Source organism: Carassius gibelio, chromosome A14 (assembly GCF_023724105.1).
Source record: "Carassius gibelio isolate Cgi1373 ecotype wild population from Czech Republic chromosome A14, carGib1.2-hapl.c, whole genome shotgun sequence".
Taxonomy (NCBI): Eukaryota; Metazoa; Chordata; class Actinopteri; order Cypriniformes; family Cyprinidae; genus Carassius; species Carassius gibelio.
The window spans coordinates 22,368,127-22,440,215 of NC_068384.1; the positions used below are offsets into that span (position 1 = coordinate 22,368,127).

The 72,089-nt window shown below is 40.4% G+C and overlaps 4 protein-coding genes across 4 annotated transcripts; 3 read left to right on the plus strand and 1 right to left on the minus strand.

Moving 5' to 3' along the window:
* Positions 1-421: 421 nt before the first annotated feature.
* Positions 422-18,448, minus strand: LOC128026874 (moesin-like). Its single transcript, XM_052614128.1, has 12 exons — positions 18,353-18,448; positions 18,160-18,255; positions 17,493-17,767; positions 17,315-17,398; positions 17,096-17,242; positions 15,958-16,054; positions 15,705-15,868; positions 9,670-9,800; positions 9,385-9,545; positions 8,842-8,934; positions 8,500-8,730; positions 422-802 (listed from the first exon to the last, which is right to left on the minus strand). The coding sequence occupies exons 1-12, from the start codon at positions 18,446-18,448 to the stop codon at positions 638-640; spliced, it is 1,740 nt and encodes a 579-aa protein (XP_052470088.1). The 3' UTR covers positions 422-637.
* A 2,165-nt stretch (positions 18,449-20,613) lies between these two features.
* LOC128027098 (ankyrin repeat and SOCS box protein 12-like) lies at positions 20,614-21,307 on the plus strand. The gene has a single exon (XM_052614407.1). It carries the CDS (start codon positions 20,614-20,616, stop codon positions 20,968-20,970), a length of 357 nt encoding a protein of 118 aa, XP_052470367.1. The 3' UTR covers positions 20,971-21,307.
* Positions 21,308-24,621: 3,314 nt separating this feature from the next.
* LOC128026860 (spermatogenesis-associated protein 13-like) lies at positions 24,622-50,950 on the plus strand. Its single transcript, XM_052614103.1, is given in 15 exon segments — positions 24,622-25,039; positions 26,001-27,554; positions 29,164-29,302; positions 29,498-29,592; positions 35,996-36,175; positions 36,442-36,531; positions 37,814-38,008; positions 40,267-40,446; positions 40,687-40,919; positions 41,665-41,794; positions 42,036-42,167; positions 45,967-46,210; positions 46,333-46,401; positions 48,651-48,802; positions 48,805-50,950. Coding segments are annotated over 14 exon segments (3,375 nt in total). The 5' UTR covers positions 24,622-25,039; positions 26,001-26,072; the 3' UTR covers positions 48,859-50,950.
* Positions 50,951-63,834: 12,884 nt separating this feature from the next.
* LOC128026900 (SH2 domain-containing protein 1A-like) lies at positions 63,835-65,571 on the plus strand. The gene is made up of 3 exons (XM_052614172.1): positions 63,835-64,001; positions 64,258-64,321; positions 64,939-65,571. Exons 1-3 carry the CDS (start codon positions 63,865-63,867, stop codon positions 65,062-65,064), a joined length of 327 nt encoding a protein of 108 aa, XP_052470132.1. The 5' UTR covers positions 63,835-63,864; the 3' UTR covers positions 65,065-65,571.
* The last annotated feature ends 6,518 nt before the right edge of the window (positions 65,572-72,089 follow it).

Here is a 72,089-nt window from a genome sequence, read left to right on the forward strand (position 1 = left end):
ACATTATAACTATGAGAAATATAATACATTTGTAAAAGTTGATGCAACATGTTCATCGTGTTATAAAGTATCATATTCTTAAAAGCTATAACCAAAAATAAGTAAATATTATAATATATTAAAACTGTTTTTATGAATATTCATGAGATGATACAACATATTATAAGTTGTTTTTTTTTATGCATTCATTATAATGCCTTAAGAATACCCTTATAATGTATTATAAATACAAGCTTCATAGAAAGTGTTACCTTCTAATTTATTGAGAAGCACCTGTATGTTTGTATAGTTGTACTTTATATTTTATCTGTATTTAATGTTCTACTGTTAATGTTATCTGTATGCACCGGGAGTCTAAGAGTAACACAATTTCAGTTCTCTGTATGTATGTACTGTACATGTGGAAGAATTGACAATAAAACAGACTAGACTTATTTAATTATTTTGTGAATTCAATACAGTCTAGTTTATTTCATTCAAACAATCAAGAGGTTCACAACATTTATCATTGCTTTAACTTCATGTTGTGCTTTTTAATTCACCTCAAAAGACTAAGATCACTTGACTCTGCAGTTCAAAATTCTCTGTGATGGATTAATAATAATGCTAACTGACAGAAATCTGTCCAACTGGTAAATCACATGGACTCAAATTCATCAATGCGCTGTTTGGTGTTTCCTTGTCGAATTTGCCGTAAGGTCTTGTATTTGTCCCTCCCTAACCTCACGTTCTCAGCATGGATCAGATCATTTGCAGTCTTCTTACTTTCATCACGAGCATCTGCCAGCTCAGAGCTCAGAACCTGCAAAGACATATAGAAACAAATTGTATGTATTATTTCATTGGGACTGATATGGTCATTTGGGTAACACTTATACAGCATCCACCTAGATAAACCTCTCTCTCTCTCTCTTTCTCTCTCTCTCTCTCTCTCTCTCTCTCTCTCTCTCTCTCTCTCTCTCTCTCTCTATATATATATATATATATATATATATATATTTATTTTATTTATAATTTAGTTCCTTTATGGGCATTAGACATTTAGCTGCTGTTACAACATTTGTTTAAAGTCATGTTCTAAAGACATCACACAGTCTGTAATTTGGGTGCAATTAATTTTTTTTTCAACACATATTAGTATACTATTGTACAGTATATCATAAATCAGAACATTACTTGAATCATACATCAGCAGGAGAAAACAAATACATTTTTCAAGAAATATTTGTTAATTTATCATAACATCGTATTAAAAATAGATTGAACTGTGCTTCCTTTACTGTAATCAAATTGACCCCTGCACACTCATGACACTTTAACCAACTCTTAAACCTACCCATACCACCAATCCTGAGCCTAACCTACAAAAGCTTTTAATCATTGTATAATATCTGTCAAAATCATTTGTACATTTTGAAGAAATCCATGTAATAATCACATGAATTGAAAGTTTAAAGACATTTGTAAGAATTTAATTTACATTAAATAGGTATAATGTATAATAGGGTTATAAGTAACCATAACAAGCACATTATCTATAATATACTATATATTAACTAATGATCTGTTAAATATTATATAATATAAATTTATGAATGAAAGTTATTTTAAAGGGGTCATGGGATGTCCATTTTCCAAAAGCTGGTATGATTCTTTAGGGTCTTAATGAAAAGTCTATAACATAGCTTGGTTAAAATCTCTCAATGGTAGTGTAAAAAACAGTTGTTTTTTTTTAACTCTGTCAAAAACAGCTCTTTTCAGAGCATGCATTTTTGTAGTATTTTCATTTAAATATTAATGAGCTCTGCTGACCCCGCCCCTCTCTTCCGAGCCTCTCTCTGAGGGACTGTATACTTTAGTTGCATTCATCGTGAAACTTGCTAATTAGCACATTAGGGAAGGTGATTTGCAAAGCGGCTTAGATGTTGGGAGTAAATGATGCTATGTTCAGTCTGTGCTGAAACACCACTGTCAGTCAAACTATTGTGGGAGGGGCCTGTTTTTGTGATGTCTCACAGACAGGCATTTGAGATAAGCTCAATTTGAGAAAGTGGTAAAGATTTAAGCAGATAAAAAAAAAAACACACTGGGTGCATTTTTACCATTTTAGGATTGTTGTGTACATATATCGCAAACACACATTTCAGTTCAAGCAACTTGTAAAAATGCATAGCATCATATGACTCTAAAACTGACTTTAAAATGTTACCATTATTTGTTCCTCAGAATTTATATGTGATCTTCTAAAGGAAAAACAAAATGTTCCACAAGAAATGAACATAACATAATGTGAACACAGTTCATGCATAGAGCTCACTTCTTAAGAGCTGATTATCTGAATCAGGTGTGTTAACAAAGAGGGATGTGTTAAATATGCAGAGCTGGGGGGCTCGAGGACTGGAAATGAAAACTATTAAGCAATTATCTTGTGCCGTCAGCCATATCACCCTGGAGCCCAAGACCGGTTGCCCACTGACGCTAAGCAGGGCTGAGCCTGGTCAGTACCTGGATGGGAGACCTCTGAGAAAACTAGGTTGCTGCTGGACTAGGTGCTAGTGAGGCCAGCAGGGGGTGCTCACCCTGTGGTCTGTGTGGGTCCTAGCGCCCCAGTGTAGTGATAGGGACACTATACTATCAACGAGCACCGTCCTTCGGATGAGACGTTAAACCGAGGTCCTGACTCTCTGTGGTCATTAAAAATCCCAGGATGTCTTTCGAAAAGAGTAGAGGTGTGACCTCGGCATCCTGGCTAAATTCGCCCATTAGCCTCTGACCATCATGGCCTCCTAACAATCCCCATATCTGCTGATTGGCTTCATCACTCTGTCTCCTCTCCACCAGTAAGCTGGTGTGTGGTGTGTGGTGGGCGTTCTGGCGCAATATGGCTGCCGTTGCATCATCCAGGTGGATGCTGCACACTGGTGGTGGATGATGTAAAGTCTATGTAAAGCGCTTTGAGTGCCTAGAAAAGTGCTATATAAATGTAAGGAATTATTGTATTATTATTATCATTTTGACGTATATCTTTATTTAAAGGCTGAAATGTGAGGGTTACCTTTTTATTAAAGTTTTTCAAAGCTTTATTTGAACATTTACATTAGATATCTCAATCTTGAATGCTATAAAACTGTTATCAGTCAAGTTGCCATTTGTCATTGGTAATGTTATTGTTTTAGTGATTATGCAAACAGAAAGTCATTTTATTTGTTGTTTGTTGATTTTTAAATATAACACTTGGTTAAGTGATATATGTGTATGCACTTTTTTATCATCTGCAGCAAATTATTACAATACCATGATAATACTGATAACCGTGATAATTCTGGTCACTATAATCGTGATAAGACACTTTGAAACCATTACATCCCTAGTTATGTGTATGACAGTCCCAGTCATAGTATGTAATATTCTGCATTGTTGTTTGTACTGCTCACACTGCGTGCTGAAGAGATAATCACCATTGTACAGTGAAGCGTTTTACTGCAGTGCAACTCAACCAAATGCATCTTAAACAAGATATATAATATACACTACATATATAAACTGGCTGAAATGTTTTGAAATCAATTCTACCCTACCTGATCGAAATAATCCAGTCTTTCACTCTGCCTGTGTCAGTTTGAGCCTGGTTAAAGTTTTTAATCTTTGCCACCACGGCTTATGGAAAGTGAAATTTCTTTATAGGGGTGTGTGGTGAGCCAATTAGGACAGAATCAGCGTCGCCAAGGATACACCGCTCCCAGAACCCTCAACGAGGAACACCTGCTGATCGTGTACACCTGCACGGCATCAGCAGGAGGCAATATAAACTGAGAAAGAGAAGGGAAGGGTGAGCTAGGTCTCCAGAATTTATGTTGTGTTCTCTGTGTGCTTACAGCCTCCAGCGACTGAGGATCAACGCTTCACTTCCCACGAACACAGACTACCCTGCACGAAGCCTGATTTCTGAGCACGACCACTCCAGAGCACCGATTACAGTATTCTCTCACTTTGTTCAATAAATCGCCCTCCGGGGAATTTGTCTGGCAATTCAATAACCTCGTCTGTGTCCGTGACTCTCACTCATCCTGCTACAGGGTGGTTGGATTTATTCACGCACGTTAATATATTTATTTGAAGCTTCTTTCTTTTTAGATTTTTATTTACAGCAATTATCATAATAGGCTGTATATTAACTTATTGTTATGATCGTAACCCAGAGAAATGCCGGAGACAAGAGATCCAAAATGCAGTGTGGTATATAATGGGTAATCCAAATCAGAATCCAACAAGCAGGGGTCAAAACCATAAATCCATCCAACAATAAACAAACAGGGAAGGAACAGGAAACTCGGAAGGGCGAGGAAACGGAAACAGCGATGGGTGACGGAATGAAAGGACTCCATGAAGAAAAACAGAAAAAGACCGGTTAATATAGGGAGGGTAATGACTATCAAGTGAAGACACCTGAGTGCAATTAACAGCAGTGCAATTACTGTGATGAAGGGACAAGGCTATGTGGGAATTGTAGTGCATATGGTGAGGTGCCTATTGGGAAGTGAGACCACTAGTGGTGACTCAGTGAAACAGAGACCAGACAAGCGTGACATTACCCCCTCCTCCACTGAACACAAGAAGAGACCAAGGAACACAGAGACCAGGAGGGAGGTGGAGCGGCAGAGAACCAGGGGGAGGGACGGAGGACCAGGTAAAATGGGGAAACAGAGACAAGAAGTGCAAAAAAAAAAACAAGGAGCCCAGGAGGGAGGTGGACCGGCGGAGGATCAGGGGGAGGGACGGATATATCCGTGCGGTCGAGACAGAAGCCCACCAGGCGGCGCAGAAGACCACCACATCCGTGCGGTCGAGACAGAAGCCCACCAGGGTGTGCAAAAGACCACCATGTCCATGCAGTCGAGACAGAAGCCCACCTGGGCGGCGCAGAATACCACCACATTCGTGCGGTCGAGACAGAAGCCCACCAGGGCGGCGCAGAAGACCACCACATCCATGCGGTCGAGAAAGAAGCCCACCCGGGCGGCGCAGAAGACCATCACAGTGGGATCGATGACACAGGAGAGCAATTCTGGTTAGGCAAGTCTGAAAACAGAGAAAATGAACAAGTTAAAGGTGGCCTCCGTGGCCACGACAGGATTAGTCGAGCGCTCAGAGAGTTCAGCTGAGATGTGACGAGGCTCTGGAAGTTCCGCAGAAACGAGGAGAGGCTCTGGTAGTTCAGCCGAGGCGAGGAAAGGCTCTAGTAGTTCAGCAGAAACCTGGAGAGGCTCTAGTAGTTCAGCAGAGATGTGGACAGGCTCTGGTAGTTCCGCAGAGGTGTGGAGAAACTCTGGTAATTCCGTGGTGTTTAGACTGGATTCAGGAAGATCAATGATGACTTGACTCTGCTCATGAAGATCATTGGTGACTTGACTCTGCTCATGAAGATCATTGGTGACTTGACTCTGCTCATGAAGATCATTGGTGACCTGACTCTGCTCATGAAGATCAATGGTGACTTGCATTTGTTCATGAAGATCAATGGTGACTTGCCTTGGCCCATGAAGATAGTCGGTGACTTGACCTTGCTCGTGAAGAACCCTGGTGACTGGACTTTGCCCATGGAGATCATTGGTGACTTGCCCTTGCCCATGAAGATCAATGGTAACTTGCCTTTGTCCATGAATATCAATGGTAACTTGCCTTTGTCCATGGATATCAATGGTGACTTGCCTTGGCCCATGAAGATCACCGGTGACTTGACTTGACTCCAGAGTGTCAATGGTGACTTGCCCTGACTCTGGAGGTTCAACGGGAACCTGACTCGACTCTGGAGTGTCAACGGTGACTTGCCCTGACTCTGGAGTGTCAACGGTGATTTGACCTGACTCTGGAGGTTTAACGAGAACCTGACATGAGTCTGGAGGGTCAACGGGAACCTGACTCGAGTCTGGAGGGTCAACGGGAACCTGACTCGACTCTGGAGGGTAAACGGGAACCTGACTTGACTCTGGAGGGTCAACGGGAACCTGACTCGACTCCGGAGGGTCAACGGTGGCTGTCATCTTGTGCCATGATACAGGGCCAGTGGCCATCTTGGGCAGTGGCCCTGGGCTTGTGGCCACCTTGTGCTGTGGCGTTGGGCTGGCGGCCATCTTGCGATGTGAAATTGGACTGGCGACCACTTTGTGCTGTGGCACTGGGCTGGCGGCCATCTTGCACCGTGGTGCTGGGATGGCGACCACCTTGTGCTGTGGCACTGGGCTGGCGGCCATTTAGCACAGTGGCGTTGGGCTGGCGACCACCTTGTGCTGTGGCGCTGGGCTGGTGGCCATCTTGTGCAGTGGCGCTGGGCCGGCGGCCAACTTGTGGCCAACACTGTCCAATAATTTCTCTTTTTCCCATTCCCTCATCTGACTGGAAGAGGTGGAGGTACTGATCTGCTTATCTGCTTATCTGCAGGGAAGTCGTGGCCTAATGATTAGAGGGTTGGACTCCCAATCTAAGGGTTGTGGGTTCTAGTCTCGGGCTGGATGGAATTGTGGGTGGGGGAAGTGCATGTACAGTCCTCTCTCCACCTTCAATACCACGACTTAGGTGCCCTTGAGCAAGGCATCGAACCCCCAACTGCTCCCCGGGCGCCGCATCATAAATTGCTGCCCACTGCTCCGGGTGTGTGCTCACAGTGTGTGTGTGTTCACTGCTCTGTGTGTGTGCATTTCGGATGGGTTAAATGCAGAGCACAAATTCTGAGTATGGGTCACCATACTTGGCTGAATGTCACTTCACTTTTTCTTCTTCTTCTTATCTCTAATGGTTGGAAATGTAATACTTTACCATCTCTGAGTATCAACAGCTGTTTTGAATCACATTCAGCCACTATCACCCACTCTCTTAAAAGCCATTTTATAGTTGTTTATCGTCCCCCAGGACCACTAAGTAATTTCGTGGAAGAATTAGATGAGCTGTTCTCAACCTTTCCTGAGGATGGTACTCAACTAGTTCTGCTGAAGACTTCAGCATCCACCTAGATAAACCCCTGTATGCTGATTTCCACACGTTGCTTCTTTTGATCTCAAGAGAGTGTTAACTACAGCTACACACAAATCAGGCGACCAGCTCAATCTTATTTACACATGACACTGCTCTACTGATCATGTACTGGTTACTACACTGCACACCTTTGATCACTTCCTTCTCACTCTTAACTTCAACATGGTTCCTGACAAAACGCATATCCATCCACATGTCACTTTTCGCCATACTCTCACCCTCCCGGCTCTCTGCTATGGTTTCATCTTTGCTTCCGTCACCCGAACAGTTATCATCTCTTGATATTAACAGTGCTACTGATTCTTTCTGATCCACTCTGACATCTTGTTTATACACTGTTTGCCCCTAGTCTTCCAGGCCAGCTCATACCACCTCTTCTGCCCCTTGGCTATCTGATGCTCTCCGTGAGCATCGTTCTAAGCTCAGAGCTGCAGAAAGTGTGTGGTCCAAATCACAAAATCCTACTGACCTTAATGTATATCGATCACTCCTCTCTTCATTCTCTGCTAATGTCTCCACTGCTAAAAGGACATACTATCACAACAAAATTAACAATTCATCTAACTCATCTAACTTTTCCTCCCTCCTTTGTCCTCCTCCTCCCCCTTCTTCATCAACTCTAACAGCTGATAACTTTGCTACATTCCTCATTATTAAAATTAAAAACTTCTGTGCACATTTGCGACACCACAAACTGTCGAACACATCTTACCAGCAAACATACACTGGTTGTCATCCTGCAGTCCCCTCTATAAGGGAGAAGTCTCTCAACTCATCCTTTCCCATCATCCTACTACCTGCATGCTTGATCCTGTTCCCTCTCATCTCTTTCAAGCCATTTCTCCTACCTGCACTCACTCACTTTGTTAACAAATCGTTTATCCTTCAAACTTGTGCTTTTTCCTCAACATTTAAACAGGCTCGTATAACTTCACTACTTAAGGAACCAACCAACTCTTTTAGAGAACTAAAGACCAGTTTCCCTTCTACCTTTCATTGCAAACACTTGAATGAGTTTAAAACAAGTTTTTTCTAACACAGAACAACCTCCTGGACAGCAACCAATCTGGCTTCAGAAGTGGACATTCGACCAAAGCTGTCTTGTTCTCAGTTGTTGAAGCCCTAAGACTGGCAAGAGCGGCTTCCAAATGTTCAATATTGATCTTGAGGGATTTGTCTGCTGCTTATGATACGGTGAACCACCAGCTGGATCACATGCTCTAGCCATTAGGACAGTGGTTCTCAACACTGTTCCTAGAGCACCCCGATATTGCAGATTTTGAATGTCTCCTTGGTCTAACACATCATTTTTAGATCTTAAAAATAAAACTTATGAACTGAATCAGCAGCATTTAATTAGGAAGACATACAAAATGTGCAGTGTTAAGAAGTTCTTAAAAACGGCTTTAGAAATGGCCATGGCAATGACAGCTCTTTTTTATAAACATGATGACTGCCTCTTTTACTCACCTGTAAGAGCTTCTGCAGACGTTCATTCTTCTCCGTTTCTGTTATACGCTGTTCTTCACTGCGGTCTTGACATGTTCCAGTGGATGTGAGCTCAGCACTGGCCTCAGCACTGCTCTCATCATTTTCATCATGGTCATTCTCCGTCTGGGACATTGTCTGAATTTGGACCCCAATTAGCTTACTCTTCAACTCCTCTTTTGTCTTCTCCAGGTCTACCTCAACCATAATCGCCTGTCAAGATATTCATACAGAAAAAGCTCAGTGAACTATTGTAAGAGTACCAATGTGTTTGCTTGATGCTAACCATATAAAACAGATGCAACAATAGGTTTACACTCTCACCCTTCTCTGCCATTTCCTGGCTTCATCCTCTTTCTTCTTTTTGGCATCTTCCAAAAGAGTGATCTTGGATGTAAGGTCAGCCAACTCTGTTGCCTTTAAATATACAAATTAGAATTCCATGTAACTAAAACAAGAGTGTTTCAGGAAAAGGGTGAAAAGACGTACTACAGCAATGCACAATATAAGAAAAATAAGGTATTTTTAGAACTTTAAATAATTAAAATTTATTCTAGGTGTCTCCTTAATAAAATAATTAACTTGTGAATGGCCACAATATGGGAACTTTGAGACTGAAAGTTCGAGTTGATATCATCCATCCCCACTGTATGTAAAAGAGCATGGTGTACATACTTCATAGTTTCTGCTTTAGAGAGAAGAAAGATAGTGTTTGGAACGTCATGACTGACACAATTCTGTCTTTCCAAATGATATTTCCCCAAATTAAAAAAAAAGAAATGCATACATGTATTTGACGGTAAATTAACTAACCATCTAAGATCATAATGTATTTCTAAAAGGTTTTGAGTACATGATCCCTAATACCAAATTCTCCTGGTTCTTCATCTGGTTCTCAGATTGCATCAGTAATGCTGACTTCACTTCTTCTGCAATCCTGCGGTCTTTCTCCAGACGCTCAGCTTCATCCTGAGCAAATTTCCTTTCCCGCTCCAGCTCCAATGCTCGCTTGGTCTGCTCTTCCAGTTCTGGATGACACAAACTATAATGTTACACATATAAACTAATCTGAAAAGTGGTGATGCTTATTAGGGGGAAATTACACACTTTACCAAACCCATTAACTATTAATGTGACATTTGTAGTTCTAACCTTCTTGAGCTTTTTTGGTTTGCTGCTCAATTTGTCGAAGTCTTTCCATGAGCTCCATCGTCTCTCTTGCAATCTTCTCAGTTTCTTTCTCTGCATTTTCTCTTCTTTTTTTCTCATTTTCCAGAAGTGCTCTAAAATTAACATGCATTTAAAACATTGTCACATCTAGAATAACATTATGCTCTGTTCCAAAATCTAGTGAGCTGTTTTTTTTTTTCTTAAAGTCCTTTTATGTCCTGATTCATTTGACTAGTGTGACTAGTTTGACTATACAGTAGTGTGATTTCTCCAGTTCATTTAGCCATCACTGGCTGGCTTGGAAGAGATAGGCCAGAGCACGGTTCAGTTGGGTTTGGGCATGGTACGCATGTAGAGTGATCGCTTACTGCACCAGAGCATGGAACAGCTAGTATTTTTTGTGCTCTACTGTCATCATTACAACCGCAAACATCTTCTATTTCTACTACTACAGTACACTTTTCAATTAATTTTATTAGATCAAGTATATTTAGGTTTATAATGGGTCTGGTTCTCACTGATGAACAGGAATTGTAGTTTGTGAATAAACCTGTATATTAATGATTAATGTCAGCTATCTCCATAATAATCCTCTGACACAAGCAAGTGAATTATATATACTGTATAAATTATAAATTATAAATGTATTATTATTTTAGTTCCTCTTCAGGAACTCGAGCTGCATTGGAGGATTGGAGGTTGGAGGTTAGAGGGTTTTTATTTTGTGTTGGTTTTGTTTGTGAGCGGCAGTTGTCTGCGAGGGGCTGTCACACTGTTTTGTGTTTATTTTGGCGTAGCATTCTGGCGCTGGGGACGCTTGAGGCAGTGGGCTGGAGTGAGTTGCTGGGGACAGACGAACTCGCTGCAGGCTGCCCGCGATGTGGAGGGGCGTCTGCCGTCCGTGAGGGAGTGGAGGAGTCAGCGCCGTTCGTCAGTGGGCTGGAGCCTGCTGCCGTCCACCAAGAATGGGGAGGAGCCGGGAACAGGGAATCGGAGAAGCCGTTGCCATCTACCGTCCACCGAGGGCCATCCAGTGCCACCGCCAGGCACCGCGGAAGAATTCAAACAGCTGGTAGAGGGCCGAGCGGTAGTGTGTCTGGGAACCGGAACTATTTTTTTATTTTTTTTGTCATCTCTCCCCTCTCATCTCTGTTGCTCCTCATCCTTCCATCTCCTTTTCTCTCACCTTGTCTGTCTTTCCTACACCCAGGTTCCCGCAGCCACTGTGAGCTGTCCCCCCGGGGGTGGGTAGAGCGCAGTCTCGTGAATACCAATAGCCATGGGAACAGAGCGAGGCTGTCTCGAGTCCCAGGATACAAAAGAGGAGGGACGACAGTGAAGGACGAAGTGCCTCCTTCTTCCTGCGATTGTGAAGTTTGTATACCGTTACAGCTGCACAGTGACAGGTAGCTGCTATTGCTTCTTCTATGGTTCAAAAAGAAACATTTGGCAGAAAATCCCATGCCGTCAAATAAACAGAGAGAGAGAGAGAGAGGGGGTTTAGGTTAACCAAGCTACCATTTAGACCCATATGAATAGATGTAATCACCTGACCGCATATTACATCATTTTTTTATCTCCCTGCACTGTCTACTGGTTGTGGCTCACATCAAGTTCAAGACATTGATGCTTGCACACGGAACAACCACAGGTTCTGCACCCTTCTACTTCCACCCACTCTTTGGGGTCTACACCCTTTCCAGAATCCTGAGGTTGGTAATTGTGTGATGCCTCATGGTACCATCACAGAGAGGCACAAAATCACTTTCCCTGAATGTTTTCCTTCACTGTTCCTTGCTGATGGGATGATCTTTCCACCCACTTAACCTGTTGTAGCTTGAACTATTCTTGATGTCTGAACATGGATGATGAACAGGCCACCATATAGGACAGCCTCGCTATAGGGCTAGCTGTCAGGAAATGGCATATAAAATTGTTCCACCTGTATCCAATCATCCTCTATAAATACAGGTGCAGTACCATGAGCACATTATCTTATTTTGCCAACTGGAAGCACCTAGTCCCTGAATGATCATGTTGGGTGGCATCTTGACCTTATTCATAGAACCAAGTGATTTAAAGACTCAAATCTACCCCTATTTGTAGGACAGAGTTAGCCACAGAGTAAGCCACATTCAGGTGAAAAACTCCCTAAATGTAAGTGAGGAAGTCCAGCCTGCTGCACAGACTTCCTCTAGGGACACATCTTTGTATAATGCACAGGAGGCAGCCATCCCTCTGGTGGAATGTGCTACCCCTTTAATGGGAGGGGTATCACAGATTGCTATATGGTATCTCACTCTGCCTGACCACCCAGTGGGCCAGCCTGTTTTTATATCACCTAGCCCAGTGCTGACTCTTTATGGCAGACTATTAGCTGATCTGGGGTGGATTTCCCAAAAGCAACTATGAAAGTATGTGCTGGTCCTAATATGGTCATGAGCAGGTTTAGGCTGGTCATTTGCTGGGTTAAGCTGGTCATGTGCTGGTCCTAAGACCTTATGTCACAGTCCTTGGTTAAGGTTTTATTAAACTAGAGCAACACCTCTTTGACAGCAGCCAATTGGAAATTTTGATATGATGGAAAGAAAAGGCACAAACATTAAGAAGAGTTGCTGCAGATGACATGACCATGAAAATTGTGAAATATGGATTCACTGTGCGGACTGACATCTGGAACAACATCTATGAGAAGACCTGTTTTCTATTAGCCACAATACATTATATAGAAACAAACTATGACTTCAGGCCCATTCAACCCAATGAAAATAACAATAACATTAACAATAAAGTCCTTAAAATAATTTAAGACAATAGTGAGAGTCCACACCACAACTATAATGATAATAATAAAAAGAAACAATATTCAGATTTTTTTTTTTCAGCTGACGAACAATAAAACACTGACTGCCAATCAACCTATTTGGGCTCATGCATGGCTGACAACAGAGAGCTCATCATGGAGATTGGATGGACTTGAAACATAGTATGATGAGGACATCTGCTGGTTAAAGCCACATAAATTCATGAAGAACAGCAAAAAAAACTGAAAATGACTCATACGGAAGAAACTCTCTAAGCAGAGTAACAGATTCCCCCTACTCCTCTCATCTTCGGAAGGATCTCATGTATGCCAAAAAGTGCCTGTTTTCCTTTGGTGTCTTTGCAAAATGTAAAGCAGCTGCAGGTCATATGTTACGTTCTTCATTCTTGTTCGCTGTGATGGACAAAAAATAAAAAACCAAGATGGCAGCTTTTGAAAGATGTGAAAAACCTAGTCACCTACTTCAACCATTCTGGCCTGCATGTAAAGCTGAGTACGTCTCTAAAGTAGAAAGTGGAAACAAGATGGAATTTTAATTTTGAAAATATAGATTCTATGTCTCAACAGTATGATGACATTGCAACAATCCTGTTAAATATTAAACAGTATGACATAGAAGGGTGCATCAACAAGAATACTCTTTAAACTGTGGTGACTTTTCTGAAACCATTTATAGATGCAACCAGTAGCCTGGAGACAGATAATAAAACACGTAAGTGCATCTCCAGTTCTGCCATGGTCTGGTAAACTAAGAAACCACTGCGAAGCAACCAGGGCTGAAATTGCATTCTGACTTGTGTGCAAAGTCTGGACAAACTACTGTTCCTGAACATTTTTGCAGCAAGTGGAATATACATGCTCTACAAAATAGTGACATTCCTTGATCCAAAATTATGTTCGATAAAGATGACTGATGACAATAAAATCTGTGATTCATGCTGTCAAAGTGCTAGCTGATGAACTGGGGTTTGATGAGAAAAACCACAGACTGCCACCAGCAACAAAGGCTGCTCTTTAAGAATTAGCCATGTACTTTGCATCCCAGCAGAAGAGAGCTTTCAGTATTTACGGTCGCGTACTGGAGCAGAGACGCATTAATCTGAATCCCTCACTGGTGTATGACATCAGTAAATGACATGGACACATTAAGTAGGCCTACATATTTATTTATTTAGTTATTGTTAATTCCAATAATTTATTAATACATTTATTTATTTGTTTTATATTGAAGATAGTCCTGTTTTGTTATTAGGGGATATAAATAGTTATTGTTTTATGTTTGGATAAGCATTGCTAAAGGCAAAACGCCTCTATGTATATTCTTAAACAGTGTATAGCTAAATGCTTTTCTGTTTGGCTTTAAAGGTGTATGTGAAGATTCTTTTTTTTAAATATTTATTATCTTCCATTGCAGAACTAACCAGTATGTTTACCTGTGGGCTTTTGTGGGTGGAAGTGGGGCAAAATGTGAATGTCAAGGGTGGAAGAAGGAGAAAATAACATCACTTTGCAGGAGGGGGACTGAAATATCTTACTGTGCTCACTTGCCATCTCAGTTTTTCTCTAAGACTGATGTTTTTGTATATCTGGATGGGCTTGAAGCTCGTCAGTGGAGCAGTTGTTTGAGCTGTCCTGGCAAGAACTACTTCTTGCCTGGACCCCTTCATCAGAGACAATCACTTCTAAGTACTTGCCCATTGACTCTAAAATCTATAATACCATTGATGTTATTGACTATCACTTTGTTCACTGCACAATTTTATAGGCTCAGGTGATTTTTTCATCATGTTACTGATGACAATCAATGCCTGTGAGACCTTGAAAAACACAGTGCCCATTGCCCACAAGTTGGAGGTGTTCCAACAGTGCTGACTCCGATGCATTCTCTGAGCCTTGTACCGTTAAACAAAGAGATCCTGCAAAGATAAAGACTTTCTGCCATTGTGTCTAAGTGTCACATCAAACTGGCAGGTCACATTCTGTGGCAATCGGATCGATGCCTAGCAAAGACCACAGAATGGCATCTACACTAATATAAGTCTCTTTCATTCTCATTCCGAGGTCACTGTAGCCACCAGATCCAGTCTGTATCCAGATCAGATGGTGGCCACTACAGCCCTGAATGTCAGCGGAATGTCTGGTAAGTCGTGGTCTAGTGGTTAGACAGTTTGACTCCTAACCCTAAGGTTGTGGGTTCGAGTCTCGGGTTGGCCATACCACGATTTAGGTGCTCAAGCAAGTTACTGCTCCCTGGGCGCTGCAGCATGATGCCCACTGCTCCAGGTGTGTGTTCACTGTGTGTGTGCACTTTGGATGGGATGAATGCAGAGCACAAATTCTGAGTATGGGTCACCATACTTGGCTGTATGTCATATCACTTTCAACTAGACGAACCATTGAGACAGATCCCCTGTGAAGACCTCATCTCCTTGATTACTATTGGCACAAGACCAAGATGAGTAACCAGATGATTCCTCTGCACACTCTGACCTGTGTTTCAGCCTGGGATTAAACCACACATGTTGGTTTCGTCTGATCAGAGGAGAACTGGCCCCCGACTGAGATTGGTTTCTCCCAAATTTTTTCTCTATTTCTGCCACCCATGGAGTTTTGGCTTGCTTATTTGGGGACACTTATTTTCTGAAACTGAAAAATGTACTGTTTCCTACTGTCCTCTTGCATTATCAGAACATTATTTTCTTCCTTTGACACAATCTGTATTGTATAAAGTGCTATATAAATAAAGGTGAACTGACTTGACCACAATGACACCACCCAATGGATGCCGAGGGAGAGGAAGGCCAAATAGGGCCTGGCAAGCACATTCAAAGAGAACTTAGAGCAAGCTGGGTTTAATAAGGAAGTAAGCCGTTTTCTGTGAATGTGCGAGACCGGAAGCCAGACACATCAAATTTACAAATGACCACGGCAGGAACACTAAGGTGGATGATGCAACAAAATGCTACTGCCTACCTTATGGAACAGCCTTGACATTAGAAGACTTTAAAAAGCTGTTTAGCTAGGCAGCTCACTAAGTTTTAGAACAGAGCTATTGTGTTAACAGTTTACTTTCATAAAATATACACAATTATTGAGTCTGCTTAAAAGACTAGATAAAGTGATTTTACCTTTGGCGTCACAAAAACAGTGTTAGAGATGCTATGTGTGATATATCTGTTATTAATGTTTTCACCTCTCTTGTTGTCTCTTGTTCTTCTCCTCTCTGGCCTGTGCTTTCATCTGCTGCACCTCAATGGTGTCTGGCTTGCGGCGACGCATGTAAAGATCATGGTTTCCCATGCACAGAGCCAGGATACGCTTATTGATACGCAGACGAGGTGCATAGAACACAAAGTCCTGTGTTTGAGCAAAGGAAATGTAATACAGCAGATGAAAGGCTATGAATGAATTAATTAAGGGTTAAACTTATCATTATACTTAATTACCGGTGATTTTTTGTCTATGGGTTTAATGACAAATTTCTTGTCATTGAAAGAAATATTCCGTATCTCACTCCAAGGGAATCCAATCTTAGGTGTCAGCCTGTTGAAAAACAGGAATACTAACATGGCATGGTCATAGACTAATAAAACATGGACACGCCTCCACTTCCTTTCACTATAGAAAAGTGAAGTCAAAACAGCCCAGTATGGCCGCTGTCATCTTGCACCAGTGACAGAATTTGGAGCCTGTGTCTGCACAGTAGTGATCGTGAGGTGGAGCCTTTTTTCATTTATTTCAGTAATTCAACTCAAATTGTGAAACTTGTGTATTAAATACATTCAATGCACACAGACTGAAGTAGTTTAAGTCATTGGTTCTTTAAATTGTGATGATTTTGGCTCACATTTAACAAAAACCCACCAATTCACTATCTCAACAAATTAGTTAATCAACTCAAAACACCTGCTAAGGTTTCCTGAGCCTTCAAAACAGTCTCTCAGTTTGGTTCACTAGGCTACACAATCATTGAGGCAGTAATTAAACCAAAAGGAGCCCCTAACAAGTATTGAGTATACGTACAGTAAATGAACATACTTTCCAGAAGGCCAACAGTTCACTAAAATGGTCTTTTTTTTCTATTGGTCTTATGAAGTATTCTAATTTGTTGAGATTGTGAATTTGTGAGTTTTTGTTAAATGTGAGCCAAAACCATGACAATTAAAAGAACCAAAGACTTAAACTACTTCAGTCTGTGTGCACTTAATTTTTTTGTTTCACAATTTGAGTTGAATTACTGAAATAATTGAATTTTTCCATGACATTCTAATTTATTGAGATGCACCTGTATTAGAAAAAACAACAGCATTTGAACATACATGAGCATGATAATTACCTAAAATGATGGGAACAATCTTTGGTAAAAATGTATTTGATCTGTAAATTGATTTTTTTTTTCTTTCTTAGTTTGGCTTATTTCCCATTCGTTTATACAGAGAGGGCGGGGATTTTGACCTACACTGCTACCAGACACCAGATGATGAGCGAAATGCTTTGGCTCCACTTTTCAGGACATTTGTGGCACACTTGAGCAAGGTTCATTGCAAAGAATTAATAACAAATAAAATATAGATAAAGGTGTACTTGTCTGAACGTTCATATATGTTGAGTCCCAAAGCATCAACACCCAACCACAGCTCAGATCCTTTTTTGTTTTTGATGCTGAAATAGTTCACTCCATACATCTCCAGATCCTGGGAAATCTTCAAGTATTCTATCATTGCGTCCTCTCTGTGGAGATAAATCTTAACTGACCATGTGCTCAAACAACTAGTTTTAGGTTCAGAGATGAGAAGTTTCTACCTGATCATGCTTTTGTGTTGCTTATGCCACACCTGGATTCGTTCTTCCCACTGCTCTTTAGTCAGTTTGTGTTGTTCTAGAACTCTAGAAGAAGGTATTTGTGTGTTAAACAGCAGCTTTCAAAATCTTAGTTGATTGAATAGGGTTGGTGTTAAGCTCTTAAAAAATAGAGAAGCACCTTTGTGGCAGGAGTTTGTCTTTGCACAAATATCCAGGCACATGATATTCTTTGTTGTATTCACCGTATTTCATCTGCACAGCGTATGAGGCCAGGAGAACGGCCGTCTCAGGTGGACAGTAGATATCATCGTTCAAGATCCCCTCTTTCACCTGGAGGAAGAAGAGACGCTGCGTAGCTTCCTGAATCAGCTCTTCAGCCACGTCCTCAGGGTAGAACTTTGCTCGGAATTTAATCAGCAGTGGGTTATCCCTTCTGACATCTTGAGCAGTCACCTAACATATGAACACCAATGCATTTGTAAGATGTAGCCCATAAAATGTGTACTATCAGGAGACCTTATTGGGAAGTGTTTATTACTTTTAGCGTTGGCTATTAAAGAGGCAGGGGCTTGATTACTGCCTGCAGCTTTTTACGCAGTGATAAAAGAAGCATGTATGTAGGGTTGAAAGGTTGCACACTTAAACTGAGAGCAATAGTATAATCCTGCAATACCAGCAGAAAAATGTGCCTTCTTATGAGAAGGGGGAGAAGGGGATTAACATTTTTGACATCTGGCAACCACGAGCATGAAAGCTTGTGAAGGTCTATATTTATTGTACTCATTGATGACTAATTATTTGTAAAAATAAATAAATAAACAAAACAAAAAATGGATGAGATTAACCCGTTTATTGAGTTTGAGCCATGTAGAGAAGCCCTTGCTGTCCTGATACTGCAGTCCAAAGTACCAGATCTCTCGGAGTCCGATCGTTTTCACAACCTTCAGGAGAAATGCAGAGATGTCACTGATTGTTCACTCTTCAGGGTCGATTGTTCCATTTAATGACTTTTGTCTAAATTCCATGTAAAATACATACTTGGTCAAAAAGTTGTTTACCAGTTGTACTGGGCTGAATGGCAAACTCCAGCTCAGCATCCATTGTAGTGACCCGTACATTTATCTGAAAATACATGATGTGCAATAACACATGACATTGTAAGAACTAGATTGTAAAAACACCTGTCGATTTTGGACAACTGAATATGTGTTACTTTTAATTTCTTGAAAAGTAACACCCAAATCAAAGATAACTTCAGCAGAAATGGAAGCCTTGAGATGAAAGATGGTCATTAAACTCACATAAAGCTAAACAAAACACTAGTATTCAGAACTAGAGACCCAGGTCACGTCTCAAACCCGGGGTTAAAAGAAGGTTTTAGAACAAAGTTATCCCAGGGTTAAGCATACTGTAAAAAGCCCCAAAATTGATTGAGTGTATTAGGATTATGACTATAGCTTTATTTGGTTTAAAATAAATTAAGTATTTCATAATAACATCCAAATTATCATAAATGTTTGAACTAGGCTCTAGTCCTCAGCTGTGGACCAACTAATCCATTCAACTCAACTCAAATAACACAAAGCTTCAATGGTTATATTTTAAACAAGAGTATTTGAAAGAGATAATATTTTTATTAGACGGAGAGAGAGAGAGAGAGAGAGAGTACAAAACATATTTTGTCACATTTTTTAACACATACCCTATCGTATGTATATCCATATTCTTATAAGTTTTTGAAAAGCAAAAAAAAGCTCCATATTAATAAACGTGCAAATATGAACGAATGAATCTGCAATAATAAATATATAAAGTATACTCACAGACATTTGACTTTATTGTGTAGTTCTTGACTGTTGTCTTCTCGTAATGGTCTGCTCTCGTCAGAGTCATATGAAAGGACTTGTGATATTCTCCAGGATTACTCAGTTAATGTGCTCCATTGTGCCTCTAATCCAATGGCAGCCCAGGAATCTCTCCTCAGATTAAAGCCTTGTGTGGGAATTCATCCACAGAAAGAAAGCAATAGAAATACCATTTACAGTGTGCAGTTGTTTTCGCTGAGGTTCAACACAAGAACACACTGACAGTCAGTGAAGTGTAGTCAGCTGTTTGAAGCAGTTTGTGTGCAAGCATGTGTAATAAATATAGTAGGACAATATATAGGGATTATAACACAGCCTCTATTGCTTCAGCACAACACTGTTGTTCTGCAAATGATGTGTGTGGATATAACACAAGTATAGATGGCATGGCAGTGAGGCTGTGATCTGACACTAACAGCTCGTGGTGTGTGTGCCTGTCACAGGTCTATCTGTGTTCCTCTAAGAATGGACGTTTGGGCCGGTCCATCTGTGTGTGTCCCACTGACCCTCAGTGCTGCAGAGCCTTCATGTGTTTCTCTGTGTTCACACCCCACAGGTAAGATACAAATTAATTACACAATAACCTGCGAAACTTATCATTTAAACTTCTCTCGGTGGACTGATACTAGAAAATTGATTGTACGTTCTGAAATACAAACTGTTGATGGTGAAAATCAGAGATTAACTTTACTTAAAATATAACATGGGTATTTATGTTTATATTTTATATTAATATTTTTTGTATTCACAGAGAATTACTTTGTATTTTATGAATTGACTGTTTTTCCTCATAATGAACTGTGTCTATACTGTAAATGTTGATACATCTCTGCCAAATTATTATTATTACTTTCATGCTGTCATTGTCAAAATTGACAGCACTGATGATGGGATGCTGTACAGTATATCTGCCACCAGTCAAAATGAAAAATAAATCAAATAAAGAAGGAAAGCTCATATCAATATCCAAGCATGCATTGATATTTTTACAATAATAAATTAATTAATCATTTAAATCAATAAATAAATGGAATGTGTTGGTGTATTTCATTTAAATGTTTAAACAATATCTTATTTAGCACATAACAAGTGTTCCTCGTCTACATCCATTAATTTTTTAAAACAACAATTATATATGTAGATATTTTTGTACCTTTTTGAATGGTTTTACTCAAAAACACTGATTCGCTGAAACACAGAGACTTCATCCTGTTACATTTGGAAATAAAGTAAAAATAGACAAAGTAACTGGCAATATCGTTTCTAAAAACTAAGCTCTTCAAATATTTACTCTTTATTAAAGCAATATCACACTCATAATCGTACTATTACCTGGGGGCTGACACACTGGAAACTGAAATCATTGGAAATTATTTAAATGCAAAAAGAATTTTGCTCCTTTTCTATGATGTAGAGCTTGATATAAATAAATAAATGACTTCTTTCTTTGCTGTCCGATGGAATGGAGACTTGAGCAGTTTGGAGAAGCCCACCAGTTTGATGGACATATCTAAGATCTTTTCTCCTCTTCAGCCCAGAGAGGATGAGGAGGAGGACACAGGCTGCAGTCAGGCCGTGTTCAGAGACGATGAGGGACTGCTGACTGATCTGCTGTCTCAGGACAGGTACAGGAGGTGTGTTAACCTGCGCAGCGGCTGGGCTTCTCAGGGTCACCTGCGCTTTCTGGAGCTGCTCCTGGCTCACGGGGCCGAGGTCGACAGCCTGGACGCCAAAGCCCAGACGCCGCTGTTCACAGCCGTCACTGGCAGACACCTGGACTGTCTTTATTAAGAGCTGGTTCAGCCCGTATAACAACTGCTCCAACTGTTACTGCAGCATGGAGCGAACCCAGACTACAACTGCACTGACGAAAAGATGCTGAGATGTGTCTCAGATACGGCTGTGGGCCTGAATACATTCAGCTGCTCGTAGACTTCGGAGCAAGCGTCTATCTGCCAGCGGTCACTGTAGATAAAAGCTCCAGACAGAAACAAGCAGTGCTGCTTCTGCTCACAGAGAGAGCTGAGTCTCTAACACATCTGTGATGTTGGCCAGAGAGTCTTTCTTACACTCCATCTGCACTTAAATCTACTGACGTCAATGTGTCTGTAAGCCCAGGTTTAGGTTTAGTGCATGGGAGAGGCAACGAAAAAAGAAAAAAATTATATCCAAAATAAATAATCGAAATAATTTAATAGACTTTAAATGATTAATATCTATTATTTTAACATCTACCACCATGTGATGCTCCTGGACAAATCATCGGCGATGTGAAAAATACATCTAAAATAATACTTTTCCTCAGACTCGTCTGTGTAGCTGAATCTGCTGTGGTATAACGATGCAGTGTCAGGAAATAATATACCAGACAACTGTTCAGCAGCAAACACAGGATTGACACTACGCTGAACATTACATCTCCGTGTGTTTTGTGTGGCACTGGTGATTCCCAGTAAACAGCTACGCTCATGGACCTGGGTCAAACAGTTGTGTAGCGTTTAGGATGTAGGTGCTTGGTATGGAAACCACTCAGTGTGTGAGAGGTTCTCACAGGAGTGTGTGTGTGTGTCTGATTTACTTTCATGCTGTCATTCATTCCTGTGTGACTTTAACATCAAATCCTCTCTGTACACAGTTTGTCCAAAAATACTGATGTCTCAGGCGTGATTTTCTTTATGGAAGCTCCTTCCCATGGAAAACAAAATGTGCTGCACAGATTGTCTGGATATTCCCAAAATACTGAAGGACTATTTGAACCATGTCTCTGATTTCCCTACCTTTCATAAACAGTGGAGTAGGTTGTGTTCTTCTGCTACTGATGTAGAGTAAATGAATGTGAATCTGAAATGATTAGAGAAGGTTTGCATCTCAACCGCCTTCTTGTGGAACTTCGACAAGATCTTTATGTGAGTAATATAATACTTCAAGATGTGAAGGGGAATTCAAGACACTCGAGTGTCTTCCAGTGATGGCTGTAAATAATGTTCTGCTTAAACATCACTTCAGATTCTTTGTTCATTCGTTTTGTCGGATAACAATTATTCACTACATGATTTGCATCTGGATATAAATAAACTAGTCCTCTTAATCATATTTTCCACAATTCACATTGTTTCAGCTCAGCACTTCCAGCAGAGGACGCTGTCACCGCGGGGCTCATCGTTCATCTACTCCACTCTGGTGTAATCAGTGGCTTGTTAAATACCCTGCTGTTCCTCTCAAATGTGTTACTGAAGCCTGCTATCACTTCACTTTGTTTTCTGTTTCTGTCACATCTCTACACACTGTATTCTAATGTATCATGTGTTTTATTATCTTATCTCACTGAAAAAATGCATCCACGTATCCCTTGTTTTTTTTTTGATAGAGAGATTTTTGCAAATAAACATTTTGGATTGATGTAATTTTGTAGTGTACAATAAAAAATGCTGTCTTATAAGAGCAGTCACGTGCAATTTTGTGTCATGTATGTGATGCAAAATAATTTCAGCACTTAATTAATATTTCATGTTCTCAAACACTGATTGAATTGCTATCAGACTTTTATGACAGCCACTGAGTTCAAGGGCCATGATGTAATTTAATGTGTTGGCTAGGCACATGTGAATGTGAGGCATGCAGGTCCCATCTCTGGGAATAGTTTGGTGTCAAAGAAATCCAGCGGCCTTCGCCAGTGTTTTAAACTGATCGCCTATTACTAATGCATTCCCTTTCTGGATCCTTGGACTTCCCAGAAGTTTACCAGTGTCGAATGACGTCCTGGCAGTGTGTTTTATAGTGTGCCGGCCCCCTTCAAGCGCTGGGTTTAACCTCATACTACATACCAAACGCTTCAGTACAGGGACCGGTTCTCACTATTAACTAGTTGCTTATCAGCATTCATATTATTAACATATTGGCTGTTTATTAGTACGTATAAAGCATTTATTTTGCATGACCATATTCTACATCCCTAATACCCAAACTTAAAAATTACCTTACTAATTATTGATAAGCAGCAAATTAGGAGTATCGAGGCAAAGGTCATAGTTAATGGTTTGTTGATAGTGTGAATTAGAGCTTAAAATAAAGTGTGACCAAAAACTATTTCAAACTTCATTAAAATAAAATAAAAAAAAGTTTCACTTGGTCTTAATTGCACTTTGAAACTGAAATTAGTGGTTGAGAAAAGAGCGAGAGAGCAGGAAATGGACTGACAGCACAGAACAACACAACCTCCCACTGCAACAATAAACAACACAAATGATATCCTGCTGTAGAAAACTATTAATAGCCTTTGGCTTAACTTCATATGTGTCACATAGTGCAACATAGACTGATTAGAGCAATGGCATTCAGCTGAAGTTTACAGAGTCCCATCTATGTTCAAACAAGCACTGTATGTCCTTATGAAAATAAGTGATGTGCATGTCAGGAAAACTCCAACTGTGTCAAGCTGAAAGCCATAATAACTGTCAGCTAGCTATAGAGCGAGAATGAATAAATACCTTTACAAAGAAGCAAGATTAAGATATATCACCTTACAACATTTCTACTGTGTATAGCACGTAAAGGGTCTTTTAACTCTGTCATGGGATAATTAGTGGTGAAACAGTTCGAGGTCCAGGCTCTATCACACTGTGGATCTGCAGCTGTGTCACAGGAAACTGAGGAAGAGGGCAATTGTTCTTCAAGATAAAAAGTGATGACATCACACGAGGTGCCTTCTGAATAACCGCTAGAAATGCAGATTATACTGAACAAACATCAGCGCGTTAGTCGAGTAAATGTCCTTTCATTTTGAGTTAAACACTGATAAATCTCCTTCTGTCTCACCCTCTTCCCCTTATCAGTGTTTTCTTTCTTTCTTTCTTTCTTTCTTTCTTTCTTTCTTTCTTTATTTATTTTTGCTCATAAGAGTTTAGTCTTGCCCTTGGTTTTAAAACCCAAACGTAAAGGAGGGTTTTCTTATCCAGGATGTGCATTGTGACTGAAACGGACAGCAGGAAAGCCTCCTGCTCGTGCACAGGAAGTGCGCTGAATGTGAGGCACTTGGAAAATGTTTTCTGGTCTTTTATAATCTTTAAGAAGAAAGGCTGATATTAATAACAGGCCTTTGAATGTATGGTATGTATGTTGGATGCGTATACGGAGCGCCAGTGACATGTTTTAGTGGATGTTATGGCCGTATCATGTTGACAAACTGGAGTGTACTGACTCACAAGGGGAAAGAAAACCCAATTGTCTTTCCCTCACAATGGCTCAGCACAGACAGAAGGGAAAGAGTGTACGGCGCAGATATTTACACGCTGTCAGCCAGGCTTCCTGGCTTTGTCAAGCTTAAAGCACTTGTGTAAGATCCTCTCTTTCCTGTGTAGAGCAGGAAAATGCCATGTGATTACAGTAGTACCAAAACAGGACAAAAAGGAAGCGTTTAAAATAGGCCCTCAAACTTTGACCCTAGGTTTTGTGTATTGTGTCCATTTACTGTGTAGATCACGACACTCACCACTGCACTGGCTAACATGATTGAACTGGGTTTAAAGTCATTTCCAGTTATCATCGGATTGTAAATGTAAAACGGACTGAGCCAGCTAAATATCATGCTCCATTCGGAGCTTCAGTCTCTGTAGTTTCAGTGAAAGAGTGGCAGAAATAGCTGGATCGTGACTTCAAACTTAATGAGAGGAACTGGGCGTGTGTGTCTGTGGCGTCTGCTCGGTCTCTGTGGGGCATCAGGCTGAGAAAAACCCTGACCGCTTCAGAAGAACGCTGTGGATTAACAACCGGACAAATCATTATATCGGAAAAACCAATGCTGATGTTAAAGGATTCGCACAGAATGTGTTCTCTTCTTTTATGAGACCAATACACTACTTCGGTAAGTTTTTTTGCTTCTCCTTAATACATTTTCTTTTCAAGGATAAGAATTTCCAGATGTGTGGGTTCATATTTCAGTGTCTTCTTATTATTATTAATATTTTTTTTTAATAAGTGTATCCAGGATTAGAGTTTGGAATCACACTTCATGTTGGTTCAAGTTCATATACAGTTCAAAAGTTAGGAGTCAGTAATATGTTTTAAGTTTATATTTGTATTCATAAGCTGTATTTATTTGATCAAAAGTACAGTCAAAAACTTTTTTTATTTTTTTATTAGTGTTGGAATTTAAAGTAAATGTAAATTTGCTGTTAAATGGAGTGTGGAAACTGCAATACAGTGTGTTATTTTTTTCAGATTCTTGTAAGTTTGAAGAACAGCATTTATTTTAAATAGAAATGTAATAATGTAAAAGTCATTTAAATGTGTCTTTGCTGATTAAAAGTATCAATTTCTTTCTAAAAAAATATCTAACCACAAACATCTGATTGGCCTACAAAGGTGTGTGTGTGTGCGTGTGTGTTTAAGCTACACATAGTTGTCTATGATGATCAGTCTATGGTTAGAGAACCAGACTTGTAACCCAAAGGTCACGGGTTCGAGTCTCAGGCCGGTGGGGGAGTGAATGACCAGCGCTCTCTTTCACCCTCAAGAATCAAAGTGTGTGTGTGTGTGTGTGTGTGTGTGTGTTCACTAGCCACTGCTGTGTTTATGCACTTGAATGGGTTAAATTGAGAGCATCAATTCTGAGTATGAGGTGCCACACGTCACTTTCACATTTATTAAATAATAATTAAATGTGAAAGTGAAAAAGTATTTTTGTTTGTCTTTAATGGGACTTTATTAGACATCCGAGTCTACCAAACAAATATGATTGAATATCTTCTGAATGTAAAATGCTAAGAATATTTTTAAATTAGACACATTAATCTCCCATAGTGCATGGTTTTGTTTTGTGGCAGATTTTCTCAGTGAGGATAAACATGATGCTTCCTGAGCTGGACACCTGACATCTTATCTTAAAATGTGAGAGGATGGATCGCACAACCAGTCCCGCGTCAGAGTCTGGTCTCTCCAATGGGTTCGTCAATAGTGTGTTCAATGTTTCCATTGACGAAGAGAGCAAGGCTGAGATCTCATGGATCCCAGAGTGCAATTCCTCAGACTGCATTATTCCCGGTCAGACGCTCAGAAGAGAAAAACAGGAAGCGGTCCGGCGCTCCAGGACGGCAGCCTTCTGGAGGATCCTGCAGCGCCGCAAGACCCCCTCGGGTCCGGACAGAAGACCTCACTCCGTCATCCTCCCCGGGGAACCGTCCTTCCTCAAGCTGTCCATCACTAACAAAGTCAGGGTCTTCAAGAAACTAAAGTCCCCATCTGTATTTAGAGGGAAAGCCGGTAAGATTTCTGATGCCAAATCCAGCACTGACCTTAAAGACGAGTCTGATGATGCGTACATGTGCAAGGACTCTCCTTCTTCAGACTTCAAGCATGTGTTTAGGAATAAAGCCAAGAGACATTCATTTGCAGGACACACTGCAGACTTCTACTGTTCGTTTGAGGACCTCGACCCCGCTGGAGCCCCGGACAACATCCAGCAAGAGAACAAAGACACGGTTAGCAACCAAAATGGGTTTAAGTTGTCAGAAAGAGTCATTTATACAAAGAAATCCCACCCCAGATTCTCAAACTACAATAATTCATCATCTGTGACAGAGCCAGAGGAATGCTGTGCGAAGCAAAGCCTCAAGATACCTCAGAGAAGTCGCTGGTCCAGGAGGGGTGACGTTTTGAGTTACCTGAGAGGAATTTCCCTCAAAGGAAAGGGAAATCAGACGTTGGCAGAGAGTAGTTTTGAGTCGATGAATGCCTTGGACAAAACCATTGATTCTGACTACGGCTCGGTCAACTTTGAACTGGTCAAGGATTTGAACTCTGCACCTGAGCAAACGGGGGTCGATGGTAAAAGCAGCCATTTTCGAGGACTTTTCAGATTTTTCAACTCCGTGGCTGAGACTGCAATGAAATGGAGAAACTCATCCCGCTCGTTCTCCCCGCCTGAAGGACAGCAGTCACCTCCCGGACTGAGAGAGACACAGGAGACCGGAGAACTCGTGCCTTTGACAGTCAGGAGCAGCGAGCAGAAAGCTGAAACCTCAGGTCAAGGTAAACCCACGTTATCTGCTGACATGAGCAATGCGGTCTCGCCAGTCAATGCCATGGTGGATTGCTCTCCTCCTGTGGTGCTGAAGGCCTGGAGAACATGCCCAGACTCTCCGAGAGATAACACTTCCCTGTGTAATAACTCGGATGAATCACAGTCCCAGCTCAGCTCAACTCACATCTCTCTAGCCACCATCGAGAGCCACCCCAGATCTGAAGAACAAGAGCCACCGAAAGAGACACAATCTGACTGTGAAAACATCCCACATCACTTATCCAGCAAAACTGTTGATGGAAACCAAGATATTTGCACGGAAAGGAAAGAAAATGACTGCCCGGAGGACATATTCAAGGTAATATAATTACTTAAATGTTTCAACAGTCATTAAATCAACAAGAAATGACCCACACAACCCATATTATTTCAGTGATGTGCATATTTCCAGGTGAAATGGAATGAAAATATATGACAGGACTTTGATAGCTGATAGCTCTCTATGTCAGGTAGAGACTAGGATTGGCATGATCAGGGGAAAAAACATAGATTACAAAAACAACCATCCAGGAATGTGTATTACGTAAGTGAACAGAATGTTTCTGTTTGACTTCATGTTGACTTAAGAATGTGTTGGAATTAGCTTGAATTAGAATTAGTCACTTTCACAAACACATGCACACTGGTTGTCACACATATGTAGGTTAATCATGCGTGGATGTTTATTTTCATGAGGGCGGTTTGGTTCATGTCTGTTTTAATGATTCTGGCCACGTAACGAGCAATGACATAAAGTACGTCTGAGTCTAAGAGGAAGAGGGAAGCTGGCGAGGGAAGGGAACAGTAAAGTGGACCTCAGCCTAGAAACACATGGGTCAGATTAGGGAGGTTGGTGTTGGCCTTAATGAAAACATAAACAGTGATGGTGTTATATTCAGTATGGAGTGTCTAGTTACATTAACTCCACCCAGCATTGTGTGGCTAAGACAGACAAAAAATTCATAAAAGATGGACTGGATTTAGCTTTTTTTAACCCACCCACCGTTTAGTACAAGTATGCCTTTTCCTATTTCACTCTTCTCCATTTTCCCTTCATAAAGTTTATTTTAAATTAAATAGAAAAAATATCGAAAACATGAAAAAAAAGGTGTATTTAATAGTGGTATGAGCTATAACGTGTTTAACAGGTATTTCACAGGGCTATAATTGAAATGGAAGTGATGTCCTCACACATGAACACACTGCTGTTCTTCACACTAGAACATACTAGAACCTTCACATGATGACTGATGAGGAAACACATCAAGTCTGAGCTGACTCTTCAGAATGGCATGCATTAACAAAAATCTCTTTTTAATCTCATTTCAAAACTCCTCCTGAGGACATTTTATGTTTTTACATTCAAATATATATATATACCTGGACCCTGGACCACAAAACCAGTCATAAGGGTCAATTATTATCATCTCCATTGATGTGTGGTTTGTTCGGAGGACAATATTTGTCTGAGATACAACTATTTGAAACTCTGGAATCTGAAGGAGCAAAAAAATCTAAATATTGAGAAAATCATCTTTAATGTTGTTCAAATGAAGTTCTTAGCAATACATATTACTAATCAAACATTAAGTTTTGATATATGTAGGGTAGGAAATATACTAAATATCTTCATGGAACATGATCTTTAATCAATATCCTAATGATTTTTGGCATAAAAGAAAAATCTATAATTTTGACCCATACTACACTATGTATTTTGGCTATTGCTACAAATATACACCAGAGACTTAAGCTTGTGTGCTGCAGGGTCACATTTGTGTGTGTGTGTGTGTGTGTGTGTGTGTGTGAGAGACTAACCCCACTCCACTGACCCCTATCCTCTACTACAGGAGAGTGTTTGGGTGCAGTAGGATGTGAAATGTTGTGAACTGTTCTAGGGTTACCTGACTTAATGCAGTGATTTTCAGAGCCTCTCGCGGCCCCCAGGCCAGTCTCCAGCAGACCCTCCTCTCAAAGCTCTGCTCCAGCGGTGTCGCTCTCTGCCGCTGCCGACCGCGCTGTCTGCACTGGAGCCCATTGCCCTGACACACGTGCTCACTCCTCCAGGTACACTGCAAGCCTCAACCATGTCTGAAGGGTAATTCATAGCTGATCACCATTCAGCAGCATATATCAGTTCAGAGCTAGCTTTATACTCTCAGGTTTCTCAGATAGTCCTGATTACAGTGTCTTGTGGTGGCATGAGCTGTTATATCATTTCAAATGGAGCACTTCGGCTCATTCTAGCGATCTGTCCTGCAGCTAAATCAGTCGTTCTCCGCATGAGGAACAGCAGCACAGGATCCAACAGACGCAAGCTGTTTAGACCAGGATCAGGACCACTGCATGTCAACATGGTGAGTGATCGGCCTCTGTCCCGAGACTTCAGCTGCCGTTCATCCGAATGACCGTTTCAGGTTTTTGGGAATAATTCATAATGAATGTTACTGTGTGATATTAAAGAAGCAGTGCAGGACAAATGAGTGGTACTGCATTAACAACTTCTGTTAAAGCGTTAGTTCACTGCAAAACAAAATCATCATCATTCCAAACCAATGAGATTTTCATTAATCTCTAAACACAAATTAATATATTTTTAATGAGATGTGAGAGATTTCCATCCCATACTGAAAGTAAACAGCTAAAACTTTGATGCTTCAAACATGTCATTAATATTTTATATGTAAATATAATCCATATGATTTTGATCAAAGTGAACGTGTTTCACTTCAACACAATGGTTTGGATCACTAGCAGTTATTGAAAGGTCACACTTGAGAAATCACTGATGCATTTTATGCATTTAATTGGTTTGATTCCTAAACTCAACATTCCTGAATGACTAGTTGAACTTGTCAGAAAATGCCTGCAGAATGATGTCTTTCTTCTTCTTCTTTTGATAGCTCTTTTGTTAAAAATACAGATCATATTTTCACATGTATGTGTCCTGCTCACAGATCAAGGCTTGCCGTGATTTTGCCAAGTAAGACACGTTCCTGGTTCAACATTATTATCAAAAAATATAGACTTAGCCCTATCCCTACCGCTAAACCTAACGCAAACCATGATTTATTCCTAAAATCAGTGTGAAATGATAGCTGATTAACAAGGGTGCACAAGCACCTACACGTGAGTGTAAGCCTAAAATTATTATTCTTTGAAAAGTTACATCTCAATTCTGATTGGTTGATTTGAATGATAGGATGTTGATCCAGGAACATGTTATACTTGGTTCCCAGACTAGCCAAAATTACATGTACTGGCATAATATTTAAAGAAACTGGTATACTGAGTAAGCTTTAATGAGTTAGCTAGCGTAATGTAGCTGCTTGTGATATTGTGTATATTTATTCATAACATAGCATTCAAAAAGAGCATGTTTCATCTCTTGCACTAGATGTGAGTGTGGTATCCGTCTCATTCCTAGCAGTAGCTGCGTTTAGCTTCTGTCCACTTAAAATCATGTTCACAGAGGATCCGTGCAAACCGAGAGTGAAATCTCACCCTCAGTTAATTTGGCATCAATATTAAAATTGTTTTCAATCTTGCATTATGTAATTGGCGTGTTTACTGTCATCGAGTCATGCAAAGCATGCTGGGAATCTGAGTTTACCTTTGGTGTCGAGTGCTTCTTTCCTCATCAGTCTGGTGAAAGTCTAGTTTCCATTTCACATTCAGATTCTACACTTCTCACGCAAGACTTTGGTACTTCACTTGGCTCTCAGCAATGCAATATGTGAGTCAGTTAGTACCACATTCATAAAATGTAATATATTAATCATTATTTATTCACATTAATCCACATGCATTTAGAGTTGTGTTCATCGGTTCAATTATTTCACTTCATTTTGCGCTCCTTCAGAAACTTTAGAAACTCACAGACTCAACAGACTTACAATTAAGAAGATTGTGTCAATTCACGCCAATGATGTTTGAGATCAACAAACAGTTAAGGGTTGAGTAATGAATGATTTAATTGCAGTGGCAGGTGCATAATGTATCACCACTGTCTTTCAAAATCATGAAATTATACATAATTCATGATCAATTGTAATTAGCATAGATTATGTTTGCAAGACCGCACACTAGCAGACGTTCTTCATTGCTCTGTGGACGTGGAACTATCCCTTGACCCAGTGTTGTTGAGGAATATATTGTTTGTGCTGATGATGGGCTGTTATTGACTCATCAGATGTTCAACAGTGCAGGACATGACAGCCCATTCCTGCTCTGTTCAATCAGACAGTGTCATATAGGAACAGAAACGTCTTCTCATTCTCATTCAGATGCTGGATAGAGCTGAGCTCAATAAGACATTCAATATTTCATCTAAACTGGTCAACTTCCTCCAAAGAAATTGTAGGAGAAACATTTGAGACAAAGATAACTTTATGTAAAGAGCCTGAACGCTCCAAGATGTTCTTTAATCCTGGCCTCTGTTTGTCGGCCGTATCTTTTTCTTCAGAGCATTGGTCTGGTTTGATTGCGTGGAGCAGATGGGTGCCGTTACGCACGAGCTCTCAGACAGGAAGAACCATTGTTTTTCTGTGTTCGTCAACATTTTGTCCCGTCTGCTGTTGTTTCCTCAAAATGTATGCCTACATGGCTAAAGGCCCGTTCACACCAACAGCGTTAACTATAAATACAACTATACATGTTCACAATGACGTATGATATGGTTCACCCCCCCACCCAAAAAAATAAAATAAAATAATGCTGAGATTTTCAGTTTGATCTCACATTGGTTTAAAGTTCGATCTGTCTATCTCATACACTATCAGTGTAGAATAATGTGTGCGCCTCTGAAATCATCAATTATTCTGACAAACTTTGGCTTTGTATTCATGAAACTACAGTATTTGGATCAGTTTGAGTTTGAGATGTGACCTTTGTTAGTGAATGTCAGGATGGGTGGAACCGAGCCGCGTGTGAAGCTCAGCGTCGGCGTTATGTAACGTCTGCTCTGCGTCTCCAGAGAGAAGCTCTCTCAATACATCACACTTCAGATATTTCATTAGAATAATCTCAAGACACATATGATTGTTTGCCTTCTGCCATATTGTGTGAATCCACACATTCATTTGGCTGACAGGTTTAGTTTAAAGAATAAGATCATGTATAAACAGCAGCTGATGCAGTTTCTTGTCTGTGTTCATCAGTTTATAAACCCCAGTATGCAAGCGGAAGGGCTAGAAACCTGAAAGTGGAGTATTGCATGCATTTATTGTTCTAGAATTATTGTGAATCATAAAATGTATAGTACACAAACGCATCTGTGTGCCATGAAAGGACAGCTTTTTTTTCTGAGCATCCTAGTGTGATCATAGAATATTTTTATAGGGATACGTAATATTATTTTTATTTCTTTAATTTTAGACCTTAGTACTACACAAAGTGTGAGTTGGTTTGGATTCAAAACATGAACTGTGCTGAGCTTAATGTGTATTCTGTGTATGTCCATCATTAAACTAAGTTTCCCGCAGTGAGTGAAAGCAGATCTGAATTCATCAGCATGATCACATCACACACTGAATAGAGAACGGGAAAAAAACACTTTTTTTTTTTTTTTTTTTTTTTTTTTTTTTTGGTGTGAAGGAAACAGGGGTGATGTGATCTTCCGGGTTGTCCCACAAAAATAGGTCATCACTGCATACCATTCCTGACTGAGTGGAATTACTGAATTACACCTGTGAAAACAATCAAACAATGGTATCAAATCTGGTGGCCATGCTTAACATCACACAATTATGAGATATTAAGATATTCACTGATGAAAAAAAGGTGTATGTTGATTATGAGATACTACATTTTTAACTAGGAGAAAGACATTCTGGCCTGGATGTTGTTTGTATAATTCTGCTTGTGGGATAGTTTTGCACGGCCTGGCTTCATCGTTAGACGTTAGACATGGTGTGTGAATGACACGTGTGTGTTAGGGGATGTGTGTTAATGTTAATGACAGTGTTCGAGGGGTTAATATCCCGCAGGCTGTGAATAGTGGTTGTCCTCGCGCGGTTCTGACGACTAAAGATGCCGCTGAAGACGACGGTGAGGATGAGGCTCATTTATGCGTGTCCTGTCTCACAGAGCTAGTGTGCTGCCTAGCAACCCAGCATCAGCGCGCGCGTCCCAGGTGTGTGCACGAGTGTGCAGTCTAGGTAGGCGGCGCGCGAGGCTCTGAGACGAACCCCTCGCGTGCGTGCGTGTGTGTGTGTGAGCGGCTGGATGCGGGATCACGGCAGCATCACGCATCTCGCAGCACTGCAGCATGACCTTGGACGTGCAAACGGTGGCGGTGTTCACGGTGATCGCCATTCTGCTGCTGGTCAACGTGATCCTGATCTTCTTCATGGGCTCCAGCTGAAGGGTCTTCATCATGACTGACACACACTCCAACAGACTGCGCAAGGATCTGTGATTGGAAACATCCGATCTGTTCGTGTCTGTGGTTCTGCTCTTTACTGCGGAGGAGATGGTAAAACATGTAGTGCGTGTGTGTTTGTGTGTGTGTGTGTGTGTGTGTGTTCTTCATCGACATCATTCAGTCCCACTGCATTATATAACGGCGATTTGAATACATATCATTGCATGTTCTACAGAAGTAGTGTTTGTGTATATTATGTTTTTTTAAATGCTGGTGTATTAATATTCATGGGGGATATTTTCTCAAAACATAAAATATCAAATGTCATGTAACAAGCCTCGAATTGTGCTGGAATAACTGCATTCAAAACAGTCTGATAAGATATTTATGAATGCAAAATTTTTTTGTCTTCTGGTGAATCTGCGAAGCTCATTTTAGATCAGAGTTCTTTCTAATGGTCAAATGAACAAACAAACCATGTGTTGGATGTCCTTCTGTCCCGATAGAAAGGCAAATTCAGATTCAGTCAGATGTTTGATCAGAGCTGTGATCAGGTGTCGTTGAGGATTGTTAATGTCCACATCATCACTGTGAAGACCTTCATTAGAGTCTGGACGGCTGATCCTCAGACTTCTGCTTCTGAAGACACGTCGTATGTTTGAGATGTTGAGGAGGATGTGTGTCGATGTGTGTTTGATTGGCCTCACTCTCAGGACTCAAATCTGTTACGTAATAGTTTTCTGCTGGCTCTTCAGTGAGGATGCTGGTATTTGGGCTAATTTAATACTCAGAAGATGTTGCTCCCAAACAATCATTTTAATTCTGATTTGATGTTAATGCAACATTTCCCTGAAGAAGTTCACTTTAATCAGCTTAAGTGTTATTGACACAGCATATTTCTTCCTGAAAAGTAAGAAAGTCCATCGAATCTGACAGTAATTAGAGCACACTGATAAAATGATAAATAGTTATCATTCTTCTTTTGAGTTTTGAAACGTGAGTTTTGACATTTTTGTGTTTTTATACGCACTTGGTGCCGAGTCGAATACATTCATCTCTGTTTGTAGAAACATGAGGGGAACAGCGGTCGATTATGTCACAATACTTCCATTACATTCACAAAAGCCTGCTGTAATGAGAGATGCCTTTCAAGGTGTCTTGACAGTATGATCTGGGCACAGAGTTGTTCAGTGTGAGTGTGTTTTTCATAAGAATTACCTGCTTTAATAGATGTCACAGAGGACTAGAAATACGCCTGTGAATCACTGCAGGAACACGTGGTGAGGCTCGTTTTGGTCTTATGGCTCTTTGTTTGATTAAATGACATTTTAGGGCCTGTGACTATAAATATGAGTTTATAAGAATGTGATTTCAGGAGGAGCCTGTTCATCCAGTCCTGTCATATATTTAATAGGAGTTTAAAAGAAAGCACAAACACTTTTCTGAGACAAAATCCTCCAGCGTCCCTCTTCCTCTTCCTCCAGCCGTATCCCAGTTTCTGTTTCTCTAATCTCTGTGAAGATGATCAGAGACAGCAGTTCTCAGTCACACAACACACTGGGTATAAACAGTATGATTTTTAGCAGTCTTTTTCTTTTCTTCTTTTATTTGTGTATAGCTATTTATCGCAGCAGTGTTGCCTGCCCTCATCTGCTAACATGAGGCTTGTGCTGCAAAAACACGCTGGAAATAGAAACCTCTGACACAGAAATATAGAGCTGTGGAATCAACACCTAGTTATTTGCATGATGAATTGAATCAAGTGTTTAAATAAGGGAGACGAAAGGTATCTTTAGCTGCTCACTGCACACTACACTCACAGAACACCTTTGTGCTTTATCTACTCCTGAAGAGTGCACATTATACACCTTGTTTTATTCTCTATTGCGTTTCTGGGCTGCAACCTTTCCCTTTAGATGTGTCGTCTGTGTCTGAACCTAGGCTTACTGACTGCTTTCCATGACTCCACACATTATTAGCCAGTAATCATGGTTTTATGATGACGTGTAATTATTGTTTATTAGCAAGCTATACTGTGTTGAGCCCACCCATGCGTAGGGGTCGAGTTTGACCTGAAAATCCTGAATAAAGCAGCTTTATGAAAATATGGGACTAAAATGAATCTCTGTAGGGTACATAAGGCACAGAGCTGTACATTTAAGGGTGAAAACTGTTGTACCCCTACAGTAGGCCAAATGTTTGCTCGTTCATTTCTTCCAGTGCAGGACCTGAATCAAGGGACTTTATTCTCTCTCTGTGTTTGTTTGAGCTTACTGCAGCAGATCTGGATCAACCTGTGTTTACTGACGTCTAACCCATGGAAGTGTGTTTCGAAACACGTCTTGTGTTTGAAAGCATGACTGCTTCTCCACCAGGCTCATCGTGTTTTTCTGCAGTTGATCAGCGGCGGTTCGGTGGTCAGCGCGGAGGCAGTATGGGATCACGTGACCATGGCCGAGAGGGAGCTGGCGTTCAAGGCGGGAGACGTCATCAAAGTCCTGGACGCCTCCAATAAAGACTGGTGGTGGGGTCAGATGGATGAGGAGGAGGGCTGGTTCCCCGCCAGCTTCGTGAGGGTACGTCTCAGTCACCTCTTTGATGAACTCTCTCCTCTCATCGAATTAGCTCCTAGATCTTATCCATGAATTGTGATGCGGCTCGAGGTCTCAGGTGAAGAAACAGGACACTGATCCTGATTAGATGCGTCCGCCTGGACTTCGGAAGGAACGCAGTCCGTGTTGAATCAGTGTTGCCAAGCCACTTCCATCTCACTGTTCCATTTCTATTCTCCCACAGCAAGAGTACATTAAAACCAAGTGTATTTCTGTCATTCTTTCCAAAGGTCGATCCCCACTCTCCTCAACCTTACACAAAACCAGTTTTCTATATCAACCCTATAGCAACTCCAAGGTTCCATAACACAACAGCAAAGGTGCGTTCCCAGCTCCTCAAATCTCTTCAAGTGCTGCTGATTTTGTCAACTCAGCCGTCTCACAAAGCATTTAACGCATCCAAATGAAATCACGCTCCTAGTGCTCTTCATAGCTTTTCAAATCGATGTTGAACATGAGCATCCAATATGTTTCTTCATTACATGCGCTGCTTTGGATGCGTTTAGTAACAGCCTTCAAATGTTGAAATAGATGTGAGTAGTAGTATCTGCTTTGCATTCAGAACCATCTTCCCGTTTTCGCCAGGCAACATCCCATTTTATGTTTGCATCTCTGTAGATGCCTAGATTTGTATTCGCAATGAGTGTCCATGATCATTCTAGATGGAATTTCAAAGCTGTTGGTCTGTATTAAGCTGACGTCTGATCAGGGAACGTGGTTTTAGACGCTCAAGCAAGTGTTCCTGACGGGAAAGAGTTTTGGTAGGCCATGTTGGTGACTTATGAATGGAGAATCACTGAGAGTGAACATTTATGTCCTTGCTTGACCACATGTGTCAAGACCAGACCCTACAAAACCCAGGCCGAGACTCAAACAAAAAATACCATACACATTTTGGAATTTATAATATTACCAACGTGACTTTACAAATAAATAAAAAAAAAAAGTTCAATTATTTTTCATTATTTTTCTGTTTATACACTGTGTTTAAAGTGTGTTTGAAAACAAAATTGAAAACCTCTCCCTTTTCCATAACGTAGACCTACACAGTGCATGTGATATGCAAAACTGGGACTGACCCACCATGGAAACAACCCAGAAGTCATTATCTCATGTAACATCCAAGAGTGTGATTATTTGTTATTGTGTATTATTATGTAAATTATGTATTTATGCCTCCATTAGATTGCTGTTCCCCATTAAAACATGAAAAGTCTATTTGAACTGCATACATGTCACTTCAGAAGCATCTCCTGTGCCTCCTTGCAGTCTTGTCTGGAACCATAAGCGGAGACCCAGACCAAAGGCAGATTTTTTTGTCTTATTATCAAGAACATGAGAGCAAGACTAGAGCTTATCACACATTTGGAACAAGAATTGTCCACTCCAGTGGTTACAGAACAACTACTGTATCTCCAATGGAATTCTGTAGAGAAATGACTTAGTATTTTTGTAACTTTAGAATCTTTAATGACATGGACTTCTCAGTCAAACAACTGTCTGTCTATCTTTACCTCAGTGAGAATTAGGGCTCAAACCTGTTCCCCTTTGCAAAACTCACAGCTTGGAGATATAATGTGTCTCTCTGCCTTTTCCTGATAGCTCTGGGTTAATCAGGATCGTGCAGAATCAGCTGAGAGTGCCGGCGAGGTGCAGAATGGTCACACCGACCCCAGCAACGGCTGCCTGTGCATCGGCCAACCACTGCAAAACCGAGACCAGATGAGGGCCAACGTCATCAACGAGATCATGAGCACTGAGCGCCACTACATCAAACACCTGAAGAACATCTGTGAGGTACTGCTGACAGTATCAGATGAGTTTGATTGGTGGCCTTAAAGGGATAGTTGAGCAAAGAAACTAAAGTCATGCCATCATTGCCATCAGCACCCATGTCGTTCCAAACCCATGAGACTTAAATCTCCAGTACGCGGATGAAAAAAACTTGAAATCAAACCTGAGAGATTTCTGTCCATCCTCACAAATCAGTGACTCTTCAAAAAGATCCCAAAAACGCCATGAAATAAATAAATATGAATGGAGAGGTTTAATCCTAGTGTCCTGAAGAGGCATGATAGCTTTAAATGATAAACATATTTAATTTAGGATTTTATTTCACATATAAACATTGATCAGTGCGTATACATATATAAAATATTGTAAACACTTGTTAAAGGATTAGTTCACTTCCAGAATTACAAAAATTCCCGATAATTTTCTGACCTCCATATCATCCAAGATGTAAACGCCTGTGTGTCTTTCTTCAGTTGAATTGAAATGAAGGTTTTTGATAATGGACTTCAATGGGACTGCTGAAGATCCAAATTGTTGGGTCCCATTGAAGTCCATATAGAAAAAAACCCTGGAATGTTTTCCTCGAAAACTTATTTTCGACTGAAGAAAGAAAGACATGAACATCTTGGGTGACATGGGGGTGAGTAAATTATCTGGAAATGTTTACTCTGGAAATTAACTAATCCTTATTAACCTTTTTTTGTTTTGTTTTTTACCATTTTTGATGAGCTGTTCAATTTGAGTTACATGCACAGCTTTGTAAGGTAAAGTGAGAGTTTTAAAATCGATGGACGACTGAACAGGGAGCCAATGCAGACTATAAAAGGTTCCTGTGATATGCTGACAAGATGGTGTATAAGAGATATAGCAGGTAGACCAAATAAAATAAATTCTGAAAAAATAAATTCAAACAAATTCTGCATGTAATGCAATAATCAATGCTGGAAGTATGCATGAACAGGCCTTTCAGCATCAGGCATGAAGACCTAATTCCAGCCATGTTTTTAAGTCGATGGTATGTAGATTTCTGCTCTTTATATGTGAATCTAATGTCAGATGGGCATTGAAAATCATATGAGGTTACGAGCATGAGTAAATGGAACTATGGCACTATTGTCTATAATCAAATTAAAAATCTTATACCTAAGTAATTAGCTACTGATGTGCCAATGAGAAGAACCTCTGTCTTTGAACACTTCAATTTAAACATCTTTATTTCCTGCACACACTCAAAGAATTTCAGAGCTGACATTGATAATGGACTTAAAATTGATGTAAATCTGAGTATCATCAGCATAAAAGTATTACCCTAAGCCAACGTTCATAATAATTTAACCCAAAGGAATCATATAAATGCTAAGTAATTAAGGACCCAAAACAGATCCCTGAGGAACACCGTGACAGACCTATCTAATGTCCTAGTTTTTGTTTCCCAAGACAACCAATTGGGAATGATCAGTTAGGTAGGATTTAAAGCATTTAAGCACAGTGAAAGAGATACAAAGCCAATGTCTATAAAGCAGAATAGAGTGACAGACTGTGTCAAATGCTGTGCTCAGATCTAACAACACCAAGATGGAAGAGGGTCCAGAGCTGAGACAAGCAGGTCATTCCTATAATGAAAACCATGCAGTCTCTGCACTGTCCCTTTCTAAACCCAGATTAGAAAGGCTCAAAAAACTTTTTGAATAACAAATGTGTGAATGAAGTAGTGTCACAACGAAAAAAGAACAGATTTGAAATACCTGTAATTTGATAGATCAAACTTACAACATCCAGGCCTTTTAAAGTCTAGTGTAATAGCTGCAACCTTAAGGGCTTTCAGAACAATACCAGTAGTAAGGGAGGTGTTCACAATGTCAGGATAGGGTTAAGAGTACAAATCTCTCTTAAAAATCACGTTGGAGTTTGCAGCACCATTTATGTTAAAACTCTAAATAAACTCAGTTTATCTTTTAAAGTGACTGTGTCTCTTCAGAAGTCTTGGACTAAATTGCTCAGTGATTTCTTTGGGAATGTTTTCATGAACTTTTTGAAGGTTGCATGTTTAGTGGAATGGACTTTCAATGGAGGACTCGATTTCCTTTGTTAAGCAAAGTCTGGAATCAAAACTGTTCATGCAGATTCCTTGCATGCTGTTATATGTCATGGTTGCAGTCATGCAGTGCACAGTGTCTGGAGAAGAATGAGTTTCAGAAAACTATTGGTCTGTGGTGGACATCGCTTGCAGCATACTAAACTGAAGGGGGTTCTCTCTGTAGGGCTACTTGAGGCAGTGTCGAAAGAGGATCGACATGTTCAATGATGACCAGCTAAAAGTGATTTTTGGAAACATTGAGGATATCTACAGATTTCAGATGGGATTTGTGCGGGACTTGGAGAAGCAGTACAACATTGAGGAACCACATCTTAGTGAAATTGGTCCATGTTTTCTGGAACATGTGAGTACATTGCCTCATGGCATTAACATCATCTACTGCTTATTTCAAATTATTGACATTTTAGCTACACCTACAAGCTGGGTCATAAAAAATCTAGAAAATTTCAAGACAGTCCATAATGGTTGGGTACTGACATGTATTGGCTATTCAGACTTTTAAACTGATTCCTGAAAGTCTTAAAATTAACTGTATTTTTCAAGTTTGCTTCAGTTCTGACCTTAATGACTGTGTGCCATACAGCAAGACGGTTTCTGGATCTATTCAGAGTACTGTAACAACCACCTGGATGCCTGCATGGAGCTGTCCAAGCTGATGAAGGACGGCCGTTATCAGCACTTCTTCGAAGCCTGTCGCCTGCTCCAGCAGATGATTGACATCGCCATCGACGGCTTCCTCCTCACCCCTGTGCAGAAGATCTGCAAGTACCCTCTACAGCTGGCCGAGTTACTGAAGTACACAGGACAGGATCATAGGTAACTCACCAACACACATGCAAAAAACATACAAAAAAAAACAGTGTCTCGTAGGGGTGGGAGTCACAGGGTTCCTCACGATATGATACGATACGATATGATACACAGTACATTGATAATAATACTGATTATATCACAATACAGCAATTCTGCTATAAATTAATATATTGCTAGACAATCCTATAATGGTACGTCATGAAATCTAACTATGAAAACAAAATGCCGTGAAAAGCTTAAGTGCAGGTTTTCTCTCTTTATTCAAGTCCAAAAATACTGAAAATTGCTTCAAAAATTCTGATTGCAAAATTGAAAATTCTGTTATCATTTCCTCACTCTCAATTAATTTTAAACCTGAATGAGTTTCTTTATTGTGCTGAACACAAGTAAGAAGCCTGAGTAAGTAAGAGTAAGAGTTTAGCCCCAACTTGCCTCAATACATCTTCCTGGAAGATTAGGGTTAATTATTGGTGTTTGATTAGGGTTGGAGCTAAGTGAATCCTTGAATGTAGTAACTTAAGGTCCTCCATTAGCAGCAACCTCCAGCCACCATTGAGCATTTTTGCCCAAAAAAATAAAAATAATTCTTCATCTTCTAATAGTGAAACTATTAACAGCCTTCTTTGTCAATGATCACTCACTGCAATACAATTTTGGAAGTGTGTTCGTCAGATTATGTTTGTTTATAATTGTGACCAAATTTTATGTATTTAATTATAACACATTTGTGTTTTTTTTTCCCTTACAGTGATTACCGCTATGTGGCAGCAGCGCTCGCTGTCATGAGGAACGTCACGCAGCAGATCAACGAGCGCAAGAGAAGACTGGAGAACATTGACAAGATCGCTCAGTGGCAGGCCTCGGTGCTGGACTGGGAGGTGTGTTTGAGTGAAGTTATGTACAGTTAGTGGCTCACATTCAGTCACACACTTTGTACTCGGATGTCATTGTACATCTGGACAAGAGAGATCTTTACAGTGACGTTTATTCTCGGATCCTCCACATCATGCCTCATGTTTGTTAGCATCTTTGATTCTTTTCCACTGATGGTACTTTTTGTTAGTTTAATAATTCAGTTTCAGTCAGTGCCTTGACTCCAGACTATTTCGTTCACATTAGGGTGATGATATCCTGGACAGAAGTTCAGAGCTGATCTACACGGGTGAGATGTCGTGGATCTATCAGCCTTATGGCAGGAGTCAGCAAAGAGTCTTCTTCCTTTTCGATCATCAGCTGGTCCTGTGCAAAAAGGTACATTATCTCTACCAAATATTTCGTATTTCCTCAAAAAGGGGTTTAGTTGGTGATAGGGCTGGGACAACACGTCGAGGTCATCGATGACGTCGACGCAAAATATGCGCATCGATTCGTCGACCTGTTTTTATTTCTCTAAAAAACATTTGCAAAACGTTTACCTTATGTGCGCTGAATATACGCGATCACCGTATCAACATTCTGTCCAACGTTATATAAGCAATCCAGGGGTTTTTCTGCATTGATCTTTTTTTTTGGCGGCTGTCAAAGCCTTATTTGATCGGTGAGTGATGTAGAATAGAATGACTGCTGCGTCAGAGCGCGTACGAGAGAGAGCCCCGGCTGCGCGCACTCACAGTCTTCAAACAACACGAGCGCTTCTTGATCTCTCTCTCTCTTGTGCATATTAATCAAAATCATTAAACAAGATAGAAAAAGGGCAAAATACCAAAGTTTCACGCACGCTCGCGCACTCACAGTCTTCAAACTACACGAGCGCTGTCTTGCTCGCTCTCTCTCTCTCTCTCTCTCTCTCTCTCTCCCTTGTGCATATTAATCAAAATCATGAGACATGATAGAAAAAGGGCGGAACGACAAAGTTTCACGTGGAGCATTCAGAGATTTTTTTTTTCTCCATGACAGGCTGCTGGCTCCCACTGTTTATTTTTTTTTTTATTTTTTTTTTTGGAAAAGCACTCTCTGTATTAGCTTAAAGTCCTCAAGTTTACATTGGTTACTGTATTCTTTCATTTGCTCTAAACAAGTATTTTGGGTGACCTTTTTTATTGAATGCTAGACATCAAGCTGTTGTTATTTTCATCTGAAAGAAGAACTTTTTTTCAGTAAGCTAGGCCCTATGTGTTCAGTAAGCTTGTTTCAGTAAGCTATGTGTTTTCAAGGCTTCAAGGTTTTATTGAATGCTATCTCTATACAAGTGCAAAGTAATGCATTCTTAGTCAGTCTTTTATTTTGTAATTTCAAGAGCAATAAACATATATTGCAATGTTAAGGAATTCATGTTTTTTCCATTCAGATATGTAAAAATCTAAATCGAATCGGTCTGAAAAAATTAATCGTTAGATTAATCGATGCATCGAAAAAATTATCGCTAGATTAATCGTTTAAAAAATAATCTATCCCAGCCCTAGCTGGTGAGCATGGAGATGTAATAAATAAATAAATGTATAAACAATGATCATAAAAATGCTCCCAGACCTTTATCAAAGGTTCATTTTGAAGTTCAAGTTTGAAAAGGCTGAGCGACGGTATACAGGTAGAATGTTGTGGAAAAGTTCATTTCAGTAATTCAATTCAAATTGCAAAACTCAGGTTAAATTAATTCAGTGCACACAGACTGAAGTAGTTTAAGTCTTTGGTTCTTTTAAAGGTGATGATTTTGGCTCACATTTAACAAAAACCCACCAATTAATTATCGCAACAAATTAGAATATGGTGACATGTCAATCAGTTAATCAACTCAAAACACCTGCAAAGGTTTCCTGAGCCTTCAAAATGGTCTCTCAGTTTGGTTCACTAGGCTACACGATCATGAGGAATACTGCTGATCTGAGAGTTGTCCAGAAGACAATCATTGACACCCTTCACAAGGAGGGGAAGACACAAACATTCATTGCCAAAGAAGCTGGCTGTTCACAGAGTGCTGTATCTAAGCATGTTAACAGAAAGTTGAGTGGAAGGAAAAAGTGTGGAAGAAAAAGATGCACAAGCAACCGAGAGAACCACAGCCTTATGAGGATTGTCAAGCAAACTGGATTCAATAATTTGAGTGAACTTCACAAGAAATGGACTGAGGCTGGGGTCAAGGCATCAATAGCCACCACACACAGACGTGTCAAGAGATTTACTGAACCACAGACAACGTCAGATGCATCTTACCTGAGCTCAGGAGAAGAAGAACTGGACTGTTGCTCATTGGTCCAAAGTCCTCTTTTCAGATGAGAGCAAGTTTTGTATTTCATTTGGAAACCAAGGTCCTAGAGTCCCGGAGGAAGGGTGGAGAAGCTCATAGCCCAAGTTGGTTTAAGTCCAGTGTTAAGTTTCCACAGTCTGTGATGATTTGGGCTGCAATGTCTGCTGGTGTTGGTCCATTGTCACTGCACCTGTTTACCATGAAATCTTGGAGCACTTCATGCTTCCTTCTGCTGCCCAGCTTTTTGAAGATGCTGATTTCATTTTCCAGCAGGATTTGGCACCTGTCCTTACTGCCAAAAGCACCAAAATTGAACATACTTTCCAGAAGGCAAACAATTCACTTATGAAGAATTCTAATTTGTTGAGATCGTGAATTGGTGGGTTTTTGTTAAATGTGTTCCAAAATCATCACAATTAAAAGACCAAAGACTTAAATACTTCAGTCTGTGTGCACTGAATTTATTTAAATCACAAGTTTCACAATTTAAGTTGAATTACTGAAATAAATGAACTTTTCCATGACATTCTAATTTATTGAGAAGCACCTGTACTGTTCTCGATCATTCAGACAGTCCTGTGCTGCTGGACGCGGGGTGTAGATTAATGAAAACATGACTCGCGATGCTCCTGCGTATGCCTTAAACACAATGATGAAATTAATTTTAGGCAATCTAGGTGTGAGACGGGCACCAATGGTCAGAATATTATAGACAAAAGAATAATGATTAGCAGCAGTTGAAAGTTGAATATCATTTTTTGCAATACATAAGAACCATAATCAGTGCTTTATAAATATAAAAATAATAATGAAGTCAGTTTGTTACTTTATTATATTAGTGTTCATTTATTTTATTAAACTGGATAAACTGTTAAACCTTTTTATATTTTATGTGTTGCATTGATTTACTTTTGATAAAAACAAAGGTTTATTATTTTATGTTCGTTTGGGATTTCATTTATTGTATACCCTTTAAATCACTTATTAACAGAACAACAGCAGCAGTGTGGTGTTACATTTATTTGAAACACATGGGTATTATTTTAAGTATATTGGGGCCTTTATTTTATGCAGCTGCCATAAGCTCCTTCACAAGAGTTTATGGTTGAAAGAAATGTGCATTGTGAAGCTCAGACAGCATAAAAGTCCTGGGGTGTGCTTATATTAGTGTGGACGCACCTGCAGGCATTACTTACTGCTGACTTACAGATGTTTAAAGATATAAAATTGCAGGAAATGTTTAATTCATGGTGTGCAGAGGCTTACGGAGAGATCAAGCATTTTCAGTTGATCTGGATGGGAGCGCAGCTATGCACTCACGTGTGGGACTGTGGGATAGAGAGCGGATCAGAGAAATGAGCTGAAAGCAGTCGAGAGCGTCCAAAAGAAATGCTGTGCTTCATTCAGATGTGCTGTGGGTGGAAGCTAATCGCCGTGAGGCACGGACAGAAGCATCTGCTCCAAAATCTGCCAGCTGTGCTGGATTCTGCTGGCACACATCATATTGTTTACATATTACTATATTCATTCAGATTACAAATAGAGTTTGGATGCTTTCATTGTGACGAGTGTATGTGCATGATCTATGGTTGTTTTACTTTACACAATTTAATGCGTTTTTATGAACCCAGCTAGTCTTGTGACAAAAAAATCTGATGATTCTCTAGATACAGCTTTTTCTCAACTACTAGACTCTCTTGACAGCTTTCTGCAATCCACTGTCACTCTTTTTTTGTTAAGGTATGAACTGAAAGTGCCTGCTCACCGTTAGTGTGTATTTATTCCAGTTACACACAGCGTTGTGTCTGAAAGATGAGTGTGATTCTGTGTGTGAGGTCATTAATGAGCCTCTGCATCTGTTCTCAGGACCTGATCCGCCGGGACATTCTGTACTATAAAGGGCGCATTGACATGGATCGCTATACGGTGACAGATGCCATCGATGGACGGGACGACGACTTTAATGTCAGCGTGAAAAACGCGTTCAAGCTGCAGAACAGAGACAGCGAGGAGATCCATGTCTTCCTGGCCAAGAAGCCGGAGGAGAAGATCCGCTGGCTGAGGGCTTTCCACGAGGAGCGCAGGATGGTCCAGGAGGATGAGAAGATCGGTAAACTGCCATTACTTCTCAGGGGTTCATTTGATTTATCACTGCATGTGTTCTTAACAGCACCAGAGCACAGTGGTTTTTCTGTGAGCCTCCTCATATCTTCTGCTGCTGGTTTGGTTTAGGTTTTGAGATTTCTGAATATCAGAAGCGCCAGGCTGCCATGACGGTCCGTAAAGTGGCCAAACAGAAAGGTGAGGCACCCAAGCGATACCAGGTGAATTCAACATCTTTCTCTTTACCAGCTGTCTTCTCACTGTTGCTTTACTCTAGTAAGCCGGTGTAGACAGAGTAAACATATTCTCCATCGTTCGGGCGAAACTGAACTACTGGATTCAGAGTCGTGACTCAGTAATGAAATACTTTTTGAAAAACTCTTTCTCAATTCTGTTCACCTTTCAAATGAAGACATATAAGCCTCTAAAAATGTTTGAACAATCGGATATTTTCTATTATTTACCTGCTGAATTTAATCACAATTCTAATAATAGCTGTTTTTCATATTACTAAAATAAACAACTTCTCTTTTTGGCTGATTTGGATGTTTTTAATCTTAAATGTGAATTTAAGTGGAAGAACGTTTTTATAATAACCTCTTTTATTTCAAAATCTCAAGGAAAAGTGGTTTCCACACTTTGTTACTCTTAACTCATCATGCACAGTTCAGTTCATGGATCAGGGTTATATCCTAGTTATATATTTATAAAGGTGTTTGATCTTCACAAATCAGGATTCGTCTTCAACGAGACGTGAGGGAGAAATCACAGATTGATTAATAGAAGTTATAAATAAATATATTCAAGCAACAATGAAAAGACATAAAACATACATGCTGACTTATATTGATATCTAATACTTATATTGCTGTGAATACTTTATATTTTATAGATGTATATTTTGGTGTCATATTTACTCTCTGTTGTGAATCCTCGATGCTTCACTGACAAACGGTGAAGTGTGTTCTTGAATTTGCAGATTCATTGATAGCTATCATCTTGAGAAAGAGGGCAGTTTTATTTGGACATGGTATGAAAATGATAAAGGTATTCTCATGAGCGCATAATGTAGCATTAGTTTTTCTACAAAATACCATGGCAGTGAATTTGAAATACAACTATCATAAAGCAATTATTCCACGATGAAAAAATATAAGAAAAAATCCAACCCTAAAAATATTGGTAAAATCAGTCAAATAGGACTCTATTATCCATAGATATTTAGTTCATCCAAAAATTTGACTTCATTATTTTCTCAGACCGGTATGGCCTTATGAATATCTTTCTTTTTCAAAAGATAAAGATAGTCCTGCTGGTGGTTGTCCATATATAAATCACTCATCACTTGTCTGTAAAATACGCCAGGTGGTAAAATTATTAGGACAGCTACTGATAACTATTGCACTTCAGTAACTTCAGTGTGAATGTGTGAATAATGAAAGGCACATTTACGAATCATGTGAAATAATAATCTGCTGTGTTACACTCACAGACACGTCTAAATAGATGTATGACTAAATATCTGTGTGCATTATTATTTTATAGTCATACTTTATTTTCTTGATAATATATTTTGTTTTCATCAGAGAATGACATCAATTTTATGTTGAATTCATAATGCAGTGAACTAAAAGCCTAAAACGGTTGTGTTTCAGTAAAGGAAGGTCATACACCATTAGAACAGATTGAGTGAATTCTGACTGAACTGTTATTTTTGGGTGAACTATCCCTTTAAGAGAATACTCAACACAACTAAATAAGACCGATTGTGTTTCAAAATGCCATGGAAATTATTTACTTTTTATTTTTTTAGCTAGAGAACCAGCTGCTTAATTATATGTGTATATATATAATAATATTGATTACTTTCACTTATATCATGTAGTTAGAAAACCAAATATGGTTTATATTGCATATAATCATTTTACTTATGACTATAGTTCATACTTTTTAATTTTGTCATGACTATGATAAAATTCTGCCAAAGTACCATAGTTACTACAGCTCTATACTGTAATATATTAGATACAGTGGCCCCAAAAAGTATTAGACACTTGATGACCTAGAGACCAGTTGGTTACTAAAAAGTGGCTCAGAAAAGTGAAGTCAGTTCTGAGTAAAGCACATTTGGGATCTAATGCAGTTCAGACTTTTTGGGGCCACTGTATGCATTATACACATGAGTGTTTGTGTCTGATAACTTATTATCCAGTCTGTCATCAAAGCAGACGTAGCAGTTTTTAAAACAGTGACTGTATTAACTATGATATGTATGTGGAAACTGTGGCTTGTTCCCATGGTGCATTTTAAGGGATGTGCTGAATGCATGATTCATCTTAGCTGTGCGCTGCTTCTTTTGCTTTTGAGCATTGACACTGTCCTGTTGGCTGTGTTTCTGTCCCGTCTCAAACACCTCCTGTCTCTGTCTTCTGACCCGATGGGAGCAGGTGTGAGCCAGAGCAGGTGTGTGTCCCCGACGGACCCCTCGTCTCACGGACCCTTCACGCTCTCCGATGACTCTCCACAGGCAGATCTAGTTGAATTCAGTGTCTCCAAATCAGGACAATCTCCATTCTGGCAAAACTTTAACAAGCTGGCATTGATAAAAAATGGGAAAAAATAGTTTACTCTTTGTCTGAATGCTCCCAGCGATGACGTTCAAGCTGAAGTGTATTTATTATTGACCTTAAAAAGTCCTTCTGGATATCACTGACTGATGACAATCACGAGCCTGGTGAGATCAGACGTGTCCAGAGCCCAAACACACCTCGGAGACCCCTCTGCCCAGAAGTTCATTCATGTCTTTCACTATTATTGGATCAGAATTCAGTAGAACTGACCAGCTCTTCGGCCTGCTGCGACAATGATGGCCACCAAATTGATAAACGTCTCGAAGGTTTGTTAGTAGCTTAGACATCTGCTCCACAGTCCCTCTGTCTGCAGAAGTATCTTAGACAAGAGGATATATACACTACAAATTAAGACACGGGGTGAAAAATTGTAAGCTTTACACAAAATTAACAATCAAATCGACTCAACAGGGTATTGCTTTCTAATTCACAGAGGTGTTTTTGTCAATCTGAGGAGCGTTTATTCCTAGTATTAGTTAACAAGATTAGTGAATGTGTCTCGATCTCAAATCATGCTCTCCTCAATCAGTCACACACGTTATATATTGACTGAAATCATTTCATATGATAAATATATATGTTTTTGTATGTCTATAAAAGGTAAAGTAGATTTTTGAATTCTCCTCCAGAGGGGGTTATTTTTGATTGTATTATAGGATTACTCTGTAGTAAGCACACTGAAACCAATTCATATGCTCTGTATGTGAGGTTTTTTGTTGTTGTTGTTGTTCATTTGTAATAGCTACTCTGAATACTATTTATTACTGTAGTCAATGGCAAATAATGAGCAAGTTTTTAATACATACAGTAATGTGCAGAAGTCCTGGGCCATGAAAAATAAAAGATATATATATATATGAAATAGGTATTTTATTAACTGTACGGATGTGTTATGGTTCCTTTGTCAAATGTAAGATGTCATAACCATCGCCGTATGGCCTAAGACTTGTGTACAATGCTGTACATAGAGAGTGCACTACACATGTATTCATGTGTGCTCATGGAAAGACACTCTTTGGCTGTTGATAGACTCTAACTGAACTCTTCAGTTCATCTGCTAAATTTACTGTAAATGAATGTGAATAATGGGACAGCAAAATTCAGCAAATGACTAATATTGGTTGTGTAGTAGAGAGGGAAATATGGGACTGAGTACACTGGGAGTACTATGGAGACGTAGGCTTGTCCACTAGAGAGATCCTCTATCCTGCTCTCTTCTGGACAACCAGTACACTCAGGCCTTCAATATGAGCAGACACAGTAGATAGCAGAAGACCAGTATGACACGGGATCCACTACGTTTACAGAGCAGTTTTCCTGCTTTGAATAAAAAGTGCTTTTCAAAAGTGATATCTGATCAGACAATGGCCCGTTTAATGCTGTTTGCTGAGAATTGCAATGGCTTTTCATATAATTTCTATTACGGTAAATAAAGGCAACTGACATCCTGAAATGAATGAACATATTTGTTCAACAATTTGTTTCATCAGGTTTGAAGAGTTACATTCTAAAAAAAAAAAAAAAAAAAAAGTAAAAATAGCCTACACCTACATTCATTTATTGGCGATTGAGTTAAAAGGTTACATTTGGCACAGTGCAATGTAAGAAAACATGGGATGTGAAAATTGGTTTGTATGATATAAGATCATGTTTATAGATGCACCTAAGAAGTTATGTGATTAACTCATAACTATATAATCTATTGGTGTTCGTTAATAATGCACTTATTTACTTTCTTATGAATATTTAGTATGAATTTATATTTTGTTTTCTGTAATAATGTGTTATGTTTCAAAGTAAAGAGTGAAAATTAAGTACTTTCTGTTCTGTTTTAATTTGAATAACTGGTTTGTTGTTTCATGAGACAAGTGCAAGTGTAGCTTAGTATTTTCTTGTTCTGAATAAAACTTGAAAGGCCTATTCTCACCAAACACAAAGCCAAATGAATCACTGATGGAACGAACTTTGACCATTCTCATGTGTGAAAAAAGAGAGAAAGAAATAGCCACAGTTTTGACGTTCAAATAAAGTAAAATTATTTGAAGTTATATGTATGTCTGAATTTGATCAAAGTAAACAGCAAAAACACTGGTAAATAAAGTGATATTCAACACTAAGTATATTTGTATTATTTAACATACCTTTTTGGTTCAGTATACAGTAAATACAATGTTTGCATTGTTCTGTGTGTTTTTATGTATTTACAGAAATATTTCACTTGATTTTTGTGCAACTGAGATGAGTAAAGTGCATCTAAAGCTTAATTTAAGCAGCACATACAGCACATAGTATAGAGCATGCACATTTTTTATTTTATTATACTAAAGGGAATTATGCATCTGTTCCACTTTGGAAGGAAATTCAATATCCTTGGTAACTTCCTCCACCTAGGAAATATAATGCATCCAACATATCATGGGTCTGCCCTGGGGTTCACTTTCCAGCTGAACATGCTCAGAACACTTCTTCTTTAAGGGTGTCCAGGATGTCCAGATCTTTTGATGTGGAGGAACAGTGGCTCTACTCTGAGCCCCTCTCTGATACACAAGCTTCTGTAACGATAGATCACAGGAAACGAGAGATCCAGAAGTAGTGTGTTTAATGGGTAATCCAAAATCAATATCAAAAACAGGCAAGTGGTCATAACCATGAAAACAGTCCAGAAACAAGAAAAAACAAGAAACTAGAAACCACAAGGGAATGCGAAAAAACTTGGGTGATGGACAACAAGAACTCCATGATACAGACCGGTTATATGGGCAGGTGATGACGATGAAAGTGAAGACAGCTGAGTGCAATTAACAGGTGTGCAATTAACCGTGATGAAGGGAGAAGGCTAGTGGGAAATGATGCTCCATCGAACACAAAACAAACCAAGGAACACAGAGACCAGGAGGGAGATGGACCGGCGGAGGACCAGAGGGAAGGGACGGAGGGCCAGGTCCATAGAGGGAAACAGAAAAAAAAAAAAAAACAAGGCCAGGAGGGAGCAGAAAGTTCAGGGGCCCAGGGCCGAGCCGACAGGGCAGGTCTCCAGGGTGGATCAGGCGGAACTGGAGCTGTGCGGTTGAGACAAAAGCCCACCAGGGCGGCGCAGAAGACCACCACATCTGTGCGGTTGAGACAGAAGCCCACCAGGGCGGCGCCGAAGACCACCACAGTGGGATCGATGGCACAGGATAGCAAGTCTGGTTATGTAAGTCTGAAATAGAGAACAAGAACAGGTTAAGGGTGGCCTCTGTGGCCCTGAGGAGAAGGAAGATGGTCTCCATGGCCATCACATGGCAGGCGGTGAGTTCCTGGATGGCCTCTGTGGCCACAACAGGATAAGTTTGGCTGAGATGTGACGAGGCTCTGGAAGTTCCAGAGATGTGGAGAGACTCTGGTAGTTCAGCAGAGACATGGAGAGACTCTGGTAGTTCAGCAGAGACGTAGAGAAGCTCTGGTAGTTCAGCAGAGATGCGAAGAGGCTCTAGTAGTTCAGGAGAGACGTGGAGAGACTCTGGTAGTTCAGCACAGACGTAGAGGGCTCTGGTAGTTCAGCAGAGACGTAGAGAGGCTCTGGTAGTTCAGCAGAGACGTGGAGAGACTCTGGTAGTTCAGCAGAGACGTAGAGAAGCTCTGGTAGTTCAGCAGAGATGTGGAGAGACTCTGTTAGTTCAGCAGAGACGTGGAGAGGCTCTGGAAGTTCAGCAGAGACGTGGAGAGTCTGGTTATGTAAGTCTGAAATAGAGAACAAGAACAGGTTAAGGGTGGCCTCTGTGGCCCTGAGGAGAAAGAAGATGGTCTCCATGGCCATCACATGGCAGGCGGTGAGTTCCTGGATGGCCTCTGTGGCCACAACAGGATAAGTTTGGCTGAGATGTGACGAGGCTCTGGAAGTTCCACAGCGACGTGGAGAGACTCTGGTAGTTCAGCAGAGACGTGGAGAGACTCTGGTAGTTCAGCAGAGACGTGGAGAAGCTCTGGTAGTTCAGCAGAGACGTAGAGAAGCTCTGGTAGTTCAGCAGAGATGTAGAGAAGCTCTGGTAGTTCAGCAGAGACGTAGAGAAGCAACTGGGCAGGTATCCAGGGTGGATCAGGCGGAACTGGAGCTGTGCGGTTGAGACAAAAGCCCACCAGGGTGGCGCAGAAGACCACCACATCCGTGCGGTTGAGACAGAAGCCCACCAGGGCGGCGCCGAAGACCACCACAGTGGGATCGATGGCACAGGATAGCAAGTCTGGTTATGTAAGTCTGAAATAGAGAACAAGAACAGGTTAAGGGTGGCCTCTGTGGCCCTGAGGAGAAGGAAGATGGTCTCCATGGCCATCACATGGCAGGCGGTGAGTTCCTGGATGGCCTCTGTGGCCACAACAGGATAAGTTTGGCTGAGATGTGACGAGGCTCTGGAAGTTCCAGAGATGTGGAGAGACTCTGGTAGTTCAGCAGAGACATGGAGAGACTCTGGTAGTTCAGCAGAGACGTAGAGAAGCTCTGGTAGTTCAGCAGAGATGCGAAGAGGCTCTAGTAGTTCAGGAGAGACGTGGAGAGACTCTGGTAGTTCAGCACAGACGTAGAGGGCTCTGGTAGTTCAGCAGAGACGTAGAGAGGCTCTGGTAGTTCAGCAGAGACGTTGAGAGACTCTGGTAGTTCAGCAGAGACGTAGAGAAGCTCTGGTAGTTCAGCAGAGATGTGGAGAGACTCTGTTAGTTCAGCAGAGACGTGGAGAGGCTCTGGAAGTTCAGCAGAGACGTGGAGAGTCTGGTTATGTAAGTCTGAAATAGAGAACAAGAACAGGTTAAGGGTGGCCTCTGTGGCCCTGAGGAGAAGGAAGATGGTCTCCATGGCCATCACATGGCAGGCGGTGAGTTCCTGGATGGCCTCTGTGGCCACAACAGGATAAGTTTGGCTGAGATGTGACGAGGCTCTGGAAGTTCCACAGCGACGTGGAGAGACTCTGGTAGTTCAGCAGAGACGTGGAGAGACTCTGGTAGTTCAGCAGAGACGTAGAGAAGCTCTGGTAGTTCAGCAGAGACGTGGAGGGCTCTGGTAGTTCAGCAGAGACGTAGAGAGGCTCTGGTAGTTCAGCAGAGACGTGGAGAGGCTCTGGTAGTTCAGCAGAGACGTAGAGAAGCTCTGGTAGTTCAGCAGAGACGTAGAGAAGCAACTGGGCAGGTATTCAGGGTGGATCAGGCGGAACTGGAGCTGTGCGGTTGAGACAAAAGCCCACCAGGGTGGCGCAGAAGACCACCACATCCGTGCGGTTGAGACAGAAGCCCACCAGGGCGGCGCCGAAGACCACCACAGTGGGATCGATGGCACAGGATAGCAAGTCTGGTTATGTAAGTCTGAAATAGAGAAAAAGAACAGGTTAAGGGTGGCCTCTGTGGCCCTGAGGAGAAGGAAGATGGTCTCCATGGCCATCACATGGCAGGCGGTGAGTTCCTGGATGGCCTCTGTGGCCACAACAGGATAAGTTTGGCTGAGATGTGACGAGGCTCTGGAAGTTCCACAGAGACGTGGAGAAACTCTGGTAGTTCAGCAGAGACGTGGAGAGACTCTGGTAGTTCAGCAGAGACATGGAGAGACTCTGGTAGTTCAGCAGAGACGTAGAGAAGCTCTGGTAGTTCAGCAGAGACGTAGAGAGGCTCTGGTAGTTCAGCAGAGACGTGGAGAGACTCTGGTAGTTCAGCAGAGACGTGGAGAAGCTCTGATAGATCAGCGGATACGTGGAGAGGCTCTGGTAGTTCAGCAGAGACGTGGAGAGGCTCTGGTAGTTCAGCAGAGACGTAGAGAAGCTCTGGTAGTTCAGCAGAGACGTGGAGAGGCTCTGGTAGTTCAGCAGAGACGTAGAGAAGCAACAGGGCAGGTCTCCAGGGTGGATCAGGCGGAACTGGAGCTGTGCGGTTGAGACAAAAGCCCACCAGGGTGGCGCAGAAGACCACCACATCCGTGCGGTTGAGACAGAAGCCCACCAGGGCGGCGCCGAAGTCCACCACAGTGGGATTCGATGGCACAGGATAGCAAGTCTGGTTATGTAAGTCTGAAATAGAGAAAAAGAACAGGTTAAGGGTGGCCTCTGTGGCCCTGAGGAGAAGGAAGATGGTCTCCATGGCCATCACATGGCAGGCGGTGAGTTCCTGGATGGCCTCTGTGGCCACAACAGGATAAGTTTGGCTGAGATGTGACGAGGCTCTGGAAGTTCCAGAGATGTGGAGAGACTCTGTTAGTTCAGCAGAGACATGGAGAGGCTCTGGAAGTTCAGCAGAGACGTGGAGAGTCTGGTTATGTAAGTCTGATATAGAGAACAAGAATAGGTTAAGGGTGGCCTCTGTGGCCCTGAGGAGAAGGAAGATGGTCTCCATGGCCATCACATGGCAGGTGGTGAGTTCCTGGATGGCCTCTGTGGCCACAACAGGATAAGTTTGGCTGAGATGTGACGAGGCTCTGGAAGTTCCACAGAGATGTGGAGAGACTCTGGTAGTTCAGCAGATACGTGGAGAGACTCTGGTAGTTCAGCAGAGACGTGGGGAGGCTCTGGTAGTTCAGCAGAGATGCGGAGAGACTCTAGTAGTTCAGGAGAGACGTGGAGAGACTCTGGTAGTTCAGCAGAGACGTAGAGAGGCTCTGGTAGTTCAGCAGAGATGTGGAGAGACTCTGGTAGTTCAGCAGAGACGTGGAGAGGCTCTGGTAGTTCCACAGAGACGTGGAGAGACTCTGGTAGTTCAGCAGAGACGTGGGGAGGCTCTGGTAGTTCAGCAGAGATGCGGAGAGACTCTGTTAGTTCAGCAGAGACGTGGAGGGCTCTGGTAGTTCAGCAGAGACGTAGAGAAGCTCTGGTAGTTCAGCAGAGACGTGGAGGGCTCTGGTAGTTCAGCAGAGACGTAGAGAGGCTCTGGTAGTTCAGCAGAGACATGGAGAGACTCTGGTAGTTCAGCAGAGACGTAGAGAAGCTCTGGTAGTTCAGCAGAGACATGGAGAGACTCTGTTAGTTCAGCAAAGACGTGGAGAGACTCTGGTAGTTCAGCAGAGACGTAGAGAAGCTCTGGTAGTTCAGCAGAGATGTGGAGGGCTCTGTTAGTTCAGCAGAGACGTAGAGAGGCTCTGGTAGTTCAGCAGAGACGTGGAGAGGCTCTGGTAGTTCAGCAGAGACGTAGAGAAGCTCTGGTAGTTCAGCAGAGACGTAGAGAAGCTCTTGTAATTCCGCAGAGACGTGGAGAGACTCTGCTAGTTCAGCAGAGACGTGGAGAGGCTCTGGTAGTTCAGCAGAGACGTGGAGAGACTCTGGTAGTTCAGCAGAGACGTAGAGAAGCTCTGGTAGTTCAGCAGAGACGTGGAGAGACTCTGGTGGTTCAGCAGAGACATGGAGAGACTCTGGTAGTTCAGCAGAGACGTAGAGAAGCTCTGGTAGTTCAGCAGAGACATGGAGAGACTCTGTTAGTTCAGCAGAGACGTGGAGTGGCTCTGGAAGTTCAGAAGAGACGTGGAGAGACTGTGGTAGTTCAGCAGAGACGTGGAGAGACTCTGGTAGTTCAGCAGAGACGTAGAGAAGCTCTGGTAGTTCAGCAGAGACGTGGAGGGCTCTGTTAGTTCAGCAGAGACGTAGAGAGGCTCTGGTAGTTCAGCAGAGACGTAGAGAAGCTCTGGTAGTTCAGCAGAGACGTGGAGAGACTCTGGTAGTTCAGCAGAGACGTAGAGAAGCTCTGGTAATTCCGCAGAGACGTGGAGAGACTCTGCTAGTTCAGCAGAGACGTGGAGAGGCTCTGGTAGTTCAGCAGAGACGTGGAGAGACTCTGCTGGTTCAGCAGAGACGTAGAGAAGCTCTGGTAGTTCAGCAGAGACGTGGAGAGACTCTGGTAGCTCAGCAGAGACGTAGAGAAGCTCTGGTAGTTCAGCAGAGACGTGGAGAGACTCTGCTGGTTCAGCAGAGACGTAGAGAAGCTCTGGTAGTTCAGCAGAGACGTGGAGAGACTCTGGTAGTTCAGCAGAGACGTGGAGAGACTCTGGTGGTTCAGCAGAGATGTGGAGAGACTCTGGTAGCTCAGCAGAGACGTGGAGAGGCTCTGGTAGTTCAGCAGTGGCTTGACTCTGCTCATGAAGATCATTGGTGACTTGCCCTTGCTCATGAAGATCATTGGTGACTTGCCTTTGCTCATGAAAATCAAAAGTGACTTGTCCTTGCTCATGAAGATCAACGGTGACTTGCCCTTGCTCATGAAGCACCCTGCTGACTTGACTTGAAGACCATGAAGATCAATGGTGACTTGACTTGATTCCTGAGGTCTAACTGCGGTAGTGCTTAACTCATGAGTGTTTATGGTGACTTGACCTGACTCTGGAGGGTCAACGGGGACCTGAATAGACTCTGAAGGGTCAACGGGAACCTGACTCGACTCTGGAGGGTCAACGGAGACCTGAATAGACTCTGAAGGGTCAACGGGAACCTGACTCGACTCTGGAGGGTCACCTGTGGCTGTCATCTTGTGCAGTGGCGCTGGGCTGGCGGTCCTCCTGTCTGGAGCCTGGAGAAACAGGTGTGGCTGGGGTATCCCACTGAGACCAATGTTGCAGGTACATTACTAACCCCCAAATATCAAAGATCTCCAGCTCATCCATCTCCCACTCAGGCACAGGGTTGTCTAGGCAGGCGTTAAAAAGGTCTTTCAGTGCCTCATCATTGTACCCCATGCCTACCGCCATAGTCCAGAACAATTGCGCTAAACCACCCACCTTTGGACCACTTTTCCCCTGCATGGTTCAGCTCAGTATGGCTTACTTTGGCGCTTGTCCTCGCTTAAATAATACCACATTTGTGAGCTGTACCAATACTAAAATGTGATGAACAGGTGCTTCTCAATTAATTAGAATGTTGTGGAAAAGTTCACTGCTCCGGGTGTATGTTCATGGTGTGTGTGTTCACTGTGTGTGTGCACTTTGGATGGGTTAAATGCAGAGCACAAATTCTGAGTATGGGTCACCATATTTGGCTGTATGACATGTCAATTTTTAACTTTTTAAATTCAACTCAAATTGTGAAACTTGTGTATTAAATAAATTAATTGCACACAGACTGAAGTTGTTTAAGTCTTTGCTTCTTTTAACTGTGATGATTTTGGCTAACATTTAACAAAGAAACACTAATTAATCTCAACAAATTAGAATATGATGACATGCCAATCAGCTAATCAACTCAAAACACCTGCAAGGGTTTCCTGAGCCTTCAAAATGGTCTCTCAGTTTGGTTCACTAGGCTACACGATCATGGGAAAGACTGCTGATCTGACAGCTGTCAAGAATACAATCATTGACACTCTTCACAAGGAGGGTCAGAGGTGGGTAGAGTACCCAAAAACTTTACTCAAGTAAAAGTAAAAGTAATTCTAGAAATATTTACTCAAGTAAAAGTAAAAGTACTAGTCTCGAATAGTTACTTGAGTAAGAGTAAAAGAGTATCGGATAAAAAATCTACTCAAGTAGTTAGTTACTTTGGGTCATATATACGGAGCCTAATTTTATTTAGATATATAGATAAATGTACATAATGTATGTGTGCGTGTGTAAATGTATATATTTCATCAGCCTTTACTCCAATTTATTATAAAACCCTGTCTGTTTACTTAAGTAACAGATATAGGTTTCATGCCATAACATATTTTTAATACGACTGACTTTATATTAAATGTGAATTTAACATTGAAAGTTAATGTGATATAAATATTGCTACTAATCTTTCATTGTTCAGAAAGAGAGCAAATAACATTTACATTATTAAAGATCATTTTCACTGACAGTCTAGATTTTAATCCCTTTCAGAAACTCCCATTAAAATCACTGAAACTGTTAACACTGTGAAATCAATATCTTAATTATAGATTCGTACACACATCTGCACTTTGTTGTTTCTGACAAGAGAATTCGCCAGAAAGAGGTTACAGTGAGCGAGTGAAGGAAGCACCAGCATTTCAGCGATGACTCATCGGAACACCTCCGATTGGCCTGATTGCATTCAAAAGAACCGTGTGTGATTGGTTATAATGCGCAACGCTGTAAAAACGCATCTATCTCTGGCTCAGCGCCAGCAAGCGATCACAGATATGAATTTAGCAGCTGATGATATGACTTGCTGGACGTACTCGCACCGGTGTGATTGTATTAAAATTAATAAAATCTTAATCGGCTATTTTTTTTCTTTTGGAAGCTGCATTCAACTTGACTCCCCTCTGTTATAAGCCACACACGTACAACAAACTAATGTCACAGTGGTATCGTTTACTGTAATCGAATGTAGCTCAAGTTATTACCTGTTAAACAGTAGACAGCACACACGTTCATCTAATAAGGATCTCCATCGCAAGCAAATAATAGCCTTTGCAGATTTGCTTTCAATTCAGTGCAGTTCCATATCCACGTTTTCAACGCTGCTGATGATCTTAAACGTTACAACTCTGAATAAACCGCTTCAGACGCTCAGCGCGTTGCTTCAGGGAACTGAACGACTCATTCAAACTGATTCATGAACCAATTCATTCGTTTGCCAATTGGTTTGATCAAGCCTTTGAACAGAATTGACTCAAAAGAATGAATCATTAGCGAATGGGCATCGCTCATTGTCCAGAGAAAAGTAGACGGCGCGTTTGGAATAAACTGAACCATTTACAACATTTATTGCATTAAGATAAAGTAACGAGAGGAGCGTCGCCCACAGTAACGAAGTAAAAGTACAGATTTTTCCCAAAAAATTTACTCAAGTAAGAGTATAAAGTACCCAATTTTAAATATACTCCGAAAAGTATTAGTTACCCTGAAAAATTACTCAAGTAAATGTAACGAAGTAAATGTAACTCGTTACTACCCACCTCTGAGGAGGGTAAAACACAAACATTCATTGCCAAAGAAGCTGTTCACACAGTGCTGTATCCAAACATGTTTACAGAAATTTTAGTGGAAGAAAAAAGTGTGAAAGAAAAAGATGCACAAGCAGCTGAGAGAACTCGCCAGAGGCAACAGCGGCAAGGAACCAAAACTCCATCGGTGACAGAATGGAGAAAAAAACCTTGGGAGAAACCAGGCTCAGTTGGGAGCTAGTTCTCCTCTGACCAGGCGAAACCAGTAGTTCAATTCCAGACTGCAGCAACTGGATCTGGTGGCTACGGTGACCTCGGAACAAGAGAGAAACAGACAAATATTAGCGTAGATGCCATTCTTCTAATGATGTAGCAAGTACATCGGGTGTTATGTGAAGTGTTCCAGGTTCCGGTTTACCTAATTAATGCAGCCTAAAAAACCTTTAACGGATTTGGATATTAAAAGCAGTGTTGGGTATAGTTACTTTGGAAAGTAGTTAGTTAGGTTACAACGTTACCATCAATTAAAAGTAATCAGTTATGATACAGCGTTACCTATTCATAAAAGTAACGCGTTAGAGTACTCATGCGTTACCAAAAATTAAAAGCCGTTTGCAGCGGCTCACACATGACAGACACAGCCCCCGGCCCCTTTAAATGCACCTAGAAGTCGTGACTCCCGACAATGAATAACGTCAGTCATCCAACTAAATTAACACTGCAGGATAACAATAACAGGAAAGACAGTCAGCAATCGGCTATTCCACATGGCGTTTTATTTATTTATTATCACAGAACATATTATTAATCAAAATTCGCACCTAACGTTACCCAGCCCGGGTAGCCTAGGCTACTGTATATTATGAGCACCACAATATAACTCCTGATTTTTCTTTAACTTTAAATAATGCAGTTATCAAAGTACAAGTATGCTTACTTGTAAACACAACCTTAAACAGGCTTGCAGATTTAAATCCATTTAGAAATGATGAACAACCAGCCAGCCAACGATCTAACAGAAATTAACAGCTGCCTGTCAAACAAAAATGATAACAAACCGAATTAAATCCTTCACTGCCACACAGGCAAATGACAAATCGCTTAATAGCCGAACTAATTATTATTAAAGTGTCACTCACAGTCACAAGCCTAAATTCGCTTTAACACTCTTCAAAGTAGTGATTACAACGTAGCGTTAAATTTGAGGTAGAATTTTTGGCGGTCGACAGAAGCTTTTCACCAAAGCAGATTGTGCATTTTACCGTTATGTTCTTTTCTTTTTCGTTGACAAATTGAAAATAATGTGCGTACTTCCATAAACCAAACGCTGTCCTCTCTGCTATCTTGCCATCCGCAGGTGGCACAGTAGACCTAGGACTACTGTTTGACAAAAAGCAGGCTGCAGTCGGGATTTTCCTTTCCTTAAAATAACGGATTACTTTTTTAAAAAAAATAACGAAGTTACTGATTACTTACGCACGAAACTAACGCGTTAAGTTACAAATTTCAGGAAAAAAGTAATTAGAGTACTCTAACGCGTTACTTTGTAACGCGTTACCCACAACACTGATTAAAAGCATATTAGTATGTTATGTGTAAGCCAGGTTAAAAAGATGGGTCTTTAATCTAGATTTAAACTGCAAGAGTGTGTCTGCCTCCCGAACAATGTTAGGTAGGTTATTCCAGAGTTTAGGCGCCAAATAGGAAAAGGATCTGCCGCCCGCAGTTGATTTTGATATTCTAGGTATTATCAAATTGCCTGAGTTTTGAGAACGTAGCGGACGTAGAGGAGTATAATGTAAAAGGAGCTCATTCAAATACTGAGGTGCTAAACCATTCAGGGCTTTATAAGTAATAAGCAATATTTTTTAAATCTATACGATGTTTGATAGGGAGCCAGTGCAGTGTGGACAGGACCGGGCTAATATGGTCATACTTCCTGGTTCTAGTAAGAACTCTTGCTGCTGCATTTTGGACTAGCTGTAGTTTGTTTACTAAGCGTGCAGAACAACCACCCAATAAAGCATTACAGTAGTCTAACCTTGAAGTCATAAATGCATGGATTAACATTTCTGCATTTGACATTGAGAGAATTGGCCATATTTTAGATATATTTTTGAGATGGAAAAAATGCAGTTTTACAAATGCTAAGAAACGTGGCTTTCTAAGGAAAGCTCTCTGACTAAATCTAAAATATCTTAAAGTAACTGTGTTCCAAAGATAAACGGAGGTCTTACCGGTTTGGAACAACATAAGGGTAAGTTATTAATGACATAATTTTAATATTTGGCTGAACTAACCCTTTAAACTCAAATGGATACCTGGACAATTTTCAATCTGGTTTAGGTATTCTTACTGTTATTTCTCTCTTTTTTTGGTTCAATAAAACTTTTCTCACTGTTCATGTTAATTATGAATATAATATGAAATAATTTCCTTTGTCAGCTAGGGTTCACAAATGACCTGCTTTACCGTGTAATATATATATATATGACCATAATAGCTATCCCCACAAGAGGGCAGCATCTGAGTGTCTACTGTACAACCTTTGACATCTGTTCCTGTAGATAAAATCATGCCATGATCACGCAGTGTCATAAACTCAGAGCGTACAGTATTAGTGTCAGAAGGACTTTAACTCTGTGGTCAGAAATCAATTCAAGAAGTTCTCAGAGTTTTCTCATTCTGGTCTTAGTTGTGATGCTTTTAACAACCTACACTGTAAGAAAAGGAGTAAATTCACAACAAAGGGATTGTTGTTGTTTGTTTTTTCCACAGGTGTTTTACCCATATTTCTAATTACACATTACATTGTGTAGTGTTTTAGAGTTGAAGAAACCATCTGAATTAATAATAATCATACACAGAACTGGCACAGACATTTAGGCAAAGAGTGAAACCAAGATTATCTCCAAATAAACTGTAGAATAACCAGCACAGTAATAGGATCAGTATATCACAGAATATCGACTGAGCGATTCTAACAGCTAGGCTTCAGACTATATACTGTAGCGTCATCCATAGATTCACACACCATCTCGGAAAACATCTCACCATCACAGACAGAGGTCTCTAGAAAATAGTCTGCCAAAGCACTTTCGCTATGATTAAAATCTCAAACGTACAACTAGTCCAGAATAAAAATCATACACATCTTCCACCTCTGATTCAACGCTATCAGATAACTATAAATACAGCATTATTCCCTGCCTTCTTCATGCATTATATAATATTTATCCAATTAAATCCTCTATTTGATATTATATTGTAGATCCCGCTTGATTAATAAGAATTGGCCCTGTGGATGCAGCTGTCAGGGTGTGATGTCAGATTATTATATCACAGTTACACTATTAGCATTAGTAGTTTTAGCATTAGTAGTTTTGTTAAAGGCAAAACAGCACATTCTGTCATCATGCACTCACCCTCATCTTTCTTCTCCAGAATCGTTCTTCTTCACACCTTTTATGCTCTCTTCGATGAGAGGGACAGGAGCCAGCTGTGTAACAAACCAAAAGCTGTGTGAAGTAAACCATCTCTGAAAAATGTCTTCAATTCAATTAGTCTGAAAGGAGGAGCTGGAGGTAAAGGTGGGAAAACGAGGAGCAAATGCAGTTCTGTTTCTTGCTTTATATCTATGTCAACAACACACACACACACAGAGAGAGAGAGAGAGAGAGAGAGACACAGGATGAATGTGGTGACAGGGATGCTCTATAACAGGATACATCACTATTATCCCTCCTTGTTCATGTGCGATACTCTCAAACACACAGAGGAGAGGAAACTTCAGCATTCTTCCATGTGAGGGCTTTAATATGTTCCCTAGCCCAAAACAACTGACGTCTAGTTCACAGAGCTTCAGATGAGGCCTATTATATTTTTGTAAACCTAGAGGAGAATCTTAGGTGAGACCTGTGAAAGCAACTTGAAAGATCAAAAATGTTACATATGAACAATTTTACACACAAAGGGAATGACGGCGTTATCAAACATTAATCATCAGCGGTGCGTCCTGACTCCAGATTATCTGAAAATGCATTCTCTGATGTTCACCTGACATTTCGCATGCTTTTGCTATTGTTGTAGAAATTGTGCCTTATTTTTGAAGTGCTTGTTTCCTGCCTGGTTTCATCATTTCCTGTTCAAGGGACACATATAACACGCGTGTAGTGATTGCCTGACAAACAATGCATGCAGCACAATGGAATCTCTGTCTGTGTATCACGGGGCCATCAGCCGAGAGACGTGTGAGATGCGTCTGTGTGAAGCGGGCAGAGACGGCAGCTATTTAATCCGAGACAGTGAGAGTGTTGCTGGCGCATACTGCCTCTGCGTTCTGTAAGTCCTCCACAAATCTCTGCTTTTGCTCATCTAGCCTCAACATGTGTCACGCAACATATATAGAAATGCTTTTTACAATTACAATAAAATGGCAAATGCCACATTTTGAAGCATAAAAACTGAAAACATTCTTGTAGTCAAATAACCTTTGATTTATTGATAACGTGTGAATGTAGAATCTGTTTTTCGTCAGAGATGCTGGGCTGTGTGTGTGTGTTTGCCCTGACTCTGACTCAGTGTGTGTGTGTTTCAGGTGTAATGGTTTCGTCTACACGTACCGGCTCCAGAGAGACGCCGAGGGCTCCTGGGCGGCCGAGGTGAGCCACTGACAGCTGCACACATCAGCATCAAACACAAATCATCTGCTTTCAACATTTGGATTCAGGCAACTATAGGACTAATAATTACCATGCCATAATAATAATTAGTATTTGTATAATTATGAAATTGTATAGGTGTGTGTTTCCTCATTTGTAAGCTATATTTATAGTTTAATAAAATGAGTTTCTCAGGAAACAGATTCTCGATTTATTTATTTTTTATTATTGTTGTTTTTGTCATTAATGCTAGTATTAACATTTGTTTTTAAAATGATTTCAGTTTGTGATATTACTACTTTTAAACCTGAAAAAGGTTAATCGTTTCAACCCCGTCACATTGAGTCTGAAACACACACACACACACATTTATATAACTGACAAGAAAGAAAGAAGGGAAAGAAAGAAATAGTAATAGCCCAAGACATTTCTCTTTCAAACACTGTAGAACAGTGCAGAGATATAACTCAACTAACTCAGATATTATAGATATAGATATAACTATGGTACTACAGAAGTGGTTAGAACAATTTTAGTTTATCTGCTCCTTGTTAATAGATTATACTGATGCTGTTGTTGTTTGTTTGTTTGTTTGTTTATTCGTTTATTGTTTACAGACAGCACCAGGACAGAATAAGCGCTTGTTCAGAAAAGTGAAGAATTTGATCAGCGCCTTTCAGAAACCGGACCAGGGCATCGCTATCCCCCTCCTGTACCCCGTGACCGTCCAGAAGCCCTGCTAGAAGGATCCTCATGACCCTTGACCTCCGAAACTAACTACACGCATGTGACATTATATCATTATATGATCTTACTTTTTTACACATGTGGATTTCTGTATATATAAACTTATTTGTATAAAAGGAAAAACAAAAACCTAATTTTGTAAAGTGTTTTCAATGTGGGAAATTGAGAAAGATATATATATATATTTTTTTTTTTTTTTCAGTGCATTTTAATAAGTCATATCATTTATTACAAGTAAATAACAATAATTCTACTTCAAAACTTGTTTGTGTTGTATACAAAATGTTTCATGGTTCATGAAGTCTGCTCGAAAGATAGCATTTTGGCTGTAAATATGAAGATATGAAGATTTTTTGCTCTGACTGGTTTTAAAAAAATTTGACTACCCTTGACCACACATGAACATTTGTATTTATTATTGTTTATTAGTTTGAGAGTGAAAGCTGTGTTCAGTACTGTAGGTGCCTAATAGTAGAATATTAGAAACCTATTTCAAATAAAAATAATACAAATATAAATCTACACACACACATTTCTGAACATTATGAAATGTATTAAGCAAATAAATTGAATAGGATATTAAAGTGGTTAAACTTAATTAGAAATTTTTATTAAATTATTAAAGATGAGTATAGAGTATAGAATATGAGTATTGTAAACGAGCCTGACTCCTTAAATCAGTAGTTATTGGTGTTTGCCGATCCGTGCTCCTGTAGAACATCATGCCGATCTTTTCAGCATGTTTAATGCTCTATGAAAACTCCTCACTTTCTAACACAAAGTGTTCCCCTCAAAACCATTAACAGTGTGTGCTGGTTCATTGAGAGCCAGTGAACAGATGAGCAGAGAATGTGCTTTTTGTGGCTAATAATCACTTTAACATGAAGAGTTAGCTTGAGTTGAGCTGAGAGTAGGTGAAAACCTCAATATTAAAGTTCAAATGTATATACTAGCAGAAGGGGAAATTTTATATTTTTAGTAGGGCTGGTAATTTAATGCGTTAATTAGATTAATTAATTATGAAGAAAAAAACATGTTAAAATTATTAGTGCATTTGCCGCACTTGCCCCAGACCTGTGGATCCGTTTCATTCAGTCGACCGATGACTAATAGACAGAGCAACAGCTGACTGTGTGATGGAGCCTAGAGAATATCCCTTCAAGATCAAGATACGTTTGAAATTAGTCTCATATTTACTTCACATAGTTAATAAATACCACACGAGCTGTAGGCTAAGTCCAATAATAAACAACAGTTCATTAAGAAGTTAATATTGTGTTATTTTAGAAACAATGTCTGTTTTGCTAAATTTTGTCACGTTTTGAATGAATTTGTTGAACCATTGGCCATAGTCACGTTGAATTTGAAGCAGTGCTGCACAGACCGATCGGTGTTTGACATCAAAGTATCGTGACAGAGATTCAGAAGCACTAGGAGTCATCTACTCTTGTGGTTCTTTGATGGTGATGATGATGTCACAAACCGATCGGTCTGATGGTGATGATGATGTCACGCACCGATCGGTCTGATGGTGATGATGATGTCACGCACCGATCGGTCTGATGGTGATGACCCACTTCAAGTCGAACAAGCCTAATGATTCAGTGAACCATTCATAAAGAAGCATTTACTTCCCTCCTGAATGAATCAGCCATTTGAACGAATCAAACGAATGAGTAAATGACTCGATGACTTAATCATTAAGGAATTTACCATCACCTACTGGCAGTTTAAGTTTAGTATTAAAGTATAATTTCATTAAAGAAATAATTTCAAATTTTCATAGTAATAATAATACAATTAAGAAAATAAATTATTAAATTTATAGTTCGCCCAACCAGAAATTACAATTGTGTCGTCATTTACACACATGGTCAAAAAGAGTATATGTAATAAATTTTATCACACTAAATATTTCTTGCTTTTGTTTGATACTTTGCACAACAATGACTTAAAATGATCTTTCAAGGCAATTTCTCCAAATTTGATGTGCGATTAATTTGATTAATTAATCACCACATCATGTAATTAATTAGATTTAAAAAAAAAATGTAAGTAATATACAAACGTAATTTATATACATTTATTAACTGCATGATGATTGTATAATTATAATGCAATATCCTAGAAAAATACATTTTTTTTTTTTTTTAATGTACGCTACACTTTCTGCTATTGTAGTGTTCACCTTTGGAAACCAATCAAACCGTAGATGAAGTGTAAAGGTCCACTGAGGCAAAGATAAACTCACACAATCAGCCACATCAGAGTGAAACGAAACAGAAAAAACCACCTCTTTCCTGTTTCTTCCATCGTGTTCTGGCTTTTCTGTTGTGGTTACTTATTTTAAGCCTTAACAAACCTATTTTCCTTTTCAGAAAAATATTTAATCACATTTTCCTAATCTAAAGATGAATTCAGCACAACCCCACTTGTCAGCCACCTACACGCTGTCCTTTCATCTCATATCAGCAGTTTCCCATACGATCAATGAGAGCGTAACTGTGTGAGATGAAACAGTCCTGGGACGGAAACTGAAGCATCCAACATTTAAATGAAGCCTCCGGGATGAGTGATGAGACGCCTACTATAACTGTTCAAACGTCCTAATGCTCTCAAATATTTTCTGCGTGAGAATCTCCAGGATAACTAGCACCGGTTTGATGGGGACTTTCCCTGAGATCGGTTACTTGTAAATGAGGAGCATTTAAATGTCAAGCAACAAACTAGGTTTTATATAAGCAAAGCAATTCCTAATAAATAAATGCATGAATTGTAAAACCAAAACAAGTTTGTGCATTTTTACAAACAATAATAAACTGCCAAACAAACAAAACATGTTATAATACAATTGCCTGCTTGCAACTGGGTCATTCTGAGGAAACAATGCTATTTATGAGCAATATGTGTCCCCAATTTCACTGACATAAATTTACAGCAAACCGCACTAAAATGCATTATTTGAATGATTTGACACTGTAGCCAATACATGTACTGTATGTTATATCTGCATTTCATTATAATAACTTGATGACAAGATAACAGGATGGTGAGCATGGATCACACACTTCTCAGTTCAGTGCCAGATGTGTTCCTCTTTGAATGGGGCAGTGCACAGTAAGGCTGTCATTTTTGAGAAAAATCTAATTCGAACTGATATCGAATATCATGCAATGTTTTCGAATATATTTGAATATCTACATGACCCCCAGCCCTCACCTACCCCCCCCCCCCCCCCCCCCCAAAAAAAAAAACAAAAAAACACCGTAATGGAGATTCAATCACAAATTCATTAACAGTGACAGTGTTTTTTTTTTATTATTATTAAATGAAAAGACAAGAAAAGGATTTCTCCAGAACCAGGAACCATTCTGTGTACCCAGGATGGAGATTGCTAACTAAAAGTTGTAATGGTCTAGTGGTCCACTGGCAGCAGCTAAAGTGTGTAAACATATGGCATAATTGTTAATAGAGCTTTTTGCTTTTTGCGTATATTATAATAACTCACCAAAACTGGAATGTCTCACTGTTTTTCCCGAAAACTTCTTGGCAGAAATGCATGAAGAGACTGGATGTTTGGGCTGCGTATTGTAGGCTGTATCACTTCATATCTAAGCGCGGAAGAAAGTACGAGCAAGCAATGTCCAATTCATGTCATCAGTTAAGTCATCAAGTTATCAAAAAGGCAATTAAAGATGCCTTAAAACTGTGTCTGCATATAAGTGTTTGTTATATGAGTTACATTTAAGAATGGTTTTTAAGACTGTCCTGGAGCAGCAGTCTTCCTTGTCTAACTCACCTGATTCACCTCGTCAGCTCTTTAGCAGAGACTATAAGACCTGAAGTGGGTCAGAGGTAAAGAGCTGTGAAGCTTCAAGATTCAAGATTCAAGATTTTTATTCGTCACATACAAAATTATATATAGCTTTTATAACCAGCAGTGAAATGTGAGTCAGGTCCGCTCCATTGACAGTGCAATTATTAAAGAAAACAAATGAAAATATACATAAATATAGCTATGTAAGAATGAAATAAAAGTAAACAATAAAAATATAAGAATAAAATATTAAAAAGATGTATATTGTAGAATTAAATATAGAATGCAAAATAATGTGCATGAATGTAAACTGTAGTCTTAAATATTAAGATGTACAGGAATGTACAAGAAGCAAATGTGCAAACAGGGTGACACTGTCAGTGTGTCTATGTGAGGAAGTGAATAAAGTGAAAATGATAAAGTGAACATTAAGTGGAGGCATGAGGATGTTAAGAACCTGGTTTAGAGTTTAAGAGCCTGATGGCCTGGGGGAAGAAACTCCTCCTGAGTCTCTCGGTTTTTTCCATCAGGCTACGGAAGCGCTTACCAGATGGCAGCAAAGTGAAAATATGATTACTGGGGTGGGTGGAGTCCTTGATGATTTTAGCAGCTCTGCTTCTGCAGCGTTTGAGGTAGATGTCCTGCAGAGAGGGGAGAGCAGACCCTGAGATGTGCTCAGCTAAGCGCACATCTCTCTGCAGGGCTTTGCAGTCTTGACTGGAGCTGTTCCCATACCACACATATACACTGAGTCAATACACTTTCTATAGCCCCAGAATAGAAAGTTTTCAGGATTGCTGGTGAGACCCTGAATTTCCTCAGCTGTCGCAGATGGTACAGTCTTTGCCTGGCTTTATTAACCTGTGTTTGGATGTGAGTAGTCCAAGTCAGGTCCTCAGAGATGTTTTCATCAAGGTACTTGAAGCTGCTCACCCTCTCCACAGGTGTCCCGCTGATCATAAGAGGAGTATAGGGCTGCTGCTGTCTCTTCCTGAAGTCCACAATCAGTTCTTTAGTTTTGCTCACATTCAGAGAGAGACAGTTGTCCTGGCACCATGATGTTAATTTCTCTACCTCATCCAAGTATGCGGTCTCATTATTGTTGTGAATGAGGGCCAGAAACACAGTTTCATCAGCAAATTTGATAATGGATGTGGAGCTGTGGGAAGACACGCAGTCATGTGTGTAGAGAGAGTAGAGCAGGGGACTCAGGACACAGCCCTGTGGGACTCCTATCTTCAGGGTGATGGAGCTGGAGGTGTACTGGCCTACTTTCACCACTTGAGGTCTGCCGGTGAGGAAGTCTTGAATCCAGTCACAGAGTGAAGAGTTTAGACCAAGGTCTATGAGTTTAGAAGCTAGCTTTATAGGGACTATAGTTTTAAAAGCTGAGGTATAGTCAATAAATAGCAGCCTTACATAGTTCCTGTTATTGCTGTCAATGTGTGTGAGAGACGAGTGCAGGATGTGATTTAACCAGTCCCTCAAAAACCTTCATGACTATTGATGTGAGGACGATAGTCAATCAGACAAGAGGGTTTATTGTTCTTAGGCACAGGGATGATGACCGATTTTTTGAATGAGGTGGGAACCACCGATGTAGCAAGAGACTCATTAAAAATGGATGTAAACAAACCAGCGAGCTGATCAGCACAGGACCGCAGAACACGGCCAGAAATACCATCAGGACATGGTTTCCAAATAAGGTTTCAGCAGTCAATGCTTACTCAGCGTAGTCTACAAATTTGAGTGTAAAAGGCAAGCTTATACAGTAACAGGGTTTATGACACTAGTAACAGACCATTGTACTTGTCAACCACATTTGGGAACCGCAAGCAAAGTTACATAGTGTTATGCAGACTTTCAGCTTTAATTTGAGGGTATTTACATCCAAACCAGGTGAACGGTGTAGGAATTACAACAGTTTGTATATGTAAATCCCACTTTTTAAGGGACCAAAAGTAATGGGACAGATTAACAATCATAAATCAAACTTTCATTTTTTAATACTTGGTTGCAAATCCTTTGCAGTCAATTACAGCCTGAAGTCTGGAGATCAATTAGACATCAGCGTACGCTGGGTTTCATCCCTGGTGATGCTCTGCCAGGCCTCTACTGCAACTGTCTTCAGTTCCTGCTTGTTCTTGGGGCATTTTCCCTTCAGTTTTGTCTTCAGCAAGTGAAATGCATGCTCAATCGGATTTAGGTCAGGTCATTGACTTGGCCATTGCATAACATTCCACTTCTTTCCCTTAAAAATCTCTCTCACAGAATCAGTTCAGAATCAATCACCAAAAAAATCAGTTCGGTTCAGACGAGCTGTGAGTCAGTCTGCTGCACGCTGAATCACACATGTGCAGTATCATCAGCTCCTCGGTTCTCGAAACAGACACCTCTGACAGAAACGGTTCTCGGTTCAGTGTACGAATAAATGTCTAAATAATTATTATTTATTATTGTTCTGCGTAGTTTGAAGTTGATTTTTTTTTAAATATTTGTCCTGGATTTATATATTTTGTTAAACAGGAAGAGGATGGGGGGTCAAATGGGGGGTCAAGGCGTTTTTTGGCAGGGTCTTGAGACCCCCAAGACCCCCCTGGCGCCACCGGTGCTTACAAGCAATAAGAGAAAAACTATGATAAATAAGAAATACATTTTGTAAATGAATTAGTCTTTACTGTTTAAGAGTATATACTGTATATATACGCATAATCATTAGCATTATTTAAATTTATTTATTTTCTTCTTATTCTAGTTATGAAAGGGATTTAGTCAAAAGCAGTGAGAGATTTTCATGAATTTCAGACAGACGAATACGGACCAGTCATGCGACAGACAACAGACTCCGTGAGAATCGTTTGAATGAACCTGCAATTTTCTGTTATTAAATTTCAAAACCCAGACGAAAGAAAAGCGCGCAGTCGTGAGGCAATCGTGTATACCAGTGCCCCAAATTTACATGACGTTACTCCTACAACCAACCTTTAAAGGCCGTTTTTGCAGGGTAAATTTTTTAACGAATTTGTGCAATTTGCTTGTTGGTAATAAACATTTAAACTGTTATCCATTGTATGTTATGTTGTTGGGTATCACAAAACGGAATATAATACGAAAAAGTAGCTACTATCTTACAGCGGTCTCCTTTCCCCCACAATGCATCGCATCACGTCACGTTGGGAGGAGAATTTACCAAAGCACGCCTTG

Bases quoted from the DNA above. Each gene is read 5' to 3' on its own strand.
- LOC128026900 (XM_052614172.1), top strand. From the start codon at position 63,865: ATGGAATCTCTGTCTGTGTATCACGGGGCCATCAGCCGAGAGACGTGT. The intron at 64,002-64,257 runs GTAAGTCCTCCA...TGTGTGTTTCAG, and splicing joins GCATACTGCCTCTGCGTTCT to GTGTAATGGTTTCGTCTACA. The intron at 64,322-64,938 runs GTGAGCCACTGA...TATTGTTTACAG, and splicing joins AGGGCTCCTGGGCGGCCGAG to ACAGCACCAGGACAGAATAA.
- LOC128027098 (XM_052614407.1), top strand. From the start codon at position 20,614: ATGACTTCTTTCTTTGCTGTCCGATGGAATGGAGACTTGAGCAGTTTG.
- LOC128026874 (XM_052614128.1), bottom strand. From the start codon at position 18,448: ATGTATTTTCAGATAAATGTACGGGTCACTACAATGGATGCTGAGCTG. The intron at 9,546-9,669 runs GTTAGAACTACA...TGTGTCATCCAG, and splicing joins AACCAAAAAAGCTCAAGAAG to AACTGGAAGAGCAGACCAAG. The intron at 8,935-9,384 runs GTATTAGGGATC...GTATATTTAAAG, and splicing joins TGAAGAACCAGGAGAATTTG to GCAACAGAGTTGGCTGACCT.